General features: G+C 42.9%; 1 protein-coding gene across 1 annotated transcript; it reads right to left on the bottom strand.

The window, feature by feature from the left end:
* Nucleotides 1–16,390: 16,390 nt before the first annotated feature.
* On the bottom strand, nt 16,391–42,375 carry LOC147887819 (neutral/alkaline invertase 3, chloroplastic-like). Its single transcript, XM_087393617.1, has 6 exons — nt 40,705–42,375; nt 18,707–18,875; nt 18,270–18,481; nt 17,572–18,065; nt 17,240–17,288; nt 16,391–17,112 (listed from the first exon to the last, which is right to left on the bottom strand). The coding sequence occupies exons 1-6, from the start codon at nt 41,686–41,688 to the stop codon at nt 16,792–16,794; spliced, it is 2,229 nt and encodes a 742-aa protein (XP_087249743.1). The 5' UTR covers nt 41,689–42,375; the 3' UTR covers nt 16,391–16,791.
* Between the last annotated feature and the right edge of the window lie 29,714 nt (nt 42,376–72,089).

The raw sequence follows: 72,089 nt of genomic DNA, 5'->3' as shown, positions 1-72,089 counted from the left end.
TTTCCATGATTGGACAAAAACCTTCGCGCCTTCAAGCCTCCCATGGACACTTTATTTGGAAGATTTCTTGATTTTCCTGACAATTGTGCATCTTTGATTAGCTTTACATTCCCCCATGTAGACCCATGCTCGAGAGTAAAGCTTCAACCCTTGCTATACTTGATGTCGCTCTCTCCTTCAGTTTCATGTTCCATGCTTATACAATGTGCAAGGAAAGCAATTTATCAATGAGCCGCATCTCTACATGTAACACACAGGAATGCACTCTTTGTAATGGAATGTTTAAAATTGGATCCTAATTTTTATCATTATGATCTCTGTTGGGTGCAGCATCTTGATTGCAGCTCATTACTCCATTGCTCCAACACATCCATTTGTTAGCATAAGCATCTACGATGTCATTTATTACGTCTTTAGCATTCCCAAAGTCTTTTCCTCTTTTTATTTGCTCTTTTCCTCTATGTATTCCTATGTTACTACCTCAAGGTTGGTGTGAGTGCATACAATAAAGACACGGATATGCCACATTTGCACTCAATTCCGTTCCAAATATACACTTCAATGTCTTAAGATCTCCTACCATGTGCCATTCAACTTTAAATGATCTGAACCCTTCAACTTGAAGCAACTCTCTTTTTGTTTACACATCTATGACACTTGGAATTGGAGATCTATCAAATACCCATTTCAAGAATGAGTGTGTCTCTTTAGGAAGTTCAAATGCGGCAAGCCACCAAATGTGCTTTTCTGATTGCACACTAAAATCTTCCCTAATTTCCTTATCTTTGACATGTTCGAGGGCTTTATTCATCAAAGTAATACTAACCCTCTCCAACTTGTGGCCTTTTACAACCTCACACTCATCCAATTTGATAATGAATACTAACTTGGGGGAGCAACCTCATGGGAGTTTAAGGGGACTTTCAAAAACCCCTTAAATAAGTTTTTTTCCCCAAAACAAACACCCCTCCTCTTTACGTAATTTTTTCCTAAAATTGAATGAAAAAACCCAATGTTTTAATGAACTAAGTAATTTTTTAAATAAATATCCCTTCTTTACAATGCACATGGTACACTAAAATTTTATGAGGTTAATGCCCGAGGGGGGGGGCTAACTAATAATGATGCTCAAAATAAATATACCCCTATATATATGCAAATACCTTCATTTTCTCAGTACCAATAGTACTCTCTCATACTAGTCCATTCCTTTGTACCATCACATTTCCCATAGCCCCACCATCACTGACATGGCAAGAACAAAGCAGACTCAAAGGCCGGTTGATTCTAGAACAAAGTTCACAATCCCTCCCAATGTATACAATGCAATGATCGAAGAGAGAAAAAAGAGGAGGTAGGAGCAGGAGGACGAGGAGAGGATATACCAATGAGCAAATAGATGACGATGAAGAAGATCACGGGGAGCAATCAAATCCTCAGAGTTAGCCCGAGGCACCTCAAGAGCCAGAAAGTAGACTAGAAGAACAGGAGTGCAAAAGATGCAGATTGGAAGAATGGGCCAAAGGACAAGAAGATGCCAGGCAAATGTGGATTCAATTGGCTCAACAACAAAGGGCACAAATGGAGAGCCAACAATGATGACCCACATGGCATAATGCTACTCAAGACTTTCCACATTCGAGAGAGGGTGGAAAATCTTTTCTAGAATTGCATCACACAGCAAAAGGAAAAGGCAACGATCGAGCTTTTGCTCTCATCAATTGCTAGAGGTGGTGTCGATAATGAGGCCTCTATAGTATTCTCAAGTCTCTGGCATTTTTGCACCCTCTCTACCTCCAATCTTTCTTGGACCTCACGGAACTCCGTCTCCATAACTGCTGCATTAGTAGAGTCATGCATTTCCTCCCACACAATTAAGATCGGATGCTCCAAAGTGTTTGTAGGTGCCAAATCGATGCACCTATCCAACCCCTCTTCTAGGTAACCTAAGTTACTACTACTCTCCCAAGTGGAGAGTGCCCCCAATACTTCATCTTCTCTCAATTTTTTAATATATTGAATGTTAATCAATAATAGATATTCTCTATTTTCAATCAAAATATACATAAGGGTTTGCATCAAAACCTCATCTGTCATATCTTCTTCCTCCTCTTTTTGCTCTGCTTCCTCCTCTTCCTCTTTTGGTTGTCCTGTGGGGGATGATGTCCCGCCTACTTTAGGACCACAACCAACTCTATCATCTGCTCTATTTCTGCTGTGTGCTTTTTCTTGTCCAATGTTACACTAGACCAATCTAGAGCAACAGTGGCTTCCACAACCACATCAGGATTCTCCTCAACATCCACATCTTGGCCTGCTGCTACTAGAAGAAGAGGTGGCTCTACATTGATGAATGGAGGTGCATCTATGTCCTCCATTTCCAAAAGAATTACACAATAGGCTCTTTCCAGGGATACAAAACGAGTTCCTATAGGACCCACTTCCAAATCCAACTCTTCATCCTTGAAAATCCTTCTAAGACTTTTTGGACTAAGGGATTTGCAAATTCTTTGCAACCTAATCTTGAAAGTGCTATCTGCCTAGCGACAGTCAATGTAGAGATTCACAGGAACCCACTGTACTTTATCTATGTCTAGCCGGATTAGGTAAGGCTTGATTTTCTCTCTCACATAATCTACCACATCTCTAAAGAGATCTAGATGCTTGTGGACTCTGCCCCTATGACTTCTATTTGATGATCAAAAATGTCATACAACTCTGCCTCTCTACTCGAATGATGAGTAGAAGTGACGAAGTCATGATATGCCTCGTGGGGTGTGGCCGTCGGAGGTTTGTGGAAGATGGCAAGAGCAGGCTGTCTAGGAGGTGAGGACAATAAAGGCTATGTCATACCTAATGGCCCTTTATATAGTTGACTTCAATCTCTTTAAATACCTTAAAGGTCCGACTATAATTTAGGTAATAAAATATTGGACAATGTAATATATTGGCCTAAATAATTTGCCATCATATTCCACTCCCGCCTTCCCCCGCCTCCCCCCACCACCCAAAATCATGAATTTTTTTTTGGGAATTTAGGGGGCCCTCTGTTAGTACAAATACATCACACTTAACAAAAACCATTACAACACAATTTCAAAACTTTTACATGTATTCAAGTGCTATTACAAACATAGTTCAAAAACTATATCATATTTTCAAAACTATTACAACACACATCAAAAACTACTAATTTTATTATAAATATACTCATTGCTAGTACAAATGACATCACACTTCAAAAACTATTACACTTATTCAGTACCAATACGAATGGATAAGTTATAAGGAGGCTTCCATTTCTCAAGTATTGATGTTCCTTCGAGTCGCCTTCTCACTATCTTTGCAAGATATTGGATATCCTCATTGGGCATATGTACCTCTACCTCTATGGTGTCCACTACATCACAATCCATAGGTATCGATGTGCCATGATTATTTTTCCAATGTCTATAAGCATATCTCATGTAGCAAATACTCCGCACTACTTGATATCTTATTACTATACTTTCTTTAGTAAGTATACATCAAAAATGGTTTCTCTTCTACAAACCCTCCCTAACATCCCACATTGGGTATAGAAGATTATCAAGAAATTCATTTTCTAGGCCTTTGCATACCCACATGGTCTTTGTCTTGTGAATGAAGACTGATTTGAAAAAATAAATAAATGTAATGGAGGGCATGAACCAACTAACACCCACATATTTTAAACCGAAAGTAAACTTGATTGATGATGGAATATCTGATCTCATGTTCATTCTAAATGCATCTATAGAGAATGGATCAGGAAGAGGCCATTCTAGACTATCAAAGTTAGGAAGAGGAATAGGACATAGGCTTCCATATGCACCTTCTCTTCGAGGAACTTGGTAACATGAATTATAGAAAAAAATACTAGACTTTGTCAAGGAGGCAGCACTCCATCCTAGAACATTAATTCCCCAATATGGTCTTTGTCTTGTGAATGAAGACTGATTTGAAAAAATAAATAAATGTAATGGAGGGCATGAACCAACTAACACCCATAGATTTTTAACCGAAAGTAAACTTGATTGATGATTGAATATCTGATCTCATGTTCATTCTAAATGCATCTATAGAGAATGGATCAAGAAGAGGCCATTCTGGACTATCAAAGTTAGGGAGAGGAATAGGACATAGGCTTCTATATGCATCTTCTCTTCGAGGAACTTGGTAACATGAATTATAGAAAAAAATACTAGACTTTGTCAAGGAGGCAGCACTCCATCCTAAGAACATTATGAGAGTGCTCTCAACGGAAGCAAGAACGGAAGAGGGAGAGAGAGAAACAGAGAGCCACACAAGTTTTAGTGGGTGCAGAACCACCCTAATCTTCTTTTTCATTCATTTATATATGTGTTTGAGTATTGTACATAACTGGGGTAAAGGCACAGTGACCTTTAACCCCAACAACCTCCCACTTAAAGGACAATGTGCCTTTAAGAGAGAACAACCAGTGAGCATACTATCCAATGCCCATCAATACACGACAATACTCAAACCCCTGACTAGGTAGACTCTTCGTCAGCATATCTGCAGGGTTATCATCTGTATGAACCTTGACAAGCTCTATGTGCTTGTCCTCAAGTACCTCCCTGATGAAATGGTACCTGACCTCAATGTGTTTGGTCTTGGCATGAAAGACTGGATTCCGTGCTAGCTGAATAGCACTCATGGAATCACTATGCGATGTCGATACACCTGTATGAATCCCCAAATCTCCCACTAGCCGATCAAGCCATATAGCCTCCTTGCAACCCTCTGTGGCTGCAACATCCTCACCCTCTGTGGTAGACAAAGCAATGCACTTCTATGTGCGAGACATCCACGACACTGCACCACCTGCAAAGGTGAACACATAACCAGAAGTGGATCTCCTACTATCTACATGCCCTGCATAGTCTAAATCTGTGTACCCAAGTACATGCATGTCTCCTCTACCAAAGCAGATGCACATCTCCTTGGTACCCTTCACGTACCTCATGATGCACTTAACTACCTCCCAATCCCTCTTTCCTGGATTAGCCATATACAGGCTAACAACTCCCACTGCAAATGCAATGTCTGGTCTAGTAGCTATCATAGCATACATAAGACTCCCAACTGCTGATGCATAAGGAACCTTGGCCATCATGGCCCTCTCCTCATCTGATTTGGGACTATCTGTGTGACTTAGCTTCACATATGGAGGCAATGGAGTACTCATTGCCTTCCCCCCCTCCATATTGAAAGGCTGCAATACTTTTGTAACATACTCTTTTTGTGAAAGCCAAAGGAGTTTCCTACTCCGATCATGCGTGATGTGCATACCAAGAATATGACCTACAAGTCCCAAATCCTTCATATCAACTCCCTCACCATAAAATAGCATCCATGTGCAAAGCATCCATAAAAAATAGCATCTCACAAGGCAATTTGGGCCTATCAGCGCATCCAATAAGGACCGCAATGCATCCTAATGGCCTATAAATCATCCACTGCAACCCAATGCACACCACAAATGAGCACACACTACTCAAACTACAACCAGAGTGATCTGCATAAGGTATGCTCAAGAAATCATAGTCTTACGGTAATGACCGCTACTGAAAATAGAACCTAAGATGCCTCAAAACATGGGTACCATTCCATAATCGGACTCAGCAAGAAAATTTTCAAATATCTCTCTTCTGCCAGAACTCCAAAATCCCAACCGATGAGTGAGAAATGGGAGTCAACACTTATCCACTGCCATGTGGCATAAATCTAAGGTTTCAAAACCTTAGAATAAAAAATGCATAATAAAGAGATGAAATCGAATACATAGAGATCTATCTCTGAAAATCCTCCACCGAATCACATAAGAACTGATAGGTAGGGGTTTTTGGGCGTCCGGAACACAATGGGACAAACGGTTTTGGAAACCGTGGTCTCAATCACTAGGTCCAACACACGGACTGAAAAACGTTTTTGGAAACAGAGTTGTTTATAAACTCTACTAGAGTGCGAATGATGAGCAACATAGAAGTTTTAGGACCTCCTGAGTCCACCGGAACTGACAGATCTGCAAATGGTTGCTAAGAATGAAGGTGTTTCCAAGCTCTTGAAGTGAAGTGGACACCAAAAGTAAGCAATAGTTGCCTCTACAAGTCAATACGGAGTCTCTGTCATCGAACGGAATAGGGAAAAGCTCAAAAAACGACTTTTTCTTTGAAAGCACTTAATGGGCTCTCAAAACCACTTCGCAAAACCAAAGTGACTTTTCCAAAGGTTCCTCCAAGGTCTCTATACACTCGGATGCAAGTAAAGTCACCCACAAAGCTTCCCACAGAGCTTCTCCTTCCTCCCACAGAGCTGCTGAGCTTCAAGCATTCACACACGCTCAGCTAGATCACCCGAGCTCTGATACCAGTTGAGAGTGCTCTCAACAAAAGCAAGAACGGAAGAGTGAGAGAGAGAAATAGAGAGCCACACAGGTTTTGGTGGGTGTAGAACTACCCTAATCTTCTTTTTCATTCATTTATATATGTGTTTGAGTATTGTACATAACCGAGGTAAAGGCACAGTGAGCTTTAACCCCCACACAACATTAATTCCCCAATATTTGAATGGAAAGCTTGAAATATTCCCGTGAGACTATCCAGAGGCTGGGTTTCAACTTTGGTAGAGGGAAAGATATCTATATAAAAAGCAGAGAAAGATGTTAATGGGCCAATTAATCTGTCTCTCTCACTCTCTACCTATCTCACACACACACACACTTCTCTCTCTCTCTCTCTCTCTCTCTCTCTCTCTCTCTCTCAAATATCTTCCCTCTACTATCTCCCCCTAACACCCCTCAACCCCCCCATCTCTCTCACTCTCTACCTATCTCTCTCTCACACACACAGACACTTCTCTCTCTCTCTCTCTCTCTCTCTCTCTCTCTCTCTCTCTCTCTCTCTGCCAATCAATCTGTCTCTCTCACTCTCTACCTATCTCTCTCTCTCTCACACACACACACACACTTCTCTCTCTCTCTCTCTCTCTCTCTCTCTCAAAAATCTCTCCCCTCTACTATCTCCCCCTAACACCCCTCAACCCCCCCATCTCTCTCACTCTCTACCTATCTCTCTCACACACACACACACCTCTCTCTCTCTCTCTCTCTCTCTCTCTCTCTCTCTCTACCAATCAATCTGTCTCTCTCACTCTCTACCTATCTCTCTCTCTCTCTCTCACACACACACACACACTTCTCTCTCTCTCTCTCTCTCTCTCTCTCACACACACACACACACACAAATCTCTCCCCTCTACTATCTCCCACTAACACCCCTCAACCCCCCCATCTCTCTCTCTCTCTCCCTCCCCGCCTCCCCCTCTACTATCACCCCCACAAGACACCCTCTCTCAAAATGTATGCTCACATACAATCATTAGAATACACAATTGAACTTAAAAAAACTAATGTAAAAGAGAGATACGATTTGAAGGAAAGCAAGTTTGACTGGTAGGATCCAAGTTCATGTCTCGAGCCATGTGTGACGTGTTGAACCTTCACCTTAAGCCTCTTTTTTGTATTACAAAACTTAACAATGCGACCCTTCTAATGCTTCTCTTTCTTTGCTCTATCCTTTCTAGAAACCTTGAATGGACCTATTGCATATGGCTACATTGTGACCCATGACATTAACCTAAACTCTTGAGGGATCCAAATATCACTATTGTCCTTCAAAATGTGACCCACACAAGATTGAATTGATAGCTTTGGCCTAGGGAAAGGGGAGTGCTTCACCATTGTAGAAAGAATGGGAGCAAGCAAAGATAAAGAGGTTGAGAGGAGGAGGCTGAGAGGAGGTTGAGAGGAGGAAGATGTTGGGAGGAGGCTGAGAGGAGGTAGAGAGGAGGAAGAGGCTCAGAGAAAGGTGGGGAGTCAAAGGGGATAGTTTGGGGAGACTCGGAGGAGGAGTTTGGGGTGCTAGGGACACTTTTGGAAATTTTTTATTTTTTTGAGGGAAAAAAAGTCGTGGATTTGGGGGCCTACCAAGAGAGCCTAGGAGGGTATGGGGACCATCCGAAAGTCAAATGGGACAGTAAATGCCTCAAGAGGTGGTGGGGGCAAGAGAGAGGCAAGTGGAAGCCTAGTGGGGACCAAGGAGGACTCTCCACCAATGAGAACCCAATATGGAATCCTCCATTCTTTTAATGCCCAAACCTTCCCATTGGCTAATTTACTAATCACAAATCTTAAGGGACTAATCCAAGAGGCCCTTTTTGAGTTTGAAATTCCCCTAATGATTTACTTGAAATACAGTGATTGTAAAAGGGGTCTTGGGTTTTTATACGAACAGAGGGATTTTGTTAAAGGAAAGCAAAACAATAAATTCTTCTATGTATCACAATCCTTTCAAGGAGATTTTAACGATGAAGAGGGTAAGAAATAGATGTGATAATATTCTATGAAAAGGAATAGTTAGGCAAGAAAAAGGTAGTTAATTACTATAGGCAATGTAGCAATTAAGTGTAAATAAGGGAAGTAGATAAGTCAAGGTGGTTTGGTTAGCGAGGTGGTTGGTTAGGATTAGCTAAAAACCAACCAAGGAGTGAGGAGAAAATTTTGGAAAAGCTTAGGGGTTGGGCACAAGAGGGTAAGAGCACATGGGAGGGAGATAACCATTAATTAAAACTACACAAAATAATCAATCAACATAGGAGAGAACCCAAATCTGGGGCGGTCAAATGCATAGGTGATGATGTGGATGTATAGGGAAATCAGAAGGGGAAATTTTTTAATTAATAATAACATATTATTTTTCTAACAATAGTTTCAACTGGATTAGTTAGTGTGTGTTTTAACTCCTAATTAAAAAGAGAACAAATTGCATCAAAAAAAGGGGTTATGGTGTAAGTGTGTGTCCCCGGGGTGGTTTTGACAAAGTAGATGGGTGGGTGGGTGGGTGTGTGTGTGTGTGTGTGTGTGTAAATGTGTGTGTGAGTCCAAGTGTCAAAGAAATGTGTGTGTGTGTGTGTGTGTGTGTGTGTGTGCACGGGTGTGTGTGCAGGTATGTGTGTGTGTGTGTGTGTGTTGTGTGCGTGTGTGGGGGTGTATGTGGCCCACCCCCAACCTAGAGGGTAAGAACACATGGTGGGGAGTAAGCCCACCATGTGGAACTTACTCCCCACCTAATAGTATATGTTTAAAAAATGGATCACCATGATAAGTGTAAAAAGTGATAAAAAGCACAATGCCATAAGTAGATGCATGATCCAGTTTTTGGATCCAATGTTTTTGCACATAAAAAGTAATCATTAGTAAATAGAGCAAAGGGACACAAAATAAATCCACAATGACAAACATTTGACCATGCTTAAAAGTATCCTATGATAATGAATAAATTGTATGGTACTAGCCTAGACCAAAGGCTAGTTGTGAGATTAGTGTGTGTGTTTAGATTTAATAATCCCATCAATAAATGAACCATACAATTATTTCAATCATATGGATAATTATAAAAAGATGCCTATGAGAAATGGATTGAAATTCATTAAAAAAACTAAATTAAAGTAACTTTTGACAATATTGTAATCCAAAAATTTGGTATGAAAAGCCAAAAGATTGGCAATAAAAATTTTTAAATTTATGTAGAGTTTGCAAAAAAATAGTATACCAGTGTCGAATCCGTCAGATAGTCCACGCTATCAAACTACACAGCACAGCGGAATAGAAATTGAACAAAGAATAGAGAGTACACAGTAAACTGAAGATGAACAAAATTTTCCTTCAATACTGATGTAGTACAGATGATGGCCCTGTCCACCAATGTGCTCCCACAGTGGAGCTTAGATGGCGATCTAGACAGATACTAGGTGAAGAGCTACTAGCTAGAAGATCTCTATTGGAAGATCTAATCTGGTACAATGGACTGGAAAGGTCACCTTTTTATTGCTATGAGGGCGATAGTCGAATCAACGTAGTCGGTGGAGCCGACCAATTAACCTAGTCGGTGGAGCTAACCAGTCAACCTAGTCGGTGGAATCGACTAGTTGTCCATGGAATATTCAGGGCATATTCCCTTTACTGTCGCCTCGGGGGCTCTTGACCTCGTGCCCCCACCAGGGGGGCCGCTAGCCCCCTTGGGACCCCCTTGCTAGGGGCGTACTGGCCCCCAAACCCCAACGAGAGCATGGGGCTCCCACACAATCACCTTTCTACCATCAATGGTCTCAATGATAGACCTCATCTAACATGCAAGTCAGGATCCATCTAGTGTCCCAGGCTCACACATGGCTTCTCCTCATATGGGGGCCTTACAACTTAAGCACCTTGGACCACTGGTGGTTACCAAGAGGGTGGGGCATTGAGGATATCTAACACACGCTCCGAGGTCAGGGTCTACTTACCTATCACCATCTAGACAAAACAATGTGTTAAAACGTCATTATTTTATGAGGGAAGACATGTAATGCTTGTAAACCCCAACTTGTTATCACTTATACCACAAAGCAGGACACCTATCAAGATTCTAAAATGATTACAAAAGATGGGGCATCAAAATACATTTAACAAGGGTGGATCCCACATCAATACAAGATATAGTTAGATTCTTTTCTTTCAAAAAATATATATATACAAGGTGGGTCATCCACACCCTTATAATTGAAAGAATGGAAATTATTGTACAATGGGGGGTAGTCTGCACCCATATTGAATAGAACCATGGGGGGTATTCCATAGCCATGATTAATAATTAAGGTGGACAATCTTTTGCTATCCTCGATTAAAGAGAAGGAAAAAATTAAGTCCACCTGTAGTCCACAAGCAATTAAGATGGTTTTGGAAAAAGAGTCCATTAACCCACGAATAAAGCATGAGGTGTGATAGAAAAGATCTTTTACCCTCAAATATCATACCATTAAGTAGATATGTGACCTACACATCCATAATTGGCCACAAATTTATATATATATATATATATATATATATATGTAACAATGCGTAAAGCAAGTACTTTGAACAAAACAATGAATAAAGAAAGTACCATACTAGAGCGAGCAATAAATAAGATTTGGTAAATAAACTGAGTTATTAAGAAGGAACAATGAATTTTAGGGTTTTTTAGATTGAAAAGAAACAAAAAAAAAAAGACATAATCTATGCCAAAGAGACACTTAAAGACAACAGCGAAGGCCAAGGCACACAAGAAGCTACGTAAGGTCACTAGTGTTGGCAGACTATGAGTAGTGAAACTAGCAAGCATAGGAAAAGCTCTAGGAAAAAATAAGTCAATAAGTCAATAACAAAGAAAAAGTGATATAATAAAACTAAAAGGAAGAAATTACATTAATTAAAGAAGAGAGTACATATATAAGGAGTTGAAACAAAAAACAAAAAACAAAAGACAATTAAAGAACAAAACAAAGGGGAAATTAGAAATTGTCAGTAGGATAACTAGAGTATACATTAATGATATAGATAAATACTTTAAACATTATATAGATATACTAAAGTCTAAAAGTAAATAAGAAAAGCAAGTAAGAATATCCACATGCAATAGCATGCAATCAAGTCGAAGGCAATGACAGTGTGTAAGCTCAGTTTATCTACCAAATGTTTGCAATTACAAAAGAATCATTCAACTGATAGGCTATAAGGAGCAACCTCTTTGAGTGGAAAGCGAGCCGAAAGACACCGAAAGCTAGGTAAGGGAAAAACTTGCAGCGAACATCTGATAAGCAAGCAAGCACCATGTGAATGCCGTGGCTTGGGAGATAAAATTGAACTCGATCAACCAGAGGAGAACAAAAAAGCTACCATGAAGCAAGGCCAAGGAGGAAAGAGTTGTTGTTAAGCATGCCAGGCAGCTTCCTGCTTCGCACGAAAGTAAGACCAGGCAAAGAACCATGACAAGTGAAGACTAAGCAAATAAAGAATAGAGAGGCGAATCAGAGGCTTGAGGAGTCTTCTCACAAGATACTACTACAAGCATTGTGGCCGTGTAGCTATATAACACCGTATATAAATCCAATCAATACGATGAAATAGGTGCATATTGTGAGCTACGAGTGCCCTAAGATCTATGGAGTTTGTAGAGAAGAGGAAGGCGCTCATTGAACCAACTGATAGTGCAAGCAATGACCAAGCTTGGAGGAGGACAAGCAATGACCAAAGGCACAAGGGGAATCGTGAAAACAAGGCTTGTAGAGAATAGCACATCATCGACTGCACACCCAACCCCAGCAACTTGATAAGGAACTACAAACCAGCCTTGAAGAGAAGCCATGAACTTGGCTTAAAGGTTGTCGTGCAGGAAGTGGTAAAGAGGAAGAGAAACGAAAAGGGGAGGTGATGTGGTGGTAGAGCCAAGACGGCCAAGAAGAGCCAAGCGAGTATTAGCCTGAAGTCGAAGTAGAGGTGATAGATAGAGAGGTGGTGATAGTTATACAAGATTAGATTTGAGTGGGAATGGGGGATAGCATAGGGATAGCGTAGGGATAGGGATGCTACCTAGAGGCTCATAGGGATAGAGTAGGTTAGAACTGAACCCACACTTAAGAAATGGTACGACTAATACTTATTTACTTGAAATATAGTGATTGCAAAAGAGGTCTTGGGTTTTTCATATGAACAAGGGGATTTTGTTAAAGGAAAGAAAACCATTAAATTCTTCTACGTATCACAATTCATGGAGATTGAAAAGATGAAGAGGGTAAGAAATAGATGTGATAATATTCTATAAAAAGGGTTAGTTAGGCAAGAAAAATGTAGTTAATTAGTATAGGCAATGTAGCAATCAGGTGTAAATAAGTGGTTTTGGTCTAGGGTTTTTAAAGAAAGGTAGAGGTCTAATATTACCTATGTATGATGTGTTGCAAGTAGATAGGTCAGGGCGGTTTGGCTAGCTAGGTGGTTGGTTAGGATTAGCTAAAAACCAACCAAGGAGTGTGGGAGAAAATTTTGGAAAAGCTTAGGGGTTGGGCACAAGAGGGTAAGAGCATGTGGGAGGGAGATAACCATTAATTAAAATTGCACAAAATAATCAATCAACATAGGGGAGAACCCAAATCTGGGGCAGTCAAATGCATAGGTGACGATGTGGATGTATAGGGGAATGAGAATTTTTTAATTAATCATAACATATTATTTTCTAACAATAGTTTCAATTGGATTAGTGGGTGAAAGCATGCTACGGTGTCTAAAAAAGTACTCTTTTTGGCAAAGGTTCTAGCATAGATATTGTACTAAATTCTGTACTAAAAGGCGATGACAGTTGGATTAGATTTCCACATATCGAGGAGTCCATGATCTGCAACCTGCAATCCACTCTCAATCGAGGATGATTTTCCCCACACATCAAGGAATCTGTGATCTGCAATCTACTCTCAATTGACTCTCTTCTCTCTCATGGAATCACTCACACATGTTTGAAACCATTGACAGTTGACTCTCTTATCTCTTGTGGAGTCCTGTCTTTGTCCCTGCAATTATCTTCGCTCATCTTCACTAGAGGTCCATTGCTCTCTCTCTCTCCTAGAGATCCATTGCTCTCTCTCTCCCCGACTCTCTCCATTCTCTCCGCTCATCTTCACTAGAGATCCATTGCTCTCTCTCTCCCAAAGGTCCATTGCTCTCTCTCTCCCCGGCTCTCTCCATTCTTTGTGCAAACTAGCTCTTCCCTTCTCTCTCATTGAAGCCCTGGCACTTTGGACCGTATGTTCTCTCTGGCACAAAAACTAGTTATGTTTGAGTGATTCTACAGTTCTCTCTCTCTCTCTCTCTTTCTCTCGTTCTCTCAAGATGACTTTCTTGTACAGTAAGATTGAGCATGCATGTTTTAACGTATTGTCTTCTTGTGTCGTTCATTAATTTATGATTTACCATTGAAATACGGTTGTGTGCAGGATGGAGAACTCCGCACTAGAAGTGCCACACCATGAAACTCGCTCAATGCACTGCCACAGCATTGCTCCAAAAGGAACATGAGACACTTAACATTAACAGTTGTGCGACATTTCAAGCATACCACAAAGAACTTGGACTTGAGAACGAAGGCTGACATTTTGTCTAAGGTTATAAAACATCCAGATATGCAAGAGGTTATCGATGAGACAAATTTTCAAAGCCAATCCATATCAATGGAAATAGTGAATTATCTAAAGACATCATTGAGTCTTGTGAAAAGAGTAGAAAGTGCTGATAAGTTAGATGCGAAGAGAGCAGCTCTCCACATGATTGCTAACACTTCAGCATTTAAAAAATATAGTGATAGCAAAGGAGCTAAAGCCCTTAGAATTCAAGCATGGAATCTGAAGAAACATCGCGTGGACATAAAACAAGCTTCCTTCAAATGGGCAGATGGAAGTCGAAAGCATAGTCAGGATTCCTTAAGTTGTGAGGTTGTTCAATGTGTTGTCCAATTCTGGAAAGACAACACCAGGGTTTCCCCAAACAAGAAGGATATTTGCAGGCATAGGCTTGGCCCAAAAAAGTATGCAATACATCCCACCCATTTCTTGGAGCTCACAAAGGTGCATCTTCCTTCTTTCAACGAAGCCCAAGTTACACACTATTATTTGGTACTCTTTACAACTATTTAGTACTATCAGGGATAATATTAGTATTGTTCAGATGTTAAAGCTATTATTTAACAAACTCTATATGAAGCGAATTTAGCACTAAATCATAGAATCACAGTACTAAATACTACACCGGGGACTTAATACGTTTATAGTATAGACCATATTTTAGAAATCACTCCTAGGAATAAAGATAGGACCAAATAGTATTATTTGCTCTCTCAAGTCAGTGGTTATGACTAAATAGAATACTTGTTATGACTAAATAGTACTATTTAGTGTTAATTAGTAGTGTGTGATGTTTGAAATTGTTTGTATTAGAGAAGGACTTCGAGCGTAATCACTCTCCTTGCACTAATCCTGCTACTAGTTCTATTTAGTACTATCTAGTACTATCCCTTGCACTAACCCTGCTACTAGTACTATATAGTACTGTTTAGATATTGTTCTCTTCCTTGCCTTAACTCTACTATTACTACTATTAGTTCTATTTAGTATTATTTTGTAGTATTTTAGCACTATTTAGTACTGTGTAGCACTTAGTAAGTACTCTTTATTACTATCTATCACTTAGTAATATTAGCACTTACTATTCAATACTAATAGTAGTAATATCACACTTACCATCTAGCACTTGCTATTTAGTACTAATAGTACTACAGATCAAGCATTTGCTATTTAGTAATATTAGCACTTGCTATCCAACACTTACTAATATTAACACTTCCTATTTAGTACTATCTAGCACTTACTATTTAGTACTATCTAGCACTGATAATATTAGCATTTACTAATATTACCACTTAATATTTAGTACTAATAGTACTATCTAACACTTAGTAATATTAGCACTTACTAATATTAGCACTTAGTACTATATAGCACTTAGTAATATTAGCACTTACTAATAGTACTATCTAGTACTTAGTAATATTAGCACTTACTAATAGTACTAAACTAGCAGTTAGTAATATTCGCACTTAGTACTATCTAGCATTTAGTAAAATATTTAGCACTTAGTACTATGTAAACATATTTAGTACTGTCTAGCATTTACTATTTAGTACTATCTAGAATTTACAACAATACTTAGCACCTAGTATTATTTAGCATTTAGTACTATCTAACACTTACTGATATTTGACACTACTAGTATCATACAAAGCAACATGATCCTTGAAATAATTAGGCGAAAGATGCCATAATAGGAAGGTGGACTTGGATTATTGATTGGCTGCCTCAATCCATACACAAAGGGATCATTTAAGAGAGGGTCGATCGAACAATTATGTGCAAGTTAACTTTGATGGACAATCGAGAGTTACTTTTCAACTCAAGTAATGTTTTGGCTATCACAAGGAAACGCTTCACCTATTTGTATTCCAAATTCTTGGAACTTAATCGTGCTCAAATGCTTTCCCGATGCACCTTTAAATTTTGTATTCTTCTTCAATCTTTAAGCGTAGAAGGGATCATTTAAGAGAGGGTCGATCGAACAATTATGTGCAAGTTAACTTTGATGGACAATCAAGAGTCAATTTTCAACTCGGGAAATGTTTTGGCTATCACAAGGAAACGCTTGACCTACTTGTATTCCAAATTCTTGGAACTTCATCATGCTCAAATGCTTTCCCGATGCACCTTTAAATTTTAATCAATGTATCCTTCTTCAATCTCCAAGCTACTCAAGTGAAAGAGGGGCCATGCACTATCCCGATCAAAGAGAATTACTAACCTCCTAACACACAATCTCCTAGCAATCAGTAGCATGACTCTTTTAAACAAGAAATAAAAGTACAATTGATACAAACAATTTTTTCCAATCTTCAGCATTCATAAAAAGACCCCATAATTGTGCATTGGATATCCCATAACGCACCAATTTATGTACACCTTGATCATCTAAAATGATTCAGCTGCACATTTTATCTGATTTTGAACCAGACAGTAAATCCAAAATCATGGATCCACCACTCTAAGTGTATTTTGACATTGTTCTGTAAGTTCTCTTTAATTGATGCACCCAAAAAATTATATACTGGTATGCATGAACAGAATTACACATGGCCTTAAGTATTCGTCAACTAGGTCCCTGCTGTGCTGTAAGAGAATTCGAACTGTGTGACAATTTGGGAACCCATCAACAATGTGAGAAATCTTTATATAAAGCTTGAAATGTGAAACTTGACGTGGGATTTTGCAAGCATCTACACTCGCCTCATCGCAATATATTCAAACAAGAAATGGTTTTCTGGCAGACTTGCTGCGTTTTCGTTTTGGGCTGGCTTCAAGCAGAGACCGGGCTTCAAGAAGTGTAAAATCTTCCTCACATGTCAGAATCTGAGCAGTCTCTGGTTTACGAAGAAGTAATTTTGCAACAAGATAACCAGCAATTGACCATGTTTGATAGAGGCGAGCTTGCTTTCCAATGAATTTTCCAGTTTTGATATCGTAGTATTCTGGCCACCGATCCTTGGAAATCCGCTTTTCTACTACGTCAATTGCCCTCTGAGCCAATTCTGGCCTCTTCATTTTTATGCAAGCAGCAGCAAGCTGTGAAACATTTCCATCCAGTTTTTAGTTCCTAATACCGATGATTCATCAGCCATGGTACACATTGAACGTAAGTCCCCACACGGACAAGATGTATTCATCTCAAATTAGAGGTATTTCTTGTTACCTGCCAGAGGAGTGTTGGCCAAGAACCTCCATTGTGGTAGGACCATGGTCTACATTGAGCAATGCAATAATGATAGTCACATTAGCTAAGGTAAAGGTAGCCACATAACGACGTACTTTAACTGTACATAAAAAAAGTATTGCAGGGAATAGAGATGAGGGCCACCGGTAAGGAAGGGGGAAGGAACAGGAGAGGGAGAGGAACAAGGGCAAAAGACGTGCCAAGAAACAGGGGATTGGAGGGGAGGGGAGGGGGCGCGGCTCTGGATACACAGAGAGAGAGAGAGAGAGAGAGAGAGATTCATGTGTTGATGCTAGAGAGGAGAAGCTTACGTGTTCTTTGGGTCACTTCCTGTTATTATCCGCCATTCCTCACCCTCTAGTGCAGGGTAACATATTTTGAGAGGCATATTTCCCACCAGATCTGACCACTTTGCCTCAATCAGGTCTAAAATTGCATCGGACTGCTCAGGAGTGGCAAGGGAGCCAACTATTGACCACAAATTACCCAAGGAAAAAAAGCGGAAGTCCATATGAGCAGGTTGTAGGTTGCCTATCAGGTAGCCCCCACGGTCAGGCATCCATTCTACCAGCCAAGGAGAGATTTGATCTGGATAGATATTGAATTTATTTACTGCATCATAAGAGTACTCTTCCGTCTTGTACCTGTATATCTCATTTAGTTTCTTCATATCCACCCAGTAGTATTCACGTATGTGAAATGACAAAGCAATCAATCTATTAATCATGGCCCGAATGAGGTCCAAGGATCCATCTTCTGGAGTGAGCATCTCCCGTGCACAACGAAGAGCTGAATAAAACAAAGCCTGAAACCCATTCAACACAAACAATCTTCTTACAGATTGTCCCAAATACAACATGTTATTACCAACAGGGAGCTTCCTGCATAAATATACTGCAGATGACGAAAAGGTAAATGTTGCCATACTACACAAAACAACACATGCAAGTTCACATCTGGACAATGTCCAGCAAGAAAAATGTTGCTGGTCACATTCTCTTATTCTTACTTGGATTTCTAAAGGGTGCCCATGAATGCCCATCCTGCGATCGATCATGCAAGATCCGTCAGTAACCAATAAAGTGGGGAACATATCAAAGCCATCTGCCAAACATAATTTCAGTATCATCTTGATCCCAGTTTGCACATCAACTCTTTCTTGCAGAGATAAATCACCAGTACACTTTCCATATGCTCTTAGGAGAATGATCCACCAGAGACCTGAATGAAACAGCAAATCATATGTGGCACATAACCTAAATTTATCATGCCTTAGCAATACTCACATGTTTAGCATTTCAGTGCATGAATACTTAAAGTAATACAGAGCAACTTCTGCTTAAAAACTAAGTTCTTTCATGTTTTTAAATTAAAGATAATCTTTTCATCACAAAAGCGATCCAATACTTCAATTCCTGACCAAAACGTTAATGGACTACTGCTCACCAGAATCAACAGGGGCAACTCGACCAATTGCTGCCTCTCCAAAATCAGGATCCAGAGTCTCCTCCATTGCATTTGGGTCATCACCTTCACGTGGGACAAGGCGTACCTTGAAACTTGCAGGCATAAGGCCTTGTCCAGGGCTGTAGCAGTCCACAGTCTTCTCCCAGCTCTACAACTCAGAATAAGATCTAGGTGATAAGAGATTAAAATTGAACTACAATTGCTCATGCAAGCTGTTACTTGTCAATAGAGTGCCTTTAGCTCCATCATAGTGGATCAAGTGTTTTCTGCTTTGATTACAACAGATTAAACGGCATGCGTCTACACACCCACGTTTTCCACCCTTCCTTGTTGCCTTTCCTTGTATCATGAAAAATTATGCGAGACAGGACAGCCTAAGGCACCCCATGAGAGAGAGAGAGAGAGAGAGAGAGAGAGAGAGAGAGGGCGCTGGGCAGGTCGCGTCGGGTCGTTATAAACAATCAACAATAATATAGACTAGAAGGAAAATGGGCTTTGATGCACACCACTTTTGTATTTCATTTTTTCATTTGATATCTGTCATATAGCAAAACCTGGAATCCCGAAGACCTAACGAGTCACACACCAAGCAAGCCAAACTTTCTTCTGAAATATAGCCCTCACAAAGAGTCAAAAGGGATACATTGCTAATCTAAGAGCTAACAGCACTGATACTTGTGAAAGATGAGAGAATCTACAAATGTCAAAGAAATACATTTATATTAACTTTCAGTCAAAGTGAGAACCAATACGAAAGAAAGAAAGAAAGAAAGTCTATCAACATCTACGGAAGACCTAAGGGTCTATGAGACCACAAAAAATCAGACACAATGAAAGCTAAGGGCTGGAGCCACTAAAAACGGGCACCCATATCATCAGGGCTGGTGTGACAACAAAAATATAAACACGATGTCGCTGTGAGATAGAGAGCCTAAAATATAAAGGGAGACAATGGGATGCCACTAGCTGTCAACTGCCCAATCAGCTAACCATCCAGGTGACTATTGGTGTGAGCAAAAATATAAACGCAATGTCGCTGTGAGATAGAGAGCCTACAACGTAAAGGGAGACGATGGGATGCCACTAGCTGTCAACTTCCCAATCAGCTAACCATCCAGGTGACTACCTATGCATGTTGTCTGTGGGACTAACTCCACTGGTCAGCTGAGCACAGACAATATGATCTCATCTGATGGATTTCGTGAGGGCTGAGGAAAAAAATCAGTGATGGATCACTGTGGTTTAGGCTCTCTGTGCCCCTCCCTCCTCTATAGCTTCCTAGAGGAAGCTCATCGTCGAGCAATTGCCACTGTCACTCTCAAGGTCACTCTCTCCACGTGAACAATATGGAGATGTCTATGGTCCTCATGTGTATGTCCACCCAAGGTCAAGTCTGTCATGTCGTGCAATCTGGCTTACTGCTATGTCTAGTCCCCTGCTGCTCCTGACTTTGGGGGGGACGGGGAGAGAGAGAGAGAGAGAGAGAGAGAGAGAGAGAGAGAGAGAGAACGATTACAAGACGCATGAATACAGCTAGAGAAAAAAAGAAATATAACACAGTGATAGGACAAAATCTGTATCAAGTTTTTTAGCACTGTATATATTTGTGGGTAGGCACATAGTTGTACACATCTAGGGTAGGTGTGGGCTTTTGGCAATTGTGGATTTTTCTTTCACAAAGCATGATGGACTGATGTATATTTTTTTGAGATAATAAAGTATGTTTTGCAGGGACTTCATGGGAAATGATGAAACGCAATGTGGTTGTACCAGACTTCCAGAGCAAGGGTGTCCAGTGTGTGGTCAAATGGAATGTTTTTAGGGTCATGTATAGTCAAGTCATGAAGGGTTTAGTTATGTTTTCCTGAGTCAATGTGCACTTGCATGTTACATGAATTTGATATGTTATGGTGTCCATGTCAAGGGGCTTTTCATGTGTGTGCACGGGGGTGCATGCAAGCTTTAATGTGCATGCTAATGTGTGTGGGAATTGTGTGACTAAAGGTCCAAAATGTGCATTTAACGTGATTTGGGAGAAATGTCTTGAGAGTGGTAAAATGTCACTGATGAGGTGGCAAATTAGGCTGAGGTGGCTGGACTGATTAGGAAGGCATCTTGCTCATGCAAAGGTGGCTACGTGATGGATGTAGGGATGCTTCTAGTCGACGAGCTGGACGTAGATGAAGGTGACAGCTTGCAAGAGGATTCGGGAAGGAGTTCGTGGGCACACAGAGGATGATCACGTAAAGAAGGGGAGGAGAACAGAGTTTTTCGGAGTGGCTGAGGAGAGCGGGATCGTGCAAGAAGGAATACTTGCTGGAGGGCTGGAGGATGCGCTCAGGGTAATAAAGGACGAGTACGCTAGCTCGGGGGTTGAAGGAGATGAAGGGCGCCAGATGTCCAGGAGCTGTTCAGCAGGGAAGGATCGTGCAGTAGAAGCCAGACAATGGCTGGACGAAGATGAGCTTGTGGGGGAGAAGAAGAAAACAGGGATCGCGACTGCAAGCTGAAGTGTGTAGAGGACAAGAGTTCGAGAGTAAGGAGGGAGCTGCGCATGAGCTCTTTGGGTTTCTAAGAAGCAAAGAGGACCAAGAAGAGCGAGGGAGGCGATTGCGAAGGTGGGAGAAGAGGCTGTCATAGCATGAACAGGTGAAAGATAATGGAGGTGCTTCACTGAGAGCACGCACAGGGTATATACGTATAGAGGCTAGTGGAGAATTCATGGACTGAGACAAATCTATTTGCATGGGAATGGGGCTGGAGAGAAGGGCCATTGCAAGTGCTCGGTATTTTTACGTATGGGACTTGGGCTGTTGCCTTTGGAGGGAGCTGCTTCATGAAGGAGTGTAGTTGGCCGACTGTTGCAGTTGTTGGAGCTAGGGAACTAGCTTCTGGTAATCACACGGGTTGATGGAACTTTGAGATGGCAAGATGCAACACGAGAGCCTGAAGACATAGTTGCAAGAGGTAAGACAGAAGGAAGGTTATGAGCCCGGGAGCTCTGGGATGTTGTAAGAGCAGCTAAGGAAGGCGACAAAGCAGTTGGTCATCGGTTGCACGAGATGATGGAAGGCATATAATGTGCGCAAGAGAGGCTTTTGGCTAAGTGGGTGCTTTATGAGCAAGAGAGAAGTGCTAAGTGCTGAACGAGAGCATTGGGTGGACAATCAGGTATAGAAGCTGGAGTACCTTGGACTGAGAGAGCATGAGATGCAACAAGAATGTGGTTGGGCTTGCATGAGATTAAAAGGCCGAAGTTTTTGCTTGAGGTGTCTTCCGTGTGGGCTTGTACGTGGTTGATTATGAGCTATTGCTTAGTAAAAGCTTGAGAAATAGCTATGGTATGATTTTCTGCTGGAGGACTGTTGGCGACATGAAGCTATGAGTATGGAGTACTCTACGAGCAAGAGAAAGATACAGACGTTGGATGTAGTTGTGTAAGAGCAGAGATGATTGATGCAACCTGCTAGCCAATCCCTTTCACTGTTTTGTTGTTGACTGCAGCTTTGGGGAGAGTTAAGGAATGCTGGAGCTCGGTGTTTGAGAAGGAGATGCTGTGGAGCGATTATGATCACGTCAAGAGTTACGAGCTGTTGCTCTTGATGGAGGCTTATGAGTCATGGCTGTGGAATCTTAATTGTGGGTTGATGTCTTGAAAAGTCTCAAAGATAACCTTCATGTGGGCTGTGGGTTCTTAGTATTCTGAGGCTGACTATTTTCTGAGTTTTTTGGGGGGCAATTTAGTTCTAAGTTCAGTCTGTTTCACGCTGTGTAGTCTTTCCCCTCTTTCAAAGAGTCTGTGTGTGTTCTAGTCAGATTGTGTGGGAGATTGACTTGTTATTCGTGTGCTCTGGATATCTGCTCTGGAACCTGGTTGATAAGCTCATCATCTACGAGCCCACATTGCAGCTGATCCCTATGAAGTTGGAATAAATGGCAGGTGGCCTTATTACATGAAGTTCCTCCTAGAGTCATAAAAAAGGATAGGTTTGTTGCTGGTCTGAAGCCAGAGATTAGGATAAAGATTGAGTGTAAAGAGCTGGTCACTTATGAGGATGCTCTCAGGGTAGCAAAAGAGAAGGAGAGGAAGCAGATAAGATTGTCACAAATGATGCAAGAGATGCCAATGGTTCAGCATGTGCCTGAAATTATCTCTCATGTGAAGCCAGAAATACGGAATCCTGAAGTCAAGAAGGAGGAGAATATGAAAGAAGAAATTCATGAAATGTCGGAACTTATGACGAGTTTGAGTTTGAACTTGATGAATGGTAGGGGAAGAGGTAGATCATCGGGTGGTTATGGTAGAGGCAGCATGCCTTCTTCAAATAATTCAGGCCCGTGGCAGGCAGGACGAGGTCAAGGGTCATTTGCACCTTGTGTCTAGTGCTTTAATTATGGAGAGTGGGGACATTACAGCACACACTGTGATAAGCCTCCTCGTGCTGGAGGTGATGTTTATCCATTGCCAACAGGGTTAAATAATAGGATGAATGATCATAGTGTAGAAGTAAAAGATGCAGGTCAGCCTAGTACCTCTGGAATCTGTAAAGCCACTGCAGAAGAGAAAGGGAAAGGTAAGGCAGTTACATTTGGCTTGTTGGAGTTGGAGGAAGTTAAAGATGTCATGCCATTAGGGAAGAGAGATAGAGAAGAGGAGGTTGGTCCGAGTGCAAAGAAGTGGAAGCAGTCTGAGGAGATGATGACCTACCAAAAGAAGAAGAGCAGGAAGCCCAGAAGGAAGTACAGAACTGCAGATTATCCCATAGGAAGGAGCAGGGAGATTATGATTTGGTGGAAGATCTTTCAGCGAGGAAACCGAACATTACATTTTCTCAAATGATTGGTCTATGCCCAAAGCTTAAAAAAGAATGGAGGCGGGCTGTAGATCCAGCAAAGAAGAACTCTCATAAAGGTACAATTAAGCTGATGTATGTCTCAGAGTTGCCGGATCTTTTACCTGCTGTAGAAGCCTGGCATAAAGAAAAGGGTTTTGGAGAGGCCTATATAGATGGAGGTGCACAGATTTGTGTGATTACCCAGGCTTGTGTGAAAAGATTAGGATTGAAGATATCCCGCTCCTCTACTTATCGCATCAGAATGGCAAACCACTCCAAGGTGAAGACTTAAGGGATAGTACCTGGTCTGGAGGTTGAGGCATTCAGTGTTTCATGTCGAGTGGATTGTCATGTAATCTACAAGGTTGGGAGCCTATCCTTTGATTCTTGGAAGGCCGTGGTTGAGGAAGGTAGGTGCAATTCAGAATTGGCAAAAAGGAATCTTTTCTGTACATACGAATGGGAAGAAATTGAATTTCGATATGGTAAGCAGGGCTGAAGTTTCAAATTCAGCAAGTGAAGAGGAAGAGAGAAGTGAAACCAGCAGTGAGGATGAGAGTTCGGTGACTTCAGAAAGTGATGAAGGAACAATAGCATTGGTGGATTTGGTAGATGAGGAATCACAGGTGGATTTTGTGGGAGCAACAGGGTTCAGTGAGGAAGAAGTGGATAGCTTTGAGGTTATCGAAGATTTAATGCAGCCCAAATGTTCTCAAGAATCAACCCAGGTGTTGATTGAGCAATCATTGAATCCTGATCTCAATGTTGAGGAGAAAGAGGAATATTTGAAGATGTTGCAGAAATACCCCAATTTGTTTATCACTTCTTATGAGGAGATCAGGGGATTTAAAGGGAAGCCTCTGAGGATTGAGCTAAAGGAAGGTGCCAAACCTGTTTTTCAAAAAATAAGGAGATTGATTACAAACCTCTGAATGCAGTGACAAAGAGAAACCACTATCCTCTGCCTTTTCTGGATGATATTCTTGATAAAGTGGCCGGTCATGAAATGTACAGCTTGTATGACGGATATGCAGGGTACTTCCAGATAGCCATAGCCCAAGAAGATCAAATCAAGACTACCTTCATTACCCCCTGGGGCTGTTTTTGTTACAGGAAAATGCCTTTTGGAGTTACCAATGGCCCCTCGCACTATCAGGAGAATTCAGATCTGATTTTATCACCCTTCCTGGATAAATTTTGTAAAGTGTTTATTGATGACATCTGTGTGTACAGTGGAAGAAGGGAGCACTGTGGAAAGCTGGATCAGGTATTCTATGAGATTGATAATAATGGTGGTCAATTAAATCCTAAGAAAACTCAGTTAGCTCGGACCAGCATTAAAATATTGGGGCATATTGTATCTGAGAATGGGATTGAGCCGGATCCAGGTAAAGTAAAAGCTTTAGTTATGCTGTCCTCTCCTGAGAATACCAAGCAATTGCATACCTTTCTCTAGAAGGTGAAGTATCTATCGAGATTTATTCATATGTTATCTCAGATTTTGTATCCCCTTCAGCAAGTGGTAAAATCTGAGCCTCTGAAATGGACGACAGAGAGTGAAGAGGTGTTTGAGGCAGTTAAGGAATCCTTGACTCATATTTCAAGTGTAAAGCCACCAGATTATTCCAGGACTTCTTATGTGAATCCGACTGTGGGACCAGATGCTATTGGTGCTATTCTTTTGCAACAGGGAGAGGGTTCCAGATATATGAGGCCAATCTACTATGCCAGTAGGGTGAAGAGTGAAATAGAAAGAAAGTATTCAGCGGCTGAATTGGTCCTGGCTAGCCTCTTGTATGCCTGTAGGAGATTTCAGTCTCATCTATTGTCCAGGCCTTTTGTGGTTCTCACCTCATGTTCACTACTGCCTCATATGTTGAATACATAGTTACCAGCCGAAACGGAAGAAACGGAAGGAACGGAAGAAACGGAGTTTCCGGCCCCCGCCAAAACGGAAACGGAAGAAACAGCAATATGATACAATTTATGTATAAAAATTTATTTTTTATACATAATATAATCATCAATAGAGTGCAAATCATACATAATACAATTATCTATACTTCAAGCTTCAAGCATCAATGCATCATTCACGCCTCTATGATTCTAAATTCTTGAATGATGCTTCAATAATCTGAAATCAACATGTATCATGACTAACAAGTTTGGCAAGGTAAAAGAGGATGGAGAGGTGGAAGGAGCCTGGAGGTTCAGAGGTAGAAGTGAAGGAGGATGGAGAGGAGGAGGATGGAGAGGTTACAGGTAAGATTAAAGAGAGGATGGAGAGAAGAAGGATGGAGAGCAGGCTGCCAAGCTGCAGCTTGCAGAATGGAGAAGATGGAGAGAAGGATGAAGAGGATGGAGAGCGAAGGATGGAGGTCCGAGGAAAATGGGATGGAGAGTCCAAGAGCAAAGGATGGAGGGATGGAGAGAGCTTAGAGAAGGTGGAGAGAGCAGCAAGGATGCACAGAAGGAGTGCAATGGGCGGGAGGCGGCGAAAAAAGGAGCAAGGCGGCGAAATCGCGATTTTGGGGGTCTAGGGCAAAAACAGGTTTTATGAAACGGTGTTTCAAGAAACGCCGTTTCCGTTTCCTGCCACGAAATGGCCGTTTCATGCAACTATGGTTGAATAGTACAAACATCTCCAGGAGCATGATTAAATGGATAGTAGAGTTACAGGAGTACTCTTTTACCTTCTTGGTTGAGAACTCTACCAAAGCTTCCTTGGTTGATCTCCTCATCTGTAAGGAAGGACCTATTTTAGTTAAAGATGTGGAGAAGAACACTGACATGAATGAAGAAAAAGTACTAGAGGATGCATTTGTTTTACACTTTGATGGATCTTACAAAAAAAGTTTAAATAAAAGTACAGGAGGAATTGTCATTTATGATCCCGGAGGAAATGAGATTCGGAAAATGGGAATTCAGCTTGAAGCCAGCAGTAATAATGAAGCTGAATATGCAGCTCTCTTCGAAGGTTTGAAAGTATGCATTAGTCTGGGTATTAGGAGACTCATGATTAAGGGAGATGCTCTGTTGGTTGTGAAGCAAATTTTAGGTGTCTGGAAGGTTAAGCATGTTCATTTAAAGAGATGGATAAGTGCGGTGAAGAAATTGTTGAATCAATTGGATGCCTGGACACTCCAGCATATTGAAAGAGGTAAGAATGTAAATGCACATGATGCTGCGCAGGAAATTACAGCAGCCTATGTTGATGCAGTAGGAGTGCAGGAACCCTTATACAAAGGAAGGGAGACATTAGCTTGTGAGGAAAGCTTCCTGTTAACTGGTAAAGTGCCTGAAGAAGTTCCGAAACAAAGAAAATACAGATTTATTAAAAGTTGTACTTCTTATTGTTTGATAGATGATGTTCTTTACATGAAAGGGGCTGATCTGGTGCTCAGAAGAATTCCCTGGCATGAGGAAGTTTTTCATATTCTACAAGCTAATCATGAGGGAGTATGTGGAGGACATTTTGCGTTCAAAATCATGCTGAGGAAAATACTTACAGAAGGATATGTGTGACCATCCCTCCAGAGAGAAATAAGACATTGGTACAAGTCATGCCTACAGTGTCAGCAAATGAGTAAGAGGATCTTACATCCAGAACTCAGAAATATCATACTTGCTTATAATATTTTCGAGAAATGGGGAATAGATGCCATCGGTCCTCTACCCATGACAGCCAGGGGAAATTGCTATATGCTGACAGCTGTGGATTATTTGACGAGATGGGCTGAAGCATGAGCAGTACGGGCTGTCAATGCAAAATCTGTATTAAGTTTGTGTATGAGGATATCTGCTGTGGATTTGGTGTACCGCTGGAGTTGCTTTCTGATAGAGGTCCAAGTTTCACGAGTGAACTGATGGATTTATTATGTGGTAAGCTGAGGATTAAACACAGATATGCAAGTCCGTATTACCCTCAATGTAATGGGATGAATGAAAATTTTAATGGTGTGTGTACTAATATCATGGGAAAGATTATAAGAACCTATGAGAAGGAGTGGGATCTTGCTTTGCACTGGGCTTTATGGGCTTACAGAGTTGCAGTAAAAGAAGGCAGCTAGTTTTCACCATTTCATCTTGTTTACCGGAAAGAAGCTTTGTTGCCCTTGGAAGTAGAAATTCCTGCATTACAGATGTTAATGAAGATAAACGAGGATTCAAATTCTACTTTCCAGAACCGGTTATTGGATTTGCAGGAAGCACAACTAGACAAACAAAAGGCGGTGGAACATTATGCTTTAATTCAAGAGGAGAATCAGAAGAGAGCAAACAAGAAATTCAAGGATGAGAAAATCAAGGAGGGTGATCTAGTTTTGAGATACAACAGTAGTCTGGATTCTACCTTCAAGAAGAAATTTGTATGGGATGGACCTTTTCGTGTGACGAAGAAATTCAAAAATGGATCATATCAACTTGAGGATTTGGATGGTCAGCAGCATAAGAATAGAGTTAATGGCTTCAGACTAAAGAAATACTTTCATAGGATCATGAGTGTGGGCAGCTATGGACCTGCTGTAATGAAACCAGATAAGCTGGAAGACCTCATGGATGAGGATATCTCTGAAGAAATTCAAATCTTATATACCTCTATCTGCAAGACATGAATGTCTGCAGACTTGGGGATGGGCAGAATGATAGGACAAAATCTGTATCAAGTTTTTTAGCACTGTATATAGCTGTGGGTAGGCACATAGTTGTACACATCTAGGGTAGCTATGGGCTTCTGGCATTTATGGATTTTTCTTTCACAAGCATGATGGACTGATGTATATTTTATTGAGATAATAAAGTATGTTTTGCAGGCACTTCATGGGAAATGATGAAATGCAATGTGGTTGTACCAAGCAAGGGTGTCCAGTGTATGGTCAAATGGAATGTTTTTAGGGTCATGTAAAGTCAAGTCATGAAGGGTTTTTTTATGTTTTCCTAAGTCAATGTGCACTTGCATGTTACAGGAATTTGATATGTTATGGTGTCCATGTCAAGGGGCTTTTCATGTGTGTGCACGGGGGTGCATGCAAGCTTTAATGTGCATGCTAATGTGTGTGGGAATTGTGTGACTAAAGGTCCAAAATGTGCATTTAACGTGATTTGGGGGAAATGTCTTGAGAGTGGTAAAATCTCACTGATGAGGTGGCAAATTAGGCTGAGGTGGCTGGACTGATTCGGAAGGCATCTTGCTCATGCAAAGGTGGCTATGTGATGGATGAAGGGATGCTTCTAGTCAACGAGCTGGACGTAGATGAAGGTGACAGCTTGCAGGAGGATTCGGGAAGGAGTTCGTGGACACACGGAGGATGATCACGTAAAGAAGGGGAGGAGAACGGAGTTTTTCGGGGGAGTGGCTGAGGAGAGCAGGATCGTGCAAGAAGGAATACTTGCTGGAGGGCTGGAGGATGCGCTGGGGGTAATAAAGGACGAGTACGCGAGCTCGGGGGTTGAAGGAGATGAAGGGCGCCGGATGTCCAGGAACTGTTGAGCAGGGAAGGATCGCGCAGTAGAAGCCAGACGATGGCTGGATGAAGATGAGCTTGTAGGGGAGAAGAAGAAAATAGGGATCGCGACTGCAAGCTGAAGTGTGTAGAGGACAAGAGTTCGGGACTAAGGAGGGAGCTGTGCATGAGCTCTTTGGGTTTCTGAGAAGCAAAAAGGACCAGGAAGAGCGAGGGAGGCGATTGCGAAGGTGCGAGAAGAGGCTGTCATAGCATGAAGAGTAAAAGATAACGGAAGTGCTTCATTGAGAGCAGGCACAGGGTATATACGTATAGAGGCTGGTGGAGAATTCATGGACTGAGACAAATCTGTTTGCATGGGAATGGGAGAAGGGCCGTTGCAAGTGCTGGGTATTTTTACGTATGGGACTTGGGCTGTTGCCTTTGGAGGGAGCTACTTCATGAAGGAGTGTAGTTGGCCGACTGTTGCAGTTGTTGGAGCTAGGGAACTAGATTCTGGTAATCACACGGGTTGATGGAACTTTGGGATGGCAAGATGCAACACGAGAGCTTGGCAATTGCGCGAAGACATAGTTGCAAGAGGTAAGACACAAGGAAGGTTATGAGCCCGAGAGCTCTAGGATGTTGTAAGAGCAGCTAAGGAAGGCGACAAAGCAGTTGGTCATCGGTTGCGCGAGATGATGGAAGGCATATAATGTGTGCAAGAGAGGCTTTTGGCTAAGTGGGTGCTTTATGAGCAAGAGAGAAGCGCTAAATGCTGAACAAGAGCATGGGGTGGACAATCAGGTATAGAAGCTGGAGTACCTTGGACTAAGAGAGCATGAGCTGCAACAAGTATGTGGTTGGGCTTGCATGAGATTAAAAGGCCGAAGTTTTTTCTTGAGGTGTCTTTCGTGTGGGCTTGTACGCGGTTGATTATGAGCTATTTCTTAGTAAAAGCTTGAGGAATAGCTATGGTATGATTTTCTGCTAGAGGACTGTTGGCGACATGAAGCTATGAGTGTGGAGTACTCTACGAGCAAGAGAAAGATACAGACGCTGGATGTAGTTGTGTAAGAGCAGAGATGATTGATGCGACCTGCTAGCCAGTCCCTTTCACTGTTTGGTTGTTGACTGCAGCTTTGGGGAGAGTTAAGGAATGCTGGAGCTCGGTGTTTGAGAAGGAGATGCTGTGGAGCAGTTATGATCACGTCAAGAGTTACGAGCTGTTGCTCTTGATGGAGGCTTATGAGTCATGGCTGTGGAATCTTAATTGTGGGTTGATGTCTTGAAAAGTTTCAAAGATAGCATTCATGTGGGCTGTGGGTTCTTAGTATTCTGAGGCTGAATGTTTTTCGAGTTTTTTGGGAGGAAGTTCAGTTCTAAGTTCAGTCTGTTTCGGGCTGTGTAGTCTTTCCCCTCTTTCAAAGAGTCTGGGTGTGTTCTAGTCAGATTGTGTGGGAGATTGACTTGTTATTTGTGTGCTCTGGATATCTGCTCTGGAACCTGGTTCATAAGCTCATCATCTACGAGCCCACATTGCAGCTGATCCCTATGAAGTCTCACCTATCTGACGTGGTGAAGTACATAACTCCTGGTTGTCTTCCCATTTTTTTTCTTATCAACGGTAAGAAAAGCTATGCTTGATCCTAAACATAACTATAGCCGAAATCCGAAAGACAGACTGCAAACATAGGGTACAGTGGAGTTTCTTCATTATTTTTTGTGAATTAAAGCATTTTTGAAGAAATAAGATGACTAAATTATTAAATTAAGAGTAATGCTAAGGTCTAAGAAATTGCAAAAAGTTCCCACTTCTTGTAAAGTTCAACCAAATTGAGGAATTCTTACAATACTATAGAAAGATATGACACAAGAAGATGTATCTATAATGACATTATATTGTTATTTTTATTTTTTATCCCCCAATGTCTAATGATAGTCTCCTTATCTCACGGAGACATTGGATATATCCATTAAAGATAGTTACTCGGCACCAAAATATTCAAGTTGTCAATGTCTACCATAGATACCGACTTTTAAACCGAAGTACCGAAGGTACTATTGGAGTAGAGGATTCATCGTTCTATCTGTAAGCCCCCAAATGAAGAGAGAATAGGGACAAAAAACCTTATAGGATCGGGAAGGAAGAGGAGCTCCTATATGGGCACAAGAGGAAGATGCCACATGACCAGATCTGAGTGAAGAGGATTGTTGACTGAGAATGACACATATTGAGCAGATGGGCTGATGTGTGGACGACACGAAGAAGAGCTCACATGGCTGTCTTTAGGGCAGCATGGAAGTATGCATGGAGTCTGAAGTAGAGGCTGGGCCGAGGGAAGGCTTTTACAAGGGCAGAGCAAACAAAGATTTGCACATGGAGGCAGATATGTAACCTTGGAGTGGAGGCTTTATCGTCCCACCTGTAGAGGCTTTCTCTTGGTTGGCTGCCACCTCCTTATCTTTTAATCCTTCTTGATTCAGACTCGAATGGCCCTATACCAGGCTTGCTCTACGTTCAAGGGACTTGCAGCAAAATTAAGGGTACCAATTTCCTCGTCTGAATCTCCATCCGCCACCCCATCTAATGGACAGGCAGCAAGCAATGTTTGCTGCCACGTTTGGGGGGGCACAAATTGAGATCCTGAGTTCTTTTCGAATCCACCTTTGGGTTCAACATTCAGCTCTTTAGTGAGGTTGATCACATTGCTGGCTCCTTGTGCTCAGACCTCTGCAATTCATTCCTGCTGGGTTAACAAATCGGTAGCCAGTTTCTTCGCTTCAAGTGGAGCAATTCGTTCCTACCCGATTGACAAATCGGTAACAAGGTCCTTGAGAACTATATATTCTTGGTTGACCTAGTCAAGGTTCTTGGGTTGACACTTCAGCTTCGTGTTTTCTTCTATGGCTTACGTGCTTGGCCTCGGAGAGTTTCTCCTTGAACGAACCAATTTCTCGGCTCACCTCTTCTCTTCTCCATGGGAGCTCAAATTTTCCCTCACTTTCATGCCCTCCTCTACCACTAGGTCTTCTCTTCATTCGAGGCGGTGCATTTTTCTTATAACTCTTGGTGTCGGCTCAAGCCTCTACAAGCTAAATTCATCACGCAAGAGGTTGGAAATTCCATGTGCAATCACATTGATGGCTGGCTGCAGGATTCTACCATATGTATTGCAATACATCTTTACATCAACCTTGGTGGAAACTTTGATGTTGATTTGGGGGATGGTCTGCATAGTTTCGTTCAAATGGCATCCACATGTCGGTTAGCATGTAGTTGCTTGGGGTGCCACTACCTTCCACATTGACGACTTCTTCATCATGACCTACTTTTCCTTGTCATTTGCTTTTTGTTGCATGGGGGGGGTGCTCGCTTGGTGGCTCTTCAACCCTCTTCGTGTTTGTTGGGGGGTGGCAAGTGATCTTCAACTTCTCTGGACCTTCTTGATGGCCAGTGCATCGTATAGATATTTCCTAAAATCATTTAGTTCTATAGATGGTTCAATTGAGCCAAGGATAGTAAGGGATCGGACGTAGGAGAGAGCCAGAGGACATGACTCACCAAATCCGACCCCTAGTGGACACAAACATATCCTCTCTCTTAGGTGTAGGGAAAGAGACCACTGGACTGACAATAACACTTATCAGATAGCGGGCCACATCACAAAAACTACAGAGGAGGAGGGATGGACCCAAACAAGCCGAGTGACAACAACGTTATATCCCTGCTTTTCTCTCTCAACGCCAGCACTCGCCAAATCCTAAGCCACTGTCAGATGAGCTCCTCTTGACTCTCCTCCATCGTCTAGTCATTTTGGTCCCACAGACAGCATACACAGGTCCAGCCACTTAGGGCCAGGTGACTGATTGATAGACTACCACAGGATTCTCCTTAGTGCTTGCTTCCCCCATTATGAGTTTCTCTCGCAGCTATAGCACGATGTACGACTTTATTTCTCATCATAGGCATCACCCTTGGGTAGGGGATGCCCATTTTAGTTTAGGTTTCATTGTCTGTGGTTTCTTTTCAGTCTCATAGACCCTTTGGTCTTTTTTGTAGACACTATTGAGACAGATTAGAGAGTAGGTGACCACAACACAAGAGGCTGAAGTCAACCGAGCACAGTGCCACATAACAGATTTCTAAGAATTCAAGTCAGCTCCAAGACATAGTGAGGGGGAGGAGCTAGCTGACATGATGGCAATGTGGATCGGCAGGGAGAGACAAGCTAGGGACACAGAGCACTCACAATCGAGGCCACTCTATCTGGGCCCTCCTCAGAGGATATTGCTAGAGACGAGGCGTCACTCTCGACATTGCCCATCGGATAAAGAGATCAAGTAGACCACATCCTCTGCCACCACAGCAAGAGACTGGCTCATAGATGCATATACTTACAGCCCACCAGAGAGCCACCATGGCACCAGGTGCAAGTAGACCTTGATGTGGCCCGGCTCGACACACCTTTTATTTGTCTCCCTTGAGCTTTTTCACATGATCATGAATCTTCGAAGTGAGTAGCTTTGTCCAGTTGACCCTGCTTTTCGCACCTTTTGTACAAACTGCCTAGTTACACACGTGGCCCTATCCAAGAATATATTGGCACATTCGTCTTCCCAGAGCCTAGGACTTGTCATCTTTGGATGAAATCCAGAATGTCATCACCATCTCTACTTCGATGATGGCAATTCACTTCTTTGCGGATTGGAACGTCTTCATGCTCCCTCGTATGTATCAATGGCTTCTTTTGCCACTGCTTGGTCAAGTGCCAAAGTCCAGGGTGACTCCTAGAATCTCTGAGGCCTATGAGGTTGAGCCAATTGATCATTGTTGGTGGCCAACTTCGCTCCACTAGTGGCTAGATGTCAATTCCTTTGCCTTTGTCGGCTGCCTTTTATTTCTTGGGTGATTGTGCTTTGTCTTTTGCCTTCGCCTCTACCTTCCACTTGGGAGGAGCACTCGCCATTTGGTCAATGTAGGCTTTGTTCATTTCTTGAAAAGTTAGGTGCTGCGAACACTCCGCAAGTTGTGTATTTGCATGTGTGTGTGTGTGTGTGTGTGTGTGTGTGTGTGTGTGTGAGAGAGAGAGAGAGAAAAGAAAGAAAGACTAAGGTCTACGAGACTGAAAAGAAACCAGATACAATGGAACCTAAGGGTGGGGCCACTAAAATGGGCACCCCTACCCAAGGTTGATGCCTATGACGAGAAAAAGCAGTAGTATATCGTGCGATCGCAGTGAGAGAAACCTACAAAGGGCAGTAAACCAGGGAGAATCCCCTGGCTATCTATCAATCGGCCACCCTTCCCTGCGTGGTTGGACTTGTGTATTCTATCTATAGGCCCAAGACCATTGGACGGCCGAAGAGAGACAAGAGGAGCTCATCCAAAAAATGGCTCAGGATCTGGCAAAGGCTGGGGTCGAGAGAGAAAGTTAGAGGTAGAACGCTGGTATTGCTCGGCCTATCTGTTCTCTATAGTCTCCATGAGGTGGCCCACTGTCTGACTATCATCACTACAATTGTCTGTCTCCTCGAGAGGATATGTCTGCGGCCCTCATGTGAGGATACTTAGGGCCGGATCTATTGAGTCGTGTCCTCCTGCTCATTAACGTTTGTAGGAGGCCTCACAGGCCTTTGAGACAAAGTACAAAACCAAAAGTAACTCATACAAGCCGTTAAGGGCTGAAGCAAAGGGCTCACTAAGGTCCTTACTGAAAACTAAAGTGCTCAACTAGCGAGCAAAATAGCAAAATGGCAAAGTGGCAAATAGCACAATAGTATTAGGTGCTCAGAGCTAATGCTTCGAGTACACGCACATGCTCCATATATCTAGGCACTTTGGTGGCTCTCTAATCGGATGCTAGGAGCTCTCATATCTGTGCCTGTCAAGCTGACTCTCGGGGTGCCGGAGGACGTGGTCTCCTCGATCTCTGTAACCAATGGGCTACATCAAGTGGTCTCCTCTCAGGAGAGCCTCTCAGGAGGGCTGAAATAGATTGGAGCTCAATCGTGTGTGCCCAAGTCACTCTCCATGCCGCATGTGGAGAGTGCGCCTCTCATCTGGTAACATCGTCGTGGTGACTCTCACTGCTAATCCATAATGCCCTCATCACATCGAGCTCCTCTCCCTCAACCTCCCCGCAAGCCGACTCAGATGCATAGAAGTCTATGACACGAGACTGAGCTTGGTCGATCTCGGTGACCAATGGCATCACCTTTTGCTACTCTCTGGTCTGTCGTGTCAGTATATCTCTATGTCACCGCATCTAAATCAAATAGAGCCCAACACAAACCTAGTTGGGAAAATGGATCAGCCGTGTAAGCGAGCCAAAGCCATGCCCCTTCTAAAAGAGGTAGTGATATCACCCCCGGATCTCATAGTAGACTGGGCAAACACATAGAAAGTGCTCCTCTGTCTCAACCTCTCCCATCTGGCATAGTCTACAGATTCTCTATTCTCTGGGTATGCCTGTAGCTCTCCCTGCTTCAATACTCAACTGATGCAACGAGACTCGCAACTGTCCGATAGCAATCCTAAAGGCATGTGAGACTCTTCTATCCTCCAGATACTGAGGTTTGATGACGAGACCATACTCCGAGACCCTCAGGAAGTGGTCGTGGTAGAACTGGATCTTGGTGAGGAACTCCTAGTCTCCCCCCAAGCCTGAGGCGTATAAAGCCAGAGGAGGTCCAACCGTACGATACGCTTGATCTCATCTCATGAAATCATCTCGGGTGGTGCATCCATGCTGTACTGAAAGGGGAGAAGTCCATCCATCTCAATGCCGTGACTACCAAACCATATCGACACCCATCCATACCATGCTGTATCAACACCACTCTCTGCCAGTCACCTAGATGACTCTAGTGCTAGCCTTGGTAATCTCCCCTGGGGTAAGACCCAAGCTATGTGGAGGAATGTCATTGTCTAAAAGATGGCATCAACCTGGAGCGGTCAAGGCGAACTCTACCTGTATAATCTAATAGGGAACCAAGGGCTTACTCCGAATCATCCTAGATCCCATAGTCCCCTATAGCCTCTCAAATCTCTTCCACTCTGTCGCTGAAATGCCACTACCCCAGAAAGGTGTTATGTACATGGCATTCAATCTCACTAGGGTGCTTTATCGGAGGGTCCTAGAAGTGTGCTTGGAAGCACTGCCTCTCTAGTCGGGCCATAGCACCCCACCGTGTAAGTCGTGATGTAGCTGCATGGGTCACTGTGAAAATTGGTCCAATGAACACTGCCCCCAAATTAGTGTAAGACTGCACCATATCTACAGGCTCACCTCGGTACATGAAACTGTGGCAACGAGACATTGCTCACGAGGTGTTGAAGATCATAACCTTGGTCTTTCCAAGGTTAACTGTCAAGTCTCACTCTCTCCAGAACATCTCCAGAGCTTCTAAATGTTTCTGCGGTCCCCCTACTGAGGATGATATGATGACTATGTCATCTGCGTGCACCGTGCAGCAGTATCTGCACCATCAAGTCAGCCAGAAGTGAACCCTCTCCACCTAGATAATCTACAAAGAATGTAATCTCATCGATAAAGGGCCCGAAGAGAGTCGGCGGGAGGGGGGCAGCCTTGCTTCACTCCAATTGTGCTCTCAACCCAATCCGATAGACCTCCCAAGGCACGTACTCTCCCTCTGACAAACTCAAATAGGCTCATCACCCCCCAAATCATGATCTTTGGGAGTTGCAACTCCTGTAATCTCCTGATCAAGTGGGGACGTGGGACAGCATCAAATGCCTTACAAAAGTCTACAAAGCAAGTGTAGACTTTCTAGTGCCTCGACTTAGCCTCCTCAATGATAGCCCTTAAGGTGAAGATGTGGTCCAAGGTGGAGTGAATTGTCTCCGAAAACCTGCCTGTCTAAGCACCACTGTCCATGACCTTCAGTGTGGCTGTTGATCCCCCTCTATAGTACCAACTCATATATCTTAGCTAGAATGTGGCCAATCATAAGAGTGTGGTAGTTCCCAGTATCCATGGGATCACCTACCTTGTGTATTGGTACTATGGTACTAGCACTCCAAGTAGATAGAAAGTCATGGCATACAACATGATTAAACAGTTGAGCTAGAACCGGGGTCAAGACCTCCTACCCATGAGCAAAGTGTTCAGTGCGTAGTCCCTCATGATCTGGAGATCTCCAATTATATAGCCGAAGAAGGGCGGCCCGTACATTTTGTGCAGTAAACAAGTGACATATAGTGGGCCTGGGCGTGGAGGACATATCAAGTGACGTCTGACCTAGGACATCATAAAGAAAACATGCATATGTGTGCCAGACAACTGGATCTGTGATGGGGATGGGAGGCTTCCCTCTGATAAGAGCCCCTGACGTGTAGTAGGATCCCTCCCACGAAAGGATCCGATCACCTCATCCATCTTGTGTATGAGGAAAGCCTGCTTCTTGCATCGTGTCACTCGGCGTGAGATACATTGTGCGTTTGGTGAAGTCAAATGTCCCAATGCTCACTCACGTGTGAGGTGGGCTCCCATCTCTCTGCGCTCGTTGTCAAACCAGGGGTTTTGGGGCATCTTTCCATCTGGGACACATGCGGATCGAGTTGTGGGGAATGATCTACTCACAGACTCCTATATCACTGAGACAAGGGTATCTGAGTCATGGGCGAGGCCCATCCCATCCGGCTCACATATACCGAGGGTCAAGAGCACGGTCAAAATGGATCTGAACACAAGTGAGTGCAGGAGGGGCCCTCCTCATGACTGGCATGGCAGTGAGGCAACAGCTAGTGAACCATGTGGAACAAGTGAGCCTACCAGATGATAGCCGTCTCCAGAGACCGTTATAAATGATCAAGTCATGGATAGCCGCCTCAAGTAGATGTCTCCCTTATGTTATCACCGGTGCATCTACATATGCTGACTACCTCACTATCCCTAGCTCTGCTGCATCCATTTCCGGTACAATGAGGGAATCATCATCAAAATCTAGCAGGACGACTTGTCTATCTCCGGTGCGTGCATTGAAGTCAACCAGGAGGAGAGTGTCCCCCTGCTAGAGAGCTCCGTATGTCATCATGAATAGTCTCATATGGGCTGTGCCCTTCCTTGGTGACATCTTGTGCACAAGATGATGTATCTAAGGGGAAGTAACACACTGCAATGAAAATCGGATGTGTGTCTGGTAGCTGAACTCGTACCCACATATGTCATGCATGCTCCTCTCTCCGAACTCTAAAAAGGGTATGAGTTCAGCTACCAGACACATGGGCTGATTCCTAGATATATCCCATCACTCTTAACAGCCCTCTTCCCAAGCTTTCACGACTCTCGGTGTAGAAGATCACATCTCTGTCGGTGTATGTTTCCAAGAAACCCCAAGGATCGGACCAAAGGGTACCATTGCAATTCCACACTACTACTTTCAGCCCCCTTTGTACACCCAGCCCATTGGTCCAACACCGTCATACTTCCCCATCTTCTTTCTCCTCCCTATCTACTCTCTCCCAGATGATCACTCTACCATTTCTATAAGCCGCCCATTTTCCTGCTTCTCTAACTGCCATGACACGTACCATTCCTTCCCTTCAATGTTCCTGTTGCAAGAGAGTGAGGTCACCATCAAGGTATATTTTGGTCCCTTTCAAAGTTGCCCTCATGCTCATGAGGGTACATCTATCCATTGCTGTCCGGAGTGTCTTCTTAGCACTTTCTCGACATTCTTGATTTTCTTGATTGGGTGTTCTTGTTGTTTTGTAGGTGCAGGGTCAACTGGAGCAGGTCGCCTGGGCAATGCAAGCCCAAGCAGGGCTCGGTCTGCTGGACAGACCAGGAGGTAGCAGAGAGGCTGGGAGCAGCCTCGTGATGACAGGCGGGGGCTAGAGAGAGCACCGCACAGTGCAGAAGGGCTAGGGAGCCTCCTGAGAGAGAATTCACGCTGTGTGTAGAGGCAAGGGAGCCCCCCGCAAAGCAAAGGCGGGACCTGGAGGTCCTGTGAAGCAGAGAGAAGCCCCCACGGTGAGAGGGGCCTAAGGTGAAGGGTCGCAACTACGAAGAGAGGCGGCTAGGTGTGGAGCAGGTGCGTGAGGAGGAGCAGCAGCATGGCGGGAATTTCAGGCCATTATCAATGGACCCTTCACACAAATAATTGGCATACGGTTCAAGATCTAACTAGCACTAATGAAGCTGAGCAATTTACAAAGAGCTAATGAAGGTCTGGCCGAGAACTTCAGCTGCTTGATACCTTGTAGGACAGTCATTTTGCAACATTAAGAATAGCAAATACTGTCTTCAGAGGGATCAATTCTAACCATTTACATATCTTAATCCCTTCATGCATTTTCTTCATCTACTTTCCATTCAGTAGACTTCCAAACTCAGTTGGATGCAGTGTAGAATCAATATCTACATGCTTGTGACACAGAAAGCCTTACTGGACCATGCCGACTTTAACAACTTGTTATCAAAGAGCCACATACTACTAGGAAAGTTCCAACAGACCCTAGCCTACCCTGTCCCAAAACTGTCATCATGCACTACCCTCAGGAGTCTCTATGCTGCATCTCTTATCAAGCCTGCCGCTTTTTCAGATAGCCCAAACAAAGAGATTCCACAAAACCTGATGGTTGCCTATTGTAAGTTGCCTAAAAAATCAGTTGTGTGAAAGGCTGCTGTTAGAGAGGTGAAAATATCTGCAGCCTTTAAGGTCATAGGTATGGTAATAGTTTGAGCTTGACAAATTTTAAGTTGCATATAAACAGAGGCTTTGAAAGCACTGCACAAAAATCAACGCTCCAAAGGACAGCAACGAAAAATTAAAGCTATACTTCGTCCCTGAAATCCAAATGGATGCAATAAACATTAAAGGAGTTCATAAATAGTGTGCATATATCTAGATGAGTGAGCCTACACACCAAAAGTTTCTTTCTCAATTTTCTAATTGTTTCTTAGAGGATTTACTGCCTGGATTACCTTGTTCTCGACCTGAAGATCATAGGATAGAAATCCTACCGGGCAATACTCCACCTTGCAAAGCTCCTTATAGAGTCAATCAGCTAGAGCAAAAGGAAATTCAAAAGCAAGTGGACTAATAGAGAGAGGATTGATAAGACCCAGTAGTTTTCCTTATGGAGCACCTGTCTTATTAGTCAAAAAGAAAAATGGAACCTATCGAATGTGCATAGACCATCGTGCACTAAACAAAATCGCAGTGAAGAACAAATACCCAATCCCTAGGATTCATGACCTTTTAGACAAATTGAAAGGGGCCAAGGTCTTCAGTAAGATAGATCTCAAATCCGGCTATCATTAAGTTTGTATGGTAGAAGAGGATATATACAAGACTGCCTTTAGAACTCAAACGGGACATTGTGAATTCCTAGTTATGCCTTTTGGGCTACCTAATGCTCCAACGATGAACCGAATCTTTTTTAAACACCAAGATTGTGGGGTAGTATTTTCCGATGATATTTTGGTGTTTGGCAAAGACATTGAGGAGCATAAGGAACATCTGAAGCTAGTCTTTTCACTCTTGAAAGAAAATCAATTGTACATAAATCCTGAAAAGAGTAGTTCCTTTCAGATAGAGTATTTGGGTCACATAGTATCCGCAGATGGAATTCGAGTAGATCCAAAGAAGATTGAATGCATAGTCACATGGCCTAAACCCCGAGATATACACAAATTAAGAACATCATTAAAAAGAAATCCTGAGGACACACCTGTAACTGTAGAGTATGCAGAATGAAGTTTCTGACAATTTCAGTTTCCCCTTTAAGCAAGAAAGCAATGGCTGAAGGGATGAAATCCCGAATGAACACTTGGTCATAATTCAAGGGACTCGGATCAGCAGGATCGTTGGCTGCAATGGTTCCAACTGGACTCCCACAATAGAACACTGTAGCGTTTTTCAGGAGTTCCCATGCTTCCTTCTCTATAAAGTTCTCTTCAGGATCAATTTCTTTGGACGTACCTGCAGACGTTGCAAAGTTATCAAGCCTTTGCTGGCTTGAACTAACGTTCTGTTGGTATGTATTGTTAGCTGGTTCTTGGCCTGGCACAACGCTCTGATCAGAAGCAGCAGGATGAACATAGATGTTTTCCACTTGCAGCTTTTCAACGACTGAAGCAACTACTGATAGCTTCTCTCTTTCCTGGGTACGTTCATTATTTTCTGGTGAGACTACATTCTTCCAATCTGGGTCTCCTGTTATCACATCTTTGTGCTGACACTGAATCTTCAAATAGTGTTGCTTTGTGTCTCCACGGAGAAACTTACCGGAGGGCAGGCATCTTGGTGGGTACAATGAAGACGACGAAATGCCAGATCTTAAACAGGAAATGCGCAAAACATCATTGTTATTGATCTCAGAGCATGAGGCACAGGAAAGGTGAGAAATGATGCGAGAATTATGATGCAGCCTCCAAGTCCCGTTTTTATTTGAACATGACCCCGAGCAAGCGTGAGTGCTGGCATGCGATGAGAACTGACAACTTGCAGAAGGGAACTTCTTTATCAATGTGCTCAACCCCTTTTGCTTCCATAAGGAATTGAGAGGACAGCTTAAGTATGCACAAGACTGCCCGCATAGGTTCTCCGATCTGTGTAGATGCAGAGGTTGCTTCGAGCCAACGAACATACAAGGGATAAGAAACGCAGGGCCTAGCGGAGGCACCAGTGCCTTGGGCGAGGTAATGTGATTCATAAGAAAAGGGAAATGTAGAACCGCCTCTTTCAAGATCGAAACTATCTCAGAATACCCCAGTTCCGACGGAGCGTTATCGCTCTAAACTGTCTAGGGGCGGAAAGAACTGTTATTGAGTTTCGAAGCGAGGAGAAGAACACGGACGAGAATGCTGCGTAACTGGCAAATCAAAAAAATCGAAAACTGGAAATCTATCTCCGAACTTGTGACAATACGTTCCTCCCCAGCGTCAGAAGCGACCGCATCTCAGTGAGCAATACGTCAAACTGCCGACACTGCTGCAGCACAGTAATTCCTCCAGAATCGACTTCCGCATCCATGAATTGAGGATCAAACTCTAAATTGGTAAAGGAGGCAAGGCAATGTAAGGATGTAAAGGCAATTTATGCGCGAGGACAACGAGAAGAGCGGCACGGGTGGTGCATTTTTCCGCGCAGAGGAAACCGAATGAGGAAGAAGAAGGAGGTAATCTGAAGCAAGGCGAGAAACAATATGGAAATGTGTGAAATGTGAATCCAGATTAAAGCAAGCAGAAGCAAAGGAGGAGGAGCGTGCTTGTTGGGATTGGCAAGATCAGGATGGATGGATGGAGAAGATGGAGCAGATGGATGGCAAGATCAGGATCGATTGATGGAGAAGAAAGAAAAAGCTCCTGAAAAGAAGAAGAAGAAGAAGAAGAAGATGAAGAAGAAGATTAGTCGCAGAAGAACAGTTGGAGCGTGTCTTGTTTTATACCCACAAATTCTCAGTATCCCAAAACCCCCCCCCATTGGTCGCTTTGCTTGCTCTCACTCTTTTTCCACCCTAGCACTTCTTCTTCTTCTTCTTCTTTCCTTCTTGCGTGCCTGCCTCCTATTGGGGCGTGTTTCCTTCCACCACTTCAGCGGTGCCACGACGGCCGCTTGTGCACTGCCTTCCGACCACACGCTATATTGAACCCTAGCACAACACTCAACCAGCACCAGCAGACAGAGCACCTCTATGGACAGCTGCAGTGCTAACCGAGCAGCTCTCACGTCTCTATCAAAGACTTGCGCCAAGCTGGGCAGCATAGCTAGGTTTTGGTAATGCTCGAACCTGCACCTTAGATCTTAAACCCACACCACCGTCCGTTCATTTTTTCAAGCGTGACCTAAGACGGATGCATCGCCTGACGTTAAAGAAATTCTTCTTCTTCTTGCACCAACTCCTTTAGTGGCAGCTCTTCATCAGGCTCTTTACACACTCGGAGGCACCCATCAATAGGAGGCAAGTTTTTTGACGATGGGCTCACATCTCATTACACACACAAACACCCATGACCAAACCTTCCTGGCTACCCAACGATGGGGCCCTTCAAATATGTCAATCACATGTGTGTTCAGGGTCCCACAAATTATTAAGCCAACGTTGAACGGCCATTGGGCGATGTGTACAGGGGGTGCCCATGGGTAGGCACTCAATTTTGTAAAAGCCCACAATGGGCAGCTAGTGCAAGTAATGGGGTGTGTCCATTCAAGACTACCCAGGACTCTTCTTGGATGCCCACATGCGCGGTTGTACTTGGGAACCCTTTGGCAGTATGTAAACGACCTGATTGAGTGTGCTTGGGCATGGACGAGCATTGTTTAGCATTTCATGGCGATGGTTTCCACTCACCACCCGTTGCCCAGAAGCACCTTTTCTTTAGGACATGGGACCTGCCCGCAACCATGAAATGACTGTATCGTTATTGATTTGTACTAAGATAGAGCTATTGATTGGCTAGGAACATTGACAGAGATGCTAGCCCAAGATGCTTAGCTGGAGATTGATTTTTTTGTCTCCAGCGGGGCGACCTACTGGTTGGGTGGGCGGCTAATAGAAACCCCACGAATCATGGAAAATGATGGCATTTCCACCCATCTAGCATTGGCAAGAACAGGCTATCACACAATTTTGGCAAGCGACTTTGGACATTCACCCACTTAAGTTGGTTGCCTGCATTCAGCTCCCTAGGGAAGATCCCTATTGCATGTCAATGTATGCCACGGGTGGTTGTGCTCCTCGTAGATGGCCATGTGTGTCAGTTGTGAGTAGAGAGAGAGAGAGAGAGACACACACACACACACATACACACACAGAGAATCATTCCTTCTTATGCATAATCTTGATCCCGTAACCCATTAGTTCATTCTCAATTGGGACGAAGCTGGAAACCAATTTGTCCTGCATTACATGCTTGAGTAGTTGAGATGGTGGCTCATGCTTCCTCCTAGGAGACTATTCTCACCAGGCCTAACATAGTGCTAACACTACCCACATCAAGGTCATTAGGATCCTTCACCTCCACCCACGCACATCAAGATCCTGTATCTCTAGCCACTTTAGGCAATAACAGCCTCATGCAGGGCGATTATGGGCTTATAGAACCCTAGGGGCAATTGATGCACTTGAGCTCTAACAACTATAGTCCACTGGATGTAGCTAGTCAAGGGCAAACTAGTAGCTCATCAAGCATAGACTAGTAGCCACAATGATTACTATTGAACCACAAGTGTACCACAAGTGTAGACTAGTAGCCACAATTATTACTATTGAGCAGAAGTCATGGCCTTAGCTCAACTATGTCATTATCTTGCATGACCATGCTCTTGGGTATGCATGTATTGGTTACACTTGCGTGTCCAATTGCCTTAAGCTAACCATGTATTGGTTACACTTGAGTGTCCAATTGCCTTAAGCTAACCTTGTAGTGCTAATGTTGACTTTGTTGAAATTGCAATCTTATGTGATTTTGACATGAAAGTGCTTGGAAGTATCACTATCAAAGCACACAAATGATTGGGGTCTAAGGCTTTATTATGTCCTTAAACCCTATGTTAGGGCCTATTGGAGATCTTATCTTGTTCATATGGTAAGCATCAAATGTTCAACAAAATTCATGATACATATAGTTACTTTTGCAAACCTCTATTCTCTCAAGTTGATCTTGAACCAACATGTATATTTATTGGCTCAAAAAGAGCCATTCTAGCCTTGATTGACTCATTATCTCTGCAATCTAAAGTCTATGTACAAGTATTGTACGTTGTGGTTTTCTAGTTTATAAAAGTTTTATGTAAAAATGCTATAGCTTGAGGTTTTCTTGCTTGTACACAAAAATATTTTTGTCAAACGTTAGGAGCAAGCACACACAAATGCATTTTTTTTCTTGTAGGCAATCATTTGTGTGGTTGTTTTAGGTGGTTGGGTAGTTTAAGGAAAGGGAAGAGGGGGAGGGGGGGGGGTCCTCGTTTGTTTTTCATGTGCAACCCCCCCCATCCCCCCGTGCACGCGTGCATGCACGCCGAGGGGGAGGGGTATTGGTGTGAACCTTGTATTATCCCAAAACTATTAAACACATGGTTTATGGGTTCATTGTTGAAATCGATGACCATTTATTTAAAAGTTGTGATTTTTTAAGAATATGAGAGCATGATATAGTTGGATTCTTATAGGGTTGTTTCAGCTACATTGTTTAATTGAGTTTTTGAATTGTTGGTTAAGAGAATGTGAAATTTAGTGGCAAATAAAGGCTACCTAAAGCTTTCATAGTTGCTTGTATTGAGGTTGGGTAAAGCAAGCTTATGTGGAGTGGTTGTGATAGATTGGCACTCCTTCCTTAAAACCTAAGTCATTTTACCTAATGAATAATTTTGTGCTTGATTTCAATTTTATGGGGTTGCTTGTTTTTAAGACTGATCAAAAAATGCAACAACTATAGCTACACCAACAACATTGATGGGAGATTTTGAGGACCCCAGTGATCAATCTTACTTCTTTTGAAACCTTGGGACCGAATGAAAGCACAAACTTTTGATACCATTCTCTAGGCGCTTGCTTAAGGCCATAGAGACTCTTTTTCAACTTGCAAACCAAATGCTCTTTTCCCTTTTCTTCAAAGCCTTCCGATTGTACCATGTAAATTTTCTCATTTAGAACCCCATGCAAGAAAGTTGTCTAGACATTCATCTGCATAAGCTCTATATCCTCTGCTACCACAAGTCCAAGTACACATCTAAGTGTGGTCGTCTTCACAATCGGAGAGAAGATCTCATCAAAGTCCACACCCTTCTCTTGCTTGAACCCTTTAGCAAGCAAACGGGCCTTGTACTTAGGCAAATCATGTGAAGATAGTGGGAGAGAAGGAAGGAGTCTCACTTGCGGCTTTCTCACATACACAATGGAGGAATACACACAAAGGTGGAGGCTGAAAACAGTTTTCCTCTTCTTAGATGTGAAAGCCAAAAGAACTCTAGTACAAAGAAATGAAAGAACCCTATATGTGGGTCTCAAACCAAACTCAGCTAACTAAGGTGGCATACTAACTGAGCCACGAACTAGAGTATATAAGGATAGCTGTCATCCAGCTATTATTCATGGGTGGTGTACCAACCGCATTTACAGCTAACAAGTCGGTGACATAAATGCATAACGGTCACCCTGGCATATCACGAGTGAAGCTCGATATCTCAACACTCCCCCTCAAGCTCAATCCCAATTCCTGCACACCAAGCAGGTCTCTGAACTTGCACAGCTTCTCTGCGCCCAATGCGTTCGTGAATATGTTAGCTACCTGATCCTCTATGCTGACAAACTAGATCAATAAGACCTAGTAAAACCTTCTTCCGCACATAGTGATAATGCACCTGAATGTGCTTTGTTTTAGCATGATAGACTGGGTTATTTGCCAAGTGTATACTACTCATGTTGTCACAGTAAATGACAACTGGCCCATCTGTAGATTGATGCATATCATAAAGTAGCTTATGCAACCAAGCTACCTCACATGCAGCCATTGCTGCACCCCTGTACTCAGCCTCTGTGCTCGACAAGGCAACTGTAGGTTGTTTCTTGCTGCTCCAAGTGACTGCAGCACTCCCAAAAGAGAACACATATCCACTGGTCAACTGTAGGCTGTTTCTTGCTGCTCCAAGTGACTGCAGCACTCCCAAAAGAGAACACATATCCACTATCAGAAATACTACCAGCCCAATCAACATAAGTGTATCCATGCAACTGTATCTGAACCCCAATCTCATAAAATAGTCCATACTGCAATATGGACTTCACATACTTGAGTATGCGTCTAGCCGCATCCAAATGCAGTTTCCTTGGAGCCTGCATAAACTGACTTACAAATCCAACAGCATAGCTCAAATCTGGCTTGGTAATAGTCATATAAATCAAACTTCCTACTATGCGTCTGTACATAGTAGGGTCTTGCAGAAGCTCACCTGCATCTGCGCTCAGCTTCACATTCTGCTCCAAAGGAACTGAAATAGGCTTACAGCCTGTCATCCCATATTTGGACAGCATGTCCAATCCCTACTGCCTCTGCAAGAGCCGTATCCCACTTGGTGATCTAATCACCTCAATGCCCAAGAAATAACGTAGCTCTCCCAAATCCTTCATCTCAAACTTCTACTTCAATAGCATTTTCACATGAAGGATATCTTCATCACTATCACCTGTGATGATCAAATCATCAACATAAATGACAAGCAGCATAATACCTTTCTCTATTTTTCTCACATAAAGTGAGAAATCTGCCTTGGAAATCTGAAAGCCAATAGTGACAAGATACTATCCTATCTTGTCATACCATGCTCTAGATGCTTTCTTCAAGCCATACAAGGCTTTCTTCAACCTGCAAACAAACTCAGGATGAACAACATGAACATAACCTGGTGGCTGCTCCATAAAGACTTCTTCTTGCAAATCACCATGCAAGAAGGCATTCTTTACATCCATATGATGTAAAGACCATCCCTTTGATGCAGCCATAGCAATGACTGCTCTTACGGTTGCCATCCTTGCAACCGGACTGAATGTTTCTTCATAATCAATGCCATATGTCTGTGCATACCCCTTGATAACTAATCTTGCCTTGTATCTATTCACAGAACCATCTGCATTGTGCTTCACCTTATAAACCCACTTATAGCCAATTGCATTCTTGTCTTTAGGCAAAGGCACCAATTCCCATGTAGCATTTGCTTCCAAGGCATCCATTTCTTCATCCATGGCTTTCTCCCATTTTTCTTCTCCCATGCCTTGCTCAAAAGAAGTGGGTTCTGGTTCTTGTATCACTTTGACCATATAGGCATAGTGAATGGCTGCATATTTTAGCCTATCCACAGGATACCTAGCTCTGGTAGACCTGCACAAAATAGGCTCACTTGCAAGTGCTCTCAAAACATCCCTGGTCTTCCTTACTCCAGGTGTAACAATAGAAGGAATACCCAACTCATCATCAATGCTCTATTCTGAGCCACTGGATTCACCATCCACATAAGAGTGACCTGCATTCACATCAAACATGGGCTGATCTACCTTCTCTTTTCCTTTTCGTGATACGTGCATACCACTATTTGCATTGCTTTGAGGAGATTCTCCTGATCTCAATCTACCTGTCCATGGCAAAGTATGTGAACCACTACTAGAGGACACTACAGGTCCACTAATATTTTGTGATTGCTGCTGTGAATTCTGTGCAGCATTACCATTTTGTGCATTTACATCATCAATCACATTTACTGGTTTCTACCAGATGCTCATCTCATCAAAAACAACATCTCTGCCCACTGTAAACTTACAAGTAGAAGGGTTATAACATCTATACCCTTTCTGCTACAGAGAATAACTAATAAAGATGCCACTCAGCTTTTGGATCCAACTTGGACCTCAACTCATCTGGCACATGAACATAGGCAATGCAGCCAAAAATTTTCAAATGAGAAATATATGTTTTCCTACCAGTATACATCTCCTTTGGTGTCACGCCATGTATTGCTGCAGTGGGAATCCTGTTCATTATGTAAACTGCTGTAGCAACTGGTTCAGCCCAATAATAATTTGGTAGGTCTTTTTCATTTAGCATGGCTCGAGATACCTCTCCAATATGCCTGTTTTTCCTTTCTGCAAGTCCATTTTGCTATGGGGTATGACTGCATGAATATTGCTGCTTTATGCCATGCTCCTGCAGGAACCTTGCAAACTCATTTGAGAGGTACTCTTCCCCTCCATCTGACCTTAGTAGGCATTTTATTTTGCAGGCCTGTTTCTTTTTCAACCATAGCTTTAAAATCTTTGAAATGCCCAAACACTTCACTTTTCTTTTTCATAAAATACATCCAAACTTTTATGCTGTAGTCATCAATAAAAGTGACAAAATAATGAGAGTCTCCAATAGATGCAGCTTTAGTAGTCCACACATCAGAGTGGATTAATTCCAATGGCTTCTTACTCTCTTGAACAGGCTTCCTTGCCTGTTTTCTAAATTGACAGGCTTCACATACCTTATGCATTTTTGCAACCTTGAATTTAGGCAATCCTGCAACAATATTTTGGGCCTGCATTGATTTAAGTCGTTGTACATTAACATGACCAATGCGTTTATGCCAGATATCAATATCTGCAACTACACCGGTCCCATGTGCAAACATTGCTGCACTCAATTCACGCATGTCCGCATCCAACGTAAACATCCTGCCCTTCTTCTTTCCTTTTGCTATCAAGTGACCGTTATTTTTCATATCCTCAACAAAGCATCCATGAGGATTAAATCTGACTTGCAAGCCCTGCTTAACCATTTGACCAATAGAAACTAGGTTCTTGGTGATATTTGGGACATGAAATACATCAGACAGGTATTTCTTTTTCCCATCTTGCATAGACAGGAATTTTACCAATCTGCACAATAGGATGTGCAGTATTATCACCAGTCTCCACAAATCCTAGTCTTTCCATTTTCCTTGCATCATCCTACATCCATTCTGCATGACCTGTCATGTGGTTTGATGCACCTGAGTCAACATACCACACATCATTGCTTTCTTCTGCACTTGTCATAGAATTGGTCATGTGCTGCACCATAAACAGATGCTCATTTCTGTCACCACCCTGTTTACTAGAAGATGCATAATTCCCTTGCTGCAATTTCCCATTCATGATGTTATTTTGCTTTTTATAGCAATCTTTAGCCATATGACCCATTTTACCACAGTAGTAGCATTCAACATTGCTGTTTGCATTTTGGCCTCTCTGCCATCCACCACGACCTCTTTGGCTCCCCTTGCCTCTAGAGTTACCACGTCCTCCCCCATAGGACTGGTTTTCTTGAGTTTGCTGCATATTCTCATTTCTACACGGCCTCCAGATTGGCCTGCTCTACCTCTGCCTCTACCTCTTCCAGCATTTGAGTAGAAGACAGTTTCTTTTGAAGTTCCTCCTGAAGAAGATGCACCACCATTTCTCTGCTCTTCAGAAATTAGAAGAGTAAACAACTCCTCAAAATGAGGAAATTTTTCACGGATGGTAATGGATGTCTGGAACTGTGCATAATCCTTTCCTAGACCATTCAAGGTCACAGAAACTAAATCATCATCTTCCACTGGTGACCCAATGGAAGCAAGTGCATCTGAAATTTTCTTCACCTTCATGTGGTAGTCGTTTATGCTGAAATTTTCTCTCTGCACATTGTGCAACTCCTGCTTGAGCTGCATTTTCCTGGCTTGTGTATTTGTGCTGTACATTTTTGCCAAAGTATCCCATGCCTCCTTTGGCATACTTGCATCCTGAATATGCACAATCATAGAATCTGAAATACTGATAGACAGCTAGTACATAAGTTTGCTGGCTCTCTTATGCCATCCTTTAAATGCCTGCATTTCTTGTTGATTGGGAACATTAGGAAGAACTGGTTCTTCTTCATTTCTTGTAATGAACTCCCAATAGCCTTTTCCCATAAGAAAATTCGTCATTCTAAACTTCCATGCTTGGAAGTTGTTCTTGTCAAGCTTTTCAGTGACAATCTGTGAAAGAGAATCAGACGCCATTACAGAACACTGCAAAATATTCTGTCACTGCAAAAAACACAGCTTCTGCCTCACAAGGGCAAATCTGCAGAACTGACAAAAGTGGTATTTGACCACACAGTCACTTCCTATTTCTAAATGAGGTTCCTCCATCAGTGAGAATTTCCAAAGGACAACCAAAGCATGAACAAATTTGATCAAAGAGAAATTTTGCAACTATGCTTGCCTTGCTATTGACTGTGGCCTTGGCCTCTACCCACCGAGTCGCATAATCTGTGGCCACCAACAATAAATCATGCTTGAGATGAGCTAGGGAGTAGTCCCACAAAGTCCAACCCTCACCTCTCAAATGGTCCATATGCTAGAATAGGCTTCAAGGTCCCAAGAATCAACTGTCGCCTTCCAAACTTTTGGCATACTTTACAACTTCGACACCATTCATATACATCCTTATGGAGGTGTGGCCAAAAGTAACCTGCATTAAGAATTCTCCTAACTATGCTTGCTAAAGCAAAATGACCAGAGCATTCATGACACATTTCTAGGATTCTCCTAGTCTCCATGGGATGGACCACCCAACGGAGCACCTTATCTTTTCCCAATTTATAAAGAATGTCATCAACAACACTATAGGGATAAGCCTTCCTTACAATCTCTGCTTCTATTGTGGAGTTCACCCTTAAGGAAACATGCATTCTTCCACATATTTTTGAACATCTTGCACTTCTGGCTGGCCATCCAGTGTCTACCAAAGAAACCACCCCCCGGTCTTGTACTACAATGGCTCGAGTAGCTAACTCATCTGCCCTTTGATTTTCTTTTCTGTGTATATGAACAAACTTGCAATAATCAAACTGACTACATAGTGCCATAGCCTTTTGATTAAGCTCCTTCAAATGAGGACTTCTTGTCTTGTAATGCCCTTGCATTTGCTTTATAATAAGCTGAGAATCTCCTCTGGGAGTATGGTGAACAAATAATATGCATGTCAATGCTTGGGTTCAAGGGGTGAGGAGGCTATCAGGATGCTTTAAATCTTGTAGCATTCAACATCTGGATAATGACAAAGTAGCTTAGCAAGCCATTGTAGATATGGTATTTGCAGGATCTCTACCTATCCTTAATGAGATACTCCCTTCCATGATATAATGGTCCATCCACCTTGGCTTGATGATTAATATAGGATAGGTGGATGGAAAAGAGGTTTAGGCATGGCCTACAAACACTATGAAGGAGGAGGACTACACCAACTCACTACATCATCTTTTTGAAGACTGCTGGACATGAATGTCTACAAGTAAGGGGTGGGAAAAAATGATACACAGATTTTTAGGAGCCCAATCTTGAACTTCTAGTGCTAGGAAGTAGGTGAAATTGATACTATTATACATCTTAGTTGATGGTTTGCATGCTAGAACTAGAATTTTATTTGCATGAAGATAGACACTGATTGTTGATTGTGGAACTAATGGTAGATAGGCTAGTGGAGGCATGGGTGGAGAGAATGCAGCTAAAAATAGTAGTCGCACCTCCTCAAAAAAGTAGCAATCACTATTTTGTGATAACTTTTGATTCGTAACTCATATTTAGGAGTTTAAGTTATTGTTGTTGCCAAATTGAGATTGAGATCTATGACTTTCTAGAAAAAGCCGGGGTTTAAATTGACAGTAGAGGGTCAAAAACTTAGAATACAATAGGCGACCTACTTTTGTTATATAAAGCATTGAAAAGCAGCTATTTTTTAGGAGTAGAGGAAGTTTGTAAGTGTCTTGGGATTGGAAGAAGGGTGGTGCTTCTACTTAATTAAAAGTGTGGGTTCTAAAAGTCATGACTGCTATGCAAGGTGTGCTGATAAAATAAATGAGTTGCTGTCCCTTTTCTAGTGTTTAGTGTATGTTTGTGTGTTAGAGGACTCATGGTCCTCTAGTGTCTCTCATCAATGTGAGCAGTGAGGATTGAAATAGTTTAGATATCTCCATCTAAGCTTTGATCAACTCAATTTTAGCTTCTATGTGTTGCAAGGATTCAAGGTGAAAACAAAAATAAAATGTTTCACAGGAGTTTTGTGATTTAAGAGTGGAATGACCTTAGATAACTCTCCAAACAAGATAAAGCTAGCGTAACTTTTTTTTCTCGTGCAATATCCAAGCCTCAATAATAAATTGGTAACATGTTGTTTCAATGCAAATATTTTATGTATATTTTTCAAGATTTTGGTAGTTGTTATCTATCTTTACCATTGTTGTTTTACCAATCATATAGCCATCTCTTCTATGAAGTATGGAGCAAGTCTAGATATATGATTCTGTGGGATAGCTAAATAAAATTTGTAGAGTGTGTGCAAGGAGTGAGTTTTGGAGCGAGTTTTTTTTTGCAACCCACTATTTCTTATTCCACCTATTCCAATTAGTCCTCTCTCTGTCTGTCTGTCTGTCTGTCTGTCTCTCTCTCTTAGATGATCTCTCTCTCTCTCGCAGATGATCTCTCTCTCTCTCTCTCTCTCTCTCTCTCTCTTTGTGACATCTCTCTCAACTATTCAAGGTTGAGTCCACCTATGTCCCCCCTGTGTCCAACACTTGAATCATGGGATATGCCTTTGAGGAATTTTGGGATTGTTCCTACCATATTAAAACTGCTCTCTCTCTCTCTCTCTCTCTCTCTCTCTCTCTCTCTCTCTCTCTCTCTCTCTATGACATCTCTCTCAACAACTATTCAAGCTTGAGTCCACCTGGCTCAACACTTGGATCGTGGGATATGCCTTTAAGACATGTTGGGATTGTTCCTACCACATTAAAATTGTTCTCTCTCTCTCTCTCTCTCTCTCTCTCTCTTTGTGTGTGTGCACGCATGCAAGTGCATATAACTCTCTCACCCCCCCTCCCTCCCTCCCTCCCTTCCTCCCTCCCTCCCTCTCCCTCTCTCTCTCTCTCTCTCTCTCTCTCTCTCTCTCTCTCTCTCTCTCTCTCTCTCCCTCTCTCTCTTCCTCTCTCCCTCTCTCTCTCTCTCTCTCTCTCTCTCTCTCTCTCTCTCTCTCTCTCTCTCTCTCTGTGGTCTTTAGCAATTGTACATGACATGTGCTATGTAAACTCAAAAGCCGTGCATTCTATTTTTGCATGATGGGTTTTGCAATCATTGGCCAATTAGCAATGATGGTTTAAGGTTTGTGCTCTAGTTTTGTGTAAGAAGAAGAAACCATTAAGAACAACAATACTTCTACAAAAGAAGAACAAGCAATGCATTCAAGTCCATGCTAATCACACATTTTTTTGGTAAATTGAACCCAACATTACAAAGGACACAATACTCCAAATTTCTCTCTCATGATCCCCCAAAAGGACCACTCAATGATCCCCCAAAAGGATGGAGCTGGCACTCCTACTACTATGTTCTTGATATTTTTCTTGCACTTCCCCTGTCATGCCCCTAGCCATCCTTGACATTGCACTCTATTGCATGGTGGAATCCTTCTAATTGCCCATATGGTATTGTGAACTTCAGTCTCCATCACCTTCTCCAAAGATGTATCGACCATCATGGGCTCTGTTTCCACTTGCTCTGCTACACTTTCAAAGTTGAGTTGTCTTGCTCCTTTCTTGGGAGGCTAGTTTGTTGCCACAAATTCTGGCCTATGAGTGGCATTTTTCTCCTCCGTTGTCACCTTACTGATGCTTTTATGCTTATGAGCCATTGTTATGTTGTCGTCTCTTAATTCAGGCTCTTGATGCATAGGAGTGCCGCTTATGACACCCTCCACCATCCTCGACATTGCTGTAGGGGTTGGGCTTTTCCCTTGCTAAGCTCGCCTCACAAGGTTCTCTGTACTAGGACCGGCACCATGGTACTTCCCTCCAATGAATGCATGTCTCTTGGTGCTTTGCAACAACGCATTGGCCAAGTCACTGACATGCATCGTATAGATTCAACGTCCCCTTGAATCCTTCGCTAGCTAGCCAACTTGCATGTACAGGCTCAGCAAGATTTGTCATGGGCATGTGCGATATGTCCTCCGCATCCTATCAAGAGAAGTACGGTGAGTGGTTCGTTTGCAAAATTTGGTGGGAAAATAAAATTTTGTATTTGTGAATGGATACTCACACCAACAAAGTGCTTCCGCCAACGCAGATATAGAACCTGCCACCAGCTCAGCCAACAATGCATCACAGGGATGTTCGAATCAAGAACCTTCCTTGTGGCCCACCAAGCTTGAATGTACCTTTCTTGTGTGGTTGCATCCTCCTTTGTTGATGCACACCTTCACAATCGGCACAGGCATTTGTGCTCGTCTTGGAAGCTCCTATGCACATATTGGGAGGTGCAGATTTGTAGGCTTTGATCCCAATGGAAAAGGCAAGACCTTTCCTGACCATGCATCACATTCTTTGGTCCATTATTGAAGACTGTTCGTAGTGCCCTCCAGTTCGTCTGCCATGAAGCCTCTAAAGTGTGCAGTGGGGTGCCCACACCTCTCCATGACATCATTTGGCTTCGACCAAAAAATGATCTAAGCCTCAGTGTCCTCCTCTTTCATCTTGCACATGGCAATAGTCTCATCAACTCTTGGACACTGCATCCTACAACTAAACTTAGGCATAAGCATCATTCTTTTGGTGCTGGAGGGAATGTAGGAATACTAGCATTTGCCTTACCTAGGATCATATACATGAGCAGCCATCGTTGTCCACCCGCATATGCACCGTACATGTCAAAACATGTCCAACTATTTTGTAGATCTCCACCACCAGTGTGGCACATGCGGTTCACCAGATCTTGTGAAGATAGTGGGAGAGAGGGAAGGAGTCTCACTTGCGGCTTTCTCACATGCACAATGGGGGAATACACACAAAGGTGGAGGTTGAAAACAGTTTTCCTCTTCTTAGTTGTGAAAGCCAAAAGAACTCTAGTACAAAGAAAATAGAAGAACCCTATATGTGGGTCTCAAACCAAACTCAACTAACTAAGGTGGCATACTAATTGAGCCACAAGCTAGAGTAGATAAGGATAGCTGTCATCCAGCTATTATTCGTGGGCGGTGTACCAACCGCATCTCCAGCTAACAAGTCGGTGACATAAATACACAACGGTCACCCTGGCATATCGCGAGTGGAGCTCGATATCTCAACACTCCCCCTCGAGCTCAATCCCAATTCCTGCACATCACCAAGCAGGTCTCTGAACTTGCGCAGCTTCTCTGCGCCCAATGCTTTCGTGAATATGTCAGCTACCTGATCGTCTGTGCTGACATAAACTAGATCAATAAGACCTAGTAACACTTTCTCCCGCACATAGTGATAATGCACCTCAATGTGCTTTGTTCTAGCATGAAAGACTAGGTTCTTTGCCAAGTGTATACTGCTCATGTTGTCACAATAAATGACAACTGGCCCATCTGTAGACTGATGCATATCATAAAGTAGCTTATGCAACCAAGCTACCTCACATGCAGCCATTGCTGCACCCCTGTACTCAGCCTCTGTACTCGACAAGGCAACTGTAGGCTATTTCTTGCTGCTCCAAGTGACTGCAGCACTCCCAAAAGAGAACACATATCCACTGGTAGATCGTCTATCAGAAATACTACCAGCCCAATCAGCATCAGTGTATCCATGCAACTGTATCTGAACCCTAGCCTCATAAAATAGTCCATACTGCAATGTGGACTTCACATACTTGAGTATGCGTCTAGCCGCATCTAAATGCGGTTTCCTTGGAGCCTGCATAAACTGACTTACCAATCCAACAGCATAGCTTAGATCTGGCCTGGTAATGGTCATATAAATCAAACTTCCTACTATGCGTATGTACATAGTAGGGTCTTCCAAAAGCTCACTTGCATCTGTGCTCAGCTTCACATTCTGCTCCAAAGGAACTGAAATAGGCTTACAGCCTGTCATCCCATATTTGGACAGCATGTCCAATCCATACTGCCTCTGCAAGAGCTGTATCCCACTTGGTGATCTAATCACCTCAATGCCCAAGAAATAACGTAGCTCTCCCAAATCCTTCATCTCAAACTTCTGCCTCAATAGCATGTTGAGAGTTCACGCTCAACATCATGTGATCATGTGTGCATAGCACCATCACGTGATCATATGTGCATAGCACTAACCTTATAGAGTGCTATAAAGGAAAGGGTTAGATCCCCTAACCCTAACCCTAAAAGGGTTTGTATATATTCTATTTTTTCAACTAATTCTAGTGTACAGTTAGTCATTTGTGGTGTGCTCTCTAGCTGTGCCCTCTCTCCTCATCTCCACTCTTCTCCTCTCCCCTCTTCATATTTTGTCATGGTATCAGAGCTCCCTTGTCTTCCGCTGAGACATTGAGATTCTTGAGAGTGTGAGAGAGTGATTGAGAGTTCTCGAGTGCTCTTCTGCTGAGAGAACTTTTGTTTTCTTTGAGAGAAATTTCTATTCATGTGAGAATTCCGTCCATGAGAGATTGAGAGATTTCCGTTAATCTCCTTTGCTCATTCTAGGACAATTCCGTCCATTGGAGTTCTTCTTGTGAGAAAGAAAGAGTGAGAGAGAGAGACTATGAGAGAGTCTTCTTTAAGCTTCTTCTCAGCTTTGGGCTTGGCACAGCTTTAGGCTCGACGGTCTTCTCAGCCTCCTTGGGCTTGATGGCTATCTACACCCTCGTCTTCTAGCAACTAACGACTCCTGCGACCCAAGTCATAGTTGTAGATCATCGACCTACGCGAGCAGCAGCTGCTTGTAGCCCTCAACTCAACAGCCAAACACTGGCTCTCTTTGCTCAACGCCCTACATGCAAAGCCAAAGCAACCGCCTTCAACAACTCGAACGCTTCTATTACTACGACTAGCACACGAAAAACCGCCAGCTCCAAGCTTCGTCAACGGCTCACGGGCTCCGCCGCCAACGCCTCCTCTATCAACCGGCCAAGCACCGAGCTCCAGCAGCAACTACAGCAAGCAATTCGTTGTACACTGGAGCAGCCAGTAGAAAGCTTAAGGATGGAGTAGTAGGCGTCCTCGAGGTCCTGCTTGTAGCTAGAGCCGACGCTTCGCTTGCGATCGAGGCAAAACTTAAGGCGGCGGTACATCTTGTAGAATGAACCGATTTCGTCTCTGTTTTTTTGTTCTTGCGGCGTTTCTCATCATCTGTTAAAGGTGCTGCTGCGTTAGAAGGGACGGCATCAGAGGCAGAAGGCGCGACGGGAGGTTCGATCGCCATAGCTTCAGTCGACGGAGAAGAACATAATCTCTAAAGATTCCGTCAGCATCTTGAGAAGATTCCGTCGATCCTAGAAACCAAACACGTGGCAACCTTATCTCCAATTGCCACGTCATCAGGCACCCGGATGTGCCACGTGTACCTGTCTTATCATCTGCCACGTCATCAGCCAATCCTATCTGCCACGTCAGCAGCGCCACGTAAGTAGGCCACGTCATCACCGACTGCCACGTCATCACCGATTGCCACGTCAGCACCGACTGCCACGTCATCACCGACTGCCACGTCAGCATCGACTGCCACGTCAGCACCGACTGCCACGTCACCTGCCACATCATCAGTGACACATCATCAGCCACGTCACCTGCCACATCATCAGTGACACGTCATCAGCCACGTCACCTGCCACGTCATCAGTGATTGCCACGTCACTTGTGCCACGTCATCTGTGCCACATCATCATTGCCATGTCATCAGTGCCATGTCACCCTGCTGACATCATCTGTGCCACCTCAGCAGTCCAGTCAGCACTGACCCCTGCAGGCACAGTCCCTTGCCAGGCACACTGTGCACACACTGCATGTGCACACTCCTGCCACCTCAGCACAGAGCTTCACTGGCACACCTCTTGCTAAGCACAGTGCCACATCATCACTGCATGTGACTCATAGTGACACATCATCATTGAGCACCATTTGCACTCCTTAAGTCATATCTCTTGATCCAGGAAGAATTTGAGGGTGCTCCAAAAAGGAAAGTCGCTCGATTTTTCGCTCTACGCGCTCGTTACATCACGCGCACATTTCGGTGCAAGTTACACTCACATTTAAGCCTCGCCGACAAAACCACTTCCTTCACGCACATTTGCCTCTACATCGACGCATCTGACCCAGCACTTAAAAAGAACAAAGGAAAAGGAATTATTTGCTGCTCTTTCATCGATCGACGGTTGGTTTAGATCTAGATCAGAGTAGACTAGATCGCCATAGAGGGGACGCTTTGAATTCCCCAAGTTGCCAATCTAAGCCATGCCCGAAATTCCCGACTAGTACCTACTCGGAGTCAGTCCATACGCTCACATCCGATTTCACATCATTACATTACCTGAAACCTTACGTTCATCAGTTCAGTGAGCAGACTTCAGAGTTCAGAGGCATTGCAGATTGATTCAGTGGGCAGATAGCACTTGATTTCACACACACATGCCACCATTGTAAAGCCTATTTGGCTATCTCACGGCATCGTGCACATCATTTTTCAGCCTTGTAAAGCCTCTTGGCTATTCCCGGCATCATTGCCACAAGCCTTGTAACACAGGTCAGATCTTATTTATTGCAGTTCTATCTTCACCGACGGTACAGAGATTTCACTTGGCATCTTCAGTGTATTTGCAGTTGATTCATACAGAGTTTTTTCAGGACACTCTTGAGTACATTGTTTGCACCATGTCGACTAGCAACCTCAATCTGGAGGCATCTGCTAAGTTAGACAACTCCAATTACGGTACATGGAAATACCGAATGGAGACCATTCTTGTGCTTCAGGACAAATGGGAGTATGTCGATGGATCCATACCTAGACCATTGGCCGATCCAGCCACCAGTAGCTCTACTCCATCTGTTGTCACAGCACCAGCAACGGGATCTACATCGGGATCTACATCTACACAAACAGTTTCCGCATCAGTAGCAGATCCTGCCATTGCCCGAGCTCAAGCAGAAATGGGATAAGAAAGACAAGTATGCCTATCACCTGATCAAGCAGAATGTGCAAGATGTCATGCTAGGACAGCTCAACACAGTCAAGACATCAAAAGAAGCATGGGATATGTTCGCAGCTCTCTACGAGTCCAAGAACACATCCAGGATTCTCACCTTGAGAAACCAGATCAACCAGAGTTTCCGCAATAGCAATGAAACCGGTCATGCTTATGTACTCCGCATCAAAGACTACAACAATCAACTTGCAGCAGCAGGAGAAACTATGAATCCCGTAGAAATGGTTCAAATAATCCTGAATGGACTAGGAGAAGGATATGAGAATCTGGTCCAGAGTATTGCCATCCAACGGCAAATTCCAACACTTGAAGAACTTCAGTCAGTTCTACTTGGTGAAGAACTCAGGACTCAGGCCATTCAAGCACGTAAAGGTCATTCTAATGATCAGGCATTCACAGCTTCAGACAGAAGCAGAGGCAAAGGCAGAAACAGAGGTAAATCATATCAGAAAAGTGGTCAAAATCAAAGTCAGAATCAGCATCAGCATCAGCAGCATCCTCAGCAACATCAAAATCAGCAAAGAGGAAATCATTCCAACAGAGGAAGATTCCAAGGACGAGGGAATGCATCCACCAATGTGTCAAACATTCAATGCAACTATTGTCACAAATTTGGACACTATGAAAGAGATTGCCGCAAGAAGCAGTATGACCAAGGCGGTCAATCCAGCAGTAATCGAGGGAATTCCCGAGGAAGAGGAAATCATCGTGGTGGACATTCTAGTCACAGTCATTTTGCAAATGAACATGGGAATATGTTTCTTGCAAGTGAGGAATTGCATCAGACTGATACAATGCACCTAGACATTGATTTCAATCCCAAAGAGGATTTCAGCTATCAAGTCGACCAAGTGGAACAGGATCCTTGGTACATCGACAGCGGTGCATCATCTCATATGACAAATCATCAGGAATGGTTCACAGAAATGAAGCCATTAGAAGGTCAAAAGAATGTCATCTACACAGCAGACAATACACCGAATCCGGTTCAAGGGACAGGTGTTATCCCTATGAACAATTTCACTGGTACAAAAGGATTAGTCAAAGATGTGCTCTATGTTCCGAAGCTCAGCAAGAACCTTTTGTCAGTAGGTCAAATGACGGAACACAACTACAAAGTCATCTTCGACGGTGATGAATGCACTATCAGAGACAAATCCAAAAGAGGTCAGCTAGTAGCAAAAGGTGTCAAGGAAGGACGCTTATACAGGATGCTAGCTACAGTACCAGATAAGCATGCCATGTCAGCTCAAATACAACAGATGCCACTATCCGCAAAATGGCATAAGAGATATGGTCATGTCAACTTCAAGTACTTGTTAGATCTAAGGAATCAAAATATGGCAATTGGGATTCCGAAGCTACAGTTTCTTGGAAAGGTTTGTGAAGCATGCTGCTTCGGCAAACAAAAGCGAACCAACTTTGTCAGAAGTACCTCTCGTGCACGAGGTATTCTTGATTTAATTCATACAGATGTATGGGGTTATGCCCAGACCCGCAGCATCAATGGTTCACTTTATTACTTGACCACTTTATTACTTGACCTTCATCGACGACTACAGCAAATATTGTTGGGTCTATTTTTTGAAAGAGAAATCTGAAGTGTTTGCCAGATTTCAAGAATTCAAAGCCATGGTAGAAAACCAAACAGGTAGAAAAATCAAGGTCATGAGATCAGACAGAGGAGGTGAATACATGTCTTCAACCTTCATGAACTTTTGCAAAACTCACGGCATTCGAAGACAATTCACATGTGCAGATACTCCTCAGCAAAATGCAATAGCTGAAAGGAAGAATGGGACTTTAGCAGACAGTGCTAGAGCAATGCTTAGTGAAAAGCATCTTCCGAATCAGTATTGGGCAGAAGCAATAGCTACAGCTAACTACTTGCTTAATCGGCTTCCTACCGAACCGATACAAGGTATGACTCCTTATGAAGCATTCACTGGACACAAGCCACGCATTGGGCATCTCCGCATATTTGGTTGCATAGCATATGCCCACATACATGATGATCATCGCAGGAAATTGGATGCGAAGTCACGCAAATGCATCATGGTTGGCTACAGTGAAGAAAGTAAAGCATACAAATTGTATGATCCCATCAACCGCAAAGTCATTATCTCCAGAGATGTAATCTTCGATGAGGAATCAGAATGGAAAACCTCACCTACACAGGAGATAGAAGCATCGACTTCACAGTCATCTACAGAACAGGTTGATGAAGAAGAGCAAGAATTGCCAGCAACACCCCAATCAGCGTCACAGCAGCTCAGACGGTCTACTAGGGAAAGCAGACCACCAGCCAGATTGACATATGCTCAGAAAGGCAAAGCAATTCAGGTGGAAACCACCAACTATGCTCTTATGACTACCATCATGGCTACAGAAGAGCCAGTGTACTTCGAAGACGCAGTAGATAACCCAGAATGGCAAACTGCAATGAATGAAGAAATGGATGCTTTGTATAAAAACAACACTTGGGAATTATGCGACCTTCCACCAGGAAAGAAGGCCATAGCCAACAAATGGGTATACAAAGTGAAGTACAATCCAGATGGCAGTATTCAAAGATACAAAGCCAGATTAGTTGCAAAAGGATTTGCACAACAATATGGTCAAGATTATGATGAGACTTATGCTCCAGTAGCAAAGATGGATTCCATACGGTTCTTGATATCACTAGTGACACTCAGTAAATGGAATGTGTATCAGCTCGATGTCAAGAATGCATTTCTCAATGGTTATCTAGACGAGGAAGTCTACATGCAACAACCAGCAGGTTATGTTGAACCAGGACAAGAGAACAAGGTTTGCCATCTCAAGAAAAGTCTCTATGGCTTAAAGCAAGCACCCAGAAGTTGGTACAGCAGAATTGACAAGTATTTTGCTGATCTGGGATACATGAAGTCCAATGCAGATCATACTCTCTACTACAAAGTTCAAGGGGAAGATATTACTATTGCATTTTTGTACGTAGATGATCTGATTGTGACAGGAAGCAAGGATAGCTTCATCAGAAAGCTAAAACAAGACTTATCTGCAGAGTTCGACATGAAAGATCTTGGACTTATGCACTATTGTCTTGGAATTGAGTTCTGGAGAGATTCGGATAGCACATTCATGAGTCAGCTCAAATATGTTGACAGTCTCCTGAAGAAGTTTCATATGGCAGATTGCAAGATTGCAGCCACTCCCATGGAACAGAGTTTGAAACTTACTAAAGATTCAGAAAAGCCTACAGTCAATGACAGATACTACAGGCAACTCATTGGATCTCTTATATATCTGACAATCACACGGCCAGATATTTGTTATGCAGTAAGCTCACTAGCACAGTTTATGGCAAATCCAAAACAGTCTCACTGGAATGCAGCCAAAAGAGTCTTGAGATACATCAGAGGTACAAGACAATTTGGGATAGAATACAGAGGAAGTCATCCACAGTTGCATGGATACTGTGACAGTGACTATGCTGGAGATCATGAGACCAGGAGATCGACACAGGGATATGCATTTTTCCTTGGTCAAGGTGCTATATCATGGTTGTCAAACAAACAGCCAACTGTTTCTTTGTCTTCGACTGAAGCAGAATATAGAGCACTCACTACAGGTGCATGTGAGGCTATATGGCTCAGAAGACTATTGTCAGAAATAGATTACTTTGATGAGTCAAAGCCAACAACAATATACTGTGATAATCAATCGGCTCAAGCATTGGCCAAAAATCCAGTATATCACTCCAGAACAAAGCACATTGATGTCAGAGAGCACTTCATCAGAGAAAGAGTGTTACTTGGTGACATCACACTGCAGCATTGTGATAGCAAAGAAAATGTTGTAGACATCTTTACCAAACCACTCGGTAAAGAGCTATTCGAGAAACACCGACTAGCTCTTGGTTTGATGCAGAGGAAGGACATTCCCATTAAAGGGGTGTGATGGAATGTAATGCTCAGTCCTTCTTCGATTCCCCAGAATCATCATCTTGAGGGAAGGCCTACTTCATGATGTTGATCTTGAGGGAAGGTGTTGAGAGTTCACGCTCAACATCATGTGATCATGTGTGCATAGCACCATCACGTGATCATATGTGCATAGCATTAACCTTATAGAGTGCTATAAAGGAAAGGGTTAGATCCCCTAACCCTAACCCTAAAAGGGTTTGTATATATTCTATTTTTTCAACTAATTCTAGTGTACAGTTAGTCATTTGTGGTGTACTCTCTAGCTGTGCCCTCTCTCCTCATCTCCACTCTTCTCCTCTCCCCTCTTCATATTTTGTCATAGCATTTTCACATGAAGGATATCTTCATCACTATCACCTGTGATGATCAAATCATCAACATAAATGACCAGCAGCATAATCTCTTTCTCTGTTTTTCTCACATAGAGTGAGAAATCTGCCTTGGAAATCTGAAAGCCAATAGTGACAAGATACTATCCTATCTTGTCAGACCATGCTCTAGGTGCTTGCTTCAAGCCATACAAGGCTTTCTTCAACCTGCAAACAAACTCAGGATGAATAGCATGAACATAACCTACTGGCTGCTCCATAAAGACCTCTTCTTGCAAATCACCATGCAAGAAGGCATTCTTTACATCCATCTGATGTAAAGACCATCCCTTTGATGCAGCCATAGCAATGGCTGCTCTTACGGTTGCCATCCTTGCAACTTGACTGAAAGTTTCTTCATAATCAATGCCATATGTCTGTGCATACCCCTTGACAACTAATCTTGCCTTGTATCTATTCACAGAACCATCTGCATTGTGCTTGATCTTATAAACCCACTTGCAGCCAATTGCATTCTTGTCTTTAGGCAAAGGCACCAATTCCCATGTAGCATTTGCATCCAAGGCATCCATTTCTTCATCCATGGCTTTCTCCCATTTTTCATTTCCCATGGCTTGCTCAAAAGAAGTGGGTTCTGGTTCCTGTATCACTTTGACCATATAGGCATAGTGAATGGCTGTAAATCCCACATATTTCAGCCTATGCATAGGATACCTAACCCTAGTAGACCTGCGCAAAATAGGCTCACTTCCAGGTGCTCTCAAAACATCCCTGGTCTTCCTTACTCCAGGTGTAACAATAGAAGGAATACCCAACTCATCATCAATGCTCTGCTCTGAGCCACTGGATTCACCATCCACATAAGAGTGACCTGCATTCACATCAAACATGGGCTGATCTACCTTCTCTTTTCCTTTTCGTGATACCTGTGTACCACTATCTGCATTGCTTTGAGGAGATTCTCTTGATCTCAATCTACCTGTCCATGGCGAAGTATGTGAACCACTGCTAGAGGACACTGCAGGTCCACTGATATTTTGTGATTGCTGCTGTGAATTTTGTGCAGCATTACCATTTTGTGCATCTACATCAATCATCACATTTACTGGTTTATACCAGCTGCTCATCTCATAAAAAACAACATCTCTGCTCACTGTGAACTTACGTGTAGAAGGGTTATAGCATCTATACCCTTTCTGCTACAGAGAATAACCAATAAAGACGCACTTCTCAGCCTTTGGATCCACCTTGACCTCAACTCATCTGGCACATGAACATAGGCAATGCAACCAAAAATTTTCAAATGAGAAATGTCTGGTTTCCTACCAGTATACATCTCCTCTGGCGTCATGCCATGTATTGCTGCAGTGGGAGTCCTGTTCATTATATAAACTACTATAGCAACTGCTTCAGCCCAATAATAATCTGGTAGATCTTTTTCATTTAGCATGGCCCGAGATACCTCTCCAATATGCCTGTTTTTCCTTTCTGCAATTCCATTTTGCTGTGGGGTATGACTGCATGAATATTGCTGCTTTATGCCATGCTCCTGTAGGAACCTTGCAAACTCATTTGAGAGGTACTCTCCCCCTCCATTTGACCTTAGGCATTTTATTTGCAGGCTTGTTTCTTTTTCAACCATAGCTTTAAAAGCTTTGAAGTGCCCAAACACTTCACTTTTCTTTTTCATAAAATACACCCAAAGTTTTCTGCTGAAGTCATCAATAAATGTGACAAAATAGTGACAGCCTCCAATAGATGCAACTTTAGTAGTCCACACATCAGAGTGGATTAATTCCAATGGCTTTTTACTCTCTTGAACATGCTTAGAAAATGGTTTCCTTGCCTGTTTTCCAAATTGACAGGCTTCACACCTTATGCATTTCTGCAACCTTGAATTTAGGCAATCTTGCAACAGTATTTTGGGCCTGCATTGATTTAAGTCACTGTACATTAACATGACCAATGCATTTATGCTAGATATCAATATTTGCAACTACACCGGTCCCATGTGCAAACATTACTGCACTCAATTCAGGCATGTCCTCATCCAGCGTAAACATCCTGCCTTTCTTCTTTCCTTTTGCTATCAAGCGACCATTATTTTTCATATCCTCAACAAAGCATCCATGAGGATTGAATCTGACTTGCAAGCCCTGCTCAACCATTTGACCAACAGAAACCAGGTTCTTGGTGATGTTCGGGACATGAAATACATCAGACAAGTATTTCTTTTTCCCATCCTACATAGACAAATGAATTTTGCCAATCTGCACAATAGGATGCGCAGTATCATCACCAGTCTCCACAAATCCTGGTTTTTCCATTTTCCCTGCATCCTGCATCCATTCAGCATGACCTGTCATGTGGTTTGATGCACTTGAGTCAACATACCACACATCATTGCTTTCTTCTGCACTTGTCATAGAATTTGTCATATGCTGTACCATAAACAAATGCTCATTTCTGTCATCACCCTGTCTACTAGAGGATGCATAATTGCCTTGCTGCAATTTTCCATTCATAATGTCATTCTGCTTTTTGTAGCAGTCTTTAGCCATATGCCCCATTTTACCACAGTAGTAGCATTCAACATTGCTGTTTGCATTTTGGCCTCTCTGCCATCCACCATGACCTCTTTGGCTCCCCCTGCCTCTAGAGTTACCACGTCCTCTTGCATAGGATTGGTTTTCTTGAGTTTGCTGCATATTCTGATTTCTACCATGGCCTCCAGATCGGCCTCCTCTACCTCTGCCTCTACCCCTTCCAGCATTTGAGTAGAAGACAGTTTCTTTTGAAGTTCCTTTTGAAGAAGATGCACCCCCATTTCTCTGCTCTTCAGTAATTAGAAGAGCAAACAACTCTTCAAAATTTGGAAATTTTTCACGGACGGCAATGGATATCCGGAACTGCGCATAATCCTTTCCTAGACCATTCAAGGTCACAGAAACTAGATCATCATCTTCCACTGGTGACCCAATGGAAGCAAGTGCATCTGCAATTTTCTTCACCTTCATGTGGTAGTCGTTTATGCTGAAATTTTCTCTCTGCACATTGTGCAACTCCTGTTTGAGCTGCATTTTCCTGGCTTGCGTATTTGTGCTGTACATTTTTGCCAAAGTATCCCATGCCTCCTTTGGCATACTTGCATCCTGAATATGCACAATCATGGAGTCCGAAATACTGATAGACAGCCAGTACATAACTTTCCTGGCTCTCTCATGCCATCCTTTAAATGCCTGCATTTCCTGTTGATTGGGAACATTAGGAAGAACAAGTTCTTCTTCATTTCCTGTAATGAACTCCCAATAGCCTTTTCCCATAAGGAAATTCGTCATTCTAAACTTCCATGCCTAGAAGTTGTTCTTGTCAAGATTTTCAATGACAATCTGAGAAAGTGAATCAGTGCCATTTCAGAACACCGCAAAATATTCTGTCACTACAAAAAAAACACAGCTTTTGCCTCACACGGGCAGATCTGCAAAACTGACGAAAGTGGTATTTCACCACATAGTCACTTCCTAGTGACGATTTTGCATCAACAGGCAACAAGCATGATTCTGCAACTCCCAATATCTCTGCACGCAGGCATACGATGCAATTTCTGCAGTAACTTTCCACCGACTAGCCGAGCAGTGGTCGCATAGCAAAAACAGGGCCTCTTCCTGAGTCCCTGCGGAGAACTTCTGCCTCCAAAACGGGCCCCGAAATGACCCCGTAGCATATAATGCCCTCTCGCCACACCGTGAAGGGCGTCTCAATCTGAGACAGTGCACTCTTGCACTTTCGGCTGTGCTACCTGTAGAGATTTGCTCCCAAACTCGAAAAAGGAAAGCAACACTGGTCCTCTTACGAGGACACTGCGAACTTGGTTTGCTTTCTTGAGCTCCCTTACCACGAACAAGGCTCTAATACCATGTGAAGATAGTGGGAGAGAGGGAAGGAGTCTCACTTGCGGCTTTCTCACATGCACAATGGGGGAATACACACAAAGGTGGAGGCTGAAAACAGTTTTCCTCTTCTTAGTTGTGAAAGCCAAAAGAACTCTAGTACAAAGAAAATAGAAGAACCCTATATGTGCGTCTCAAACCAAACTCAACTAACTAAGGTGGCATACTAACTGAGCCACAAACTAGAGTAGATAAGGATAGCTGTCATCCAGCTATTATTCGTGGGTGGTGTACCAACCGCATCTCCAGCTAACAAGTCGGTGACATAAATACACAACGGTCACCCTGGCATATCGCGAGTGGAGCTCGATATCTCAACAGATCTACCCCTGAAGCAGGCCGTATTGTCGACATCTTGAAGATAAAGCATCTACTTTCATCATCGACCACTTGACTAGGGAAGAGGCTCCCATAGAAAAATCTGTAAGCACATCTTTGCTTTAGCTTCAAGAGCTTGGACTCCATACCTACATCACTTTTAGTGCGAGCACCACGTACCATATGCTTGAACCAGAGCCACAGGTTGTCCATTCGAGTATGTGTTATGTTGGTTCTAAGAATGCAAAGAAAACACATTTACATGTAGTTGCCATTGGATTGGCCCTATATGGTTTACCTGTGCCTTTGGACAAGAGGCTCCAACTCCTCAAGCATTGCCATCAACTCATTATCCATAAGGGAGATGCCTGGGTCACGGATGAGGGCACTTGAGACTTTTTTTTTGGCAACTACCATTTGTACGTGTTTGGAATCTACTGCACTAAAGTCCTTCACCATCTCTTTGATCGTGCACCTAAGGTCTTTTACGTGGGCTCTACAGGTACCTCTTTGCACCTCATGATTATGCGTGCCCATGTGGAAAAAGAGTCTTGTCATTTTGAGCCCGACCATCACATAGTACACCACACATTCGCATTGCTTCAAAAAATGGGGGCCCTTTTGCAAAAGAAAAAGGCCAAGGGTCCCAAGCCAGTAGCAAACATTCCAATAGTCGAAATGTTGTTGCTCATTTTGATTATAACATGCAATCAAAGAGGCATAGTCAACGTTCTCTATGTCAATTTCTCGGCAATGGGTGTGCAATGGACCGACCTATCCATGCAGTGTGGTTCCACAATCCATGTTTCCTCCAACAATGGCCATCATACTTTTGCTCCATGCCATCCATTGCACTCACTCCATGTGGTGTGGGTGGCAATTCGAATGCAATGTTCCTGTTGTACATTGCCGAAACTTCCATCTTCTCCACTGTGGTTGAATTGTGCAACAATTGATGAAGTAGTCCCCACAAGAGTTGTGCAACAGTTGATGAAGTAGTCAATGACGTTCCCCACAAGACTTGATGGACGACAACATGCTAATGATTGCTTGAGGACCCTCCATTGCGGCTATTGTATCATTGCCATCATTGATCAGTACCGTGCCATGGCCTTCTAATGGTTGTTCAACATGGCTTGAACTCCATGCATCAAAGCGACTGGATTGGAGGTCCTTCTCATCGTAAAGATTGGGGAGGATAGGCATCAGCATGAAGAAACAGGACACCAAAAGTAAATGTTTTTTCGATCGTAGGTGGTGCACTCAGAAACCACAATATGTATGCAGGGAAAGAGAGAGGTATGTGCTGTAATCATGAAAGGATTTTTCAAGACATGATCACATGATGCATATGTTACACATATTCTGATTTATTCATGTATGTTTATATGTAGATCCACATCATGCATGTAATGGTGTATGTGCGCCAAGGTAAGGAGCATAGGGGCACCTCGTTGGATGACTTCATGGAGGATGATATCAGCACCGTGGAATGGGTGCACGATGCGAATGATGTCCCCATGCGAGGTACTGCTTAGCAATTGTGTAATAGCTTTGGCAAAGTAAACACAAGCTGGGATTGCATTGAATTTTAGTGTTATGGTAGGTGGCATGCAATGCGGACAATTGTTTTGGATTAGGTTGTTGTTGCAAGCCTTCTCAAAACATGGAGACACGCTCCTCGATTGCAATGCAGGGTGCGGAGATTTGGCAAGACCCACAGTGCAAGAGGGGTGGAGAGACTTGTGCCTCACCATTGAGGGAAGGAAATCACGATTTCTAAGGGGCAGAGTATGGATTCGAGTTTGACATCTGCATGAATGTTTGTTGAAATTCAATTACGTACAATTTGGTTTTCTACTTTATGCAATATTGCACTTTTGTAATCTCATCAAGCTTGTGGCTATGAATAGTTCCCCCCAGCTTCAAGGAAGCTGGTGATTTTTGATTTGAATAGGGTATTGCTGCATAGGAGGCTAAAGTCACAGGGTGCCTTGCCAGCCAAGGTGTTAGAGCTATGGAGCCATTGGGTCCTGTTAAGACCTGGTGTGGCTGAGTTCCTACATCAGGTGGGGAGGCAGTTTGATGTGGCTATTTGGAGCTTGGCACAACATGACAATCTATAGAGATTGTTAGGCCTGCTAAAGGGAGAATGTCGCCAAGCCACTGGCTACACACCCTTCTTTGTGTTTGAGTATAGCCAAGATAAATGTACCACATAGGCCACATATGTAGAAAGAGGACAAGGGCGTGCCAAGCGCCAAGTTTGGGAAGCGCTTGGCCGACATTGATTGTTGACACTTTGGCAATGTTTTTTGTGGATGACAATGTGGAGAAGATGGATCAAAGAGAGAGAGAGGTGTCACAAGTGGAATAGGTGGAACAAAATGTGGTGGTTGCCAAAAAAAACTCGCTTCAAAGCTCGCTCAAAAAACTCGGTTCTTGCCCATCCCCAAATTTGTATGCTGTCTTTAAACTCACAAAATATAACAAATGCTCACATTTAATCGTACATTAAATATGTAAAACATATAGAAACCCAAAATTGTTTCTCATGCATATGAAGAAGAACCCAAACTAATATGTCACTCAGCCTAACCAAGCTTTTTGCAAATTACAAAGCTTTAATACTCAAAGCCACAAAGGCTTCTACATTAACTTCGCATCAATAAACTTGAAACTCAAGTAGAAAATAGGCACCACATAAGAGCATATGAGAGAGCTACCATAGTAGTATAAGAAAGGCTAAGGCGAGATACACAAGGTCTCCATTAATGTGTAGACGAACCGGCACATGATTAGAGATGGATGCTAGGTTGAATGTCATCTCCAATACTTGTAGCTAGACATGGTCACATTAGAGTGAGCCACATATGCTCTTGATGCAAGGCAACCTGAGTATTGAAGGCACATAGTAGCTACAACACATGCAACATGCCCCAGAACTCATGAAACTCCAAGTGCATCCTCCACACTAGAAATCTGTCACTATATAAATGAACTTTGATGCCAAGAGCATGAATCTCTTGCTCATCTTGACTCTCATGAGAGATCAAGAGTAGAATTCCCTTGGTAAGAAATTGGGTGAAGGGAGGGGCGCAACTGCCTTATACTAGCCACATCCATGCATGCAAGCATGATTGCCAAGTGTTTATGCAAGCCTCTAAACCCCCACGTGTGTAAATGTCTAGATAGTCCTACCCCCCCTTAACTGAGTGTGAAAAAAAATGCTCTCACCCACAAAGGAGAGTAGGCAAATCTAAAAACTTTACTGCAACAACAAATAAGTGTCGACACAAGACTACACAAATAAGAAGACCTATTGCCCATATGGAGTGAATTGTTGTCCCCACAAGAATGAAATGCTATCCACACAGAACTTGAAGAAAGCTCTAAATTATTGTGATTCACATAGGATCAAGAAACTAAAGCTACCATCAAAGGGCATAGACATCAGGGTCATAATCTCTTGCAAAATAGGAAACCTGCAACATATTCAATCAATGTAGAACCTTTATCCCAAATTTAGTTTAGACATTGCTGCATTCCCAAGGACTAGATGACAAAATATGAAGAGGGGAGAGGAGAAGAGTGGAGGTGAGGAGAGAGGGCACAACTAGAGAGCACACCAGAAATGACTAACTGTACACTAGATTTAGTTGAAAATGTAGAATATATACAAACCCATAGGGTTAGGGTTAGGGTATCTAGCCCTTTCCTTTATAGAACTCTATTGGGTTAGTGCTATGCACATATGATCACATGATGTTGAGCATGATCTCTCAACACCTTCCCTCAAGATCAACATAATGAAGTAGGCCTTCCCTCAAGATGATGATTCTAAGGAATCGAAGAAGGACTAAACATTACATTCCATCACACTCCTTTAATGGGAATGTACTTCCTTTACGTCAAACCAATAGCTTGTTGGTGTTTCTCAAAAAGCTCTTTACCGACTGGTTTGGTAAAGATGTCTGCAACATTCCCTTTGCTATCACAATGCTGCAGTGTGATATCACCAAGTAACACTCTTTCTCTGATGAAGTG

This window comes from Dipteris shenzhenensis, chromosome 22 (assembly GCF_047967505.1).
Source record: "Dipteris shenzhenensis isolate YYH24624 ecotype China chromosome 22, Dip_SZ_1.0, whole genome shotgun sequence".
Lineage (NCBI taxonomy): Eukaryota > Viridiplantae > Streptophyta > Polypodiopsida > Gleicheniales > Dipteridaceae > Dipteris > Dipteris shenzhenensis.
The sequence above is the reverse complement of the archived record's forward strand: the minus strand, read 5'-3'. Positions and strand labels throughout refer to the sequence as shown.

Excerpts from the sequence above, each read along its gene's own strand:
- LOC147887819 (XM_087393617.1), bottom strand. The coding sequence starts at position 41,688 with ATGAATCACATTACCTCGCCCAAGGCACTGGTGCCTCCGCTAGGCCCT. Across the intron at positions 18,482-18,706 it reads AGTTGCCCCTGTTGATTCTG|GTCTCTGGTGGATCATTCTC; the intron begins GTGAGCAGTAGT and ends TGTTTCATTCAG. Across the intron at positions 17,289-17,571 it reads GGAAGTGACCCAAAGAACAC|ACCATGGTCCTACCACAATG; the intron begins GTAAGCTTCTCC and ends TGCTCAATGTAG.